Source organism: Bos indicus, chromosome 19 (genome assembly GCF_029378745.1).
Source record: "Bos indicus isolate NIAB-ARS_2022 breed Sahiwal x Tharparkar chromosome 19, NIAB-ARS_B.indTharparkar_mat_pri_1.0, whole genome shotgun sequence".
NCBI lineage: Eukaryota > Metazoa > Chordata > Mammalia > Artiodactyla > Bovidae > Bos > Bos indicus.
In genome coordinates, this window is record NC_091778.1 from 30,739,840 (window position 1) to 30,810,497 (window position 70,658).

The 70,658-nt window shown below is 41.2% G+C and overlaps 2 protein-coding genes across 3 annotated transcripts; both read right to left on the reverse strand.

Annotated features, from left to right (window-relative positions):
• Window positions 1–5,050: 5,050 nt before the first annotated feature.
• LOC109573381 (myosin-1) lies at window positions 5,051–29,637 on the reverse strand. Its single transcript, XM_019980555.2, has 40 exons — window positions 29,619–29,637; window positions 29,335–29,365; window positions 27,288–27,531; window positions 27,045–27,188; window positions 26,781–26,937; window positions 25,651–25,678; window positions 24,768–24,882; window positions 24,589–24,681; window positions 24,400–24,463; window positions 23,655–23,753; window positions 23,458–23,561; window positions 23,167–23,305; window positions 22,857–22,975; window positions 22,617–22,766; window positions 21,060–21,230; window positions 19,979–20,288; window positions 19,819–19,886; window positions 18,659–18,746; window positions 18,461–18,578; window positions 18,039–18,162; window positions 17,814–17,950; window positions 17,463–17,718; window positions 15,379–15,621; window positions 15,110–15,286; window positions 14,886–15,031; window positions 14,561–14,651; window positions 14,084–14,473; window positions 13,359–13,485; window positions 11,478–11,596; window positions 11,118–11,314; window positions 10,223–10,406; window positions 9,780–9,945; window positions 9,568–9,692; window positions 8,860–9,168; window positions 8,570–8,773; window positions 8,115–8,240; window positions 7,855–8,025; window positions 7,482–7,586; window positions 7,267–7,362; window positions 5,051–5,312 (listed from the first exon to the last, which is right to left on the reverse strand). Exons 3-40 carry the CDS (start codon window positions 27,489–27,491, stop codon window positions 5,160–5,162), a joined length of 5,817 nt encoding a protein of 1,938 aa, XP_019836114.1. The 5' UTR covers window positions 27,492–27,531; window positions 29,335–29,365; window positions 29,619–29,637; the 3' UTR covers window positions 5,051–5,159.
• Window positions 29,638–32,380: 2,743 nt separating this feature from the next.
• On the reverse strand, window positions 32,381–58,808 carry LOC109573380 (myosin-2). 2 transcript variants are annotated; one of them, XM_019980554.2, is made up of 40 exons: window positions 58,721–58,808; window positions 58,456–58,498; window positions 56,786–57,009; window positions 56,554–56,697; window positions 54,861–55,017; window positions 54,080–54,107; window positions 53,882–53,996; window positions 53,702–53,794; window positions 53,236–53,299; window positions 53,020–53,118; window positions 52,498–52,601; window positions 51,380–51,518; window positions 50,895–51,013; window positions 50,657–50,806; window positions 48,858–49,028; window positions 48,423–48,732; window positions 47,890–47,963; window positions 46,969–47,056; window positions 46,763–46,880; window positions 46,029–46,152; window positions 45,804–45,940; window positions 44,098–44,353; window positions 41,249–41,491; window positions 40,957–41,133; window positions 40,731–40,876; window positions 40,557–40,647; window positions 40,081–40,470; window positions 38,856–38,982; window positions 38,061–38,179; window positions 37,731–37,927; window positions 36,842–37,025; window positions 36,595–36,760; window positions 36,371–36,495; window positions 35,896–36,204; window positions 35,606–35,809; window positions 34,946–35,071; window positions 34,686–34,856; window positions 34,498–34,602; window positions 34,283–34,378; window positions 32,381–32,665 (listed from the first exon to the last, which is right to left on the reverse strand). In XM_019980554.2, exons 3-40 carry the CDS (start codon window positions 56,987–56,989, stop codon window positions 32,513–32,515), a joined length of 5,823 nt encoding a protein of 1,940 aa, XP_019836113.1. In that variant the 5' UTR covers window positions 56,990–57,009; window positions 58,456–58,498; window positions 58,721–58,808; the 3' UTR covers window positions 32,381–32,512. The 2 variants fall into 2 exon arrangements, with proteins under 2 accessions (XP_019836113.1, XP_019836112.1); XM_019980553.2 differs by having other exon boundaries at window positions 58,643–58,732.
• Between the last annotated feature and the right edge of the window lie 11,850 nt (window positions 58,809–70,658).

Sequence of the window (70,658 nt, forward strand, 5' to 3'; positions counted from 1 at the left end):
TTTTTATCATTATGTATATTTTATATTTCTAGTGTAGTAGTAAAAGTACACGTTCCAATACATGGAGTGAGGGAGATCCGTTAAATGTTTCAGTTCCATGGAGAAGTCCTTGGAACCACTGATTTAGATCATAGTTTATAAGAGCTGGAGGCCCTTGAGTAGTCACGTAGGATTCAGCTTCCTTTATTTTACTGATGAGGTAACCGAGTCCCAGAAAGGTGAAGAGTCATGCAGTGTTCCAAAGGTGTGAGTGGTGGTGTTAGGATGTGAGCCCTGTTGTCTTAAGTCCAGGTTCAGTGCTAATTCCACTGCAACATGCTGTATTTTAAGACACACAAAGCCAACTGGCTTGACCCAGGCAAATAGAGTTGGTGCAAAGCCTGGATTGGCACCTGGGAATTTTGACTTCTATTGTTGCACGTTGTTGATTTTATCCCTCCTGATAATATCCTCAGAGGTTAAGTTGCAGTAATAGTTCATATTAAATATTAGATGTGATCCTTACATTCTTTCTGAAGTTCTCACATGTCAAAGAGAAGAGTCACTAGATTTTGTGTGAGTAAGTGGCCTGAAAAGCCAGAATTTTATGAGAAGCCAGTTTTAAAGAAGAACTGCTTCTTGTATCCTATTCCCAATACTAAACTAGGAAATAAACTGGTAGCTCTTTAAGACATAGCAATATAGAAATCTCTTTATTCTTTAGAGTGTAATAATAAATTACTCTTACCTCTTGTGTTACCAGATGCAGAAGGTAGCAGGCTCAAAGCAGAAACTACCGTTGAAAGACAAACAAGAGAATGCAGATTCTTTGATTTTTTTCCACTTAATCACAAAATATTAGTAACTGTATTGTGTACGATGTCATCTTAGGAGTGTCGGAGAGAGAAATTAAAATTTGGGAAATAGTAGCCATCTCCCTTAAGTGAATAATCATTTTTATCAGGACTGTAAGACTAGCCAAGTGTTCTTCCACGTATACATACCTTAAAGGCTTTTGAGGAAGGACAGGACAGAGGCATTCCAACTCTACTTTTATAGAGACCGTTTTGCAAACACAGCAGCCACCTCAGCTGTCCCATCTGGGAACCTACTTGGCAAAACCTTTTTTGGCAATCTCTTTGCACAATATTCACTGACTGTGGCTGTGAATGGATATAATTAGAAATATTTCTTGACACCTATAAATAATTTGACAGAGGATGATCTAGGGTTCTTTATAGGTATTTGATAGGGATGGGGATTCAGTGCTTCTAAGGTTATTTCTCCAGCTTTGCTGTTGCATCATTCATCACAGCATTCAAAGCCAGGTTCCCACTATTCTCCTATAAAACTGGTCCAACAGAATGAGCTTGACATGAGGAGTTTAGAACTAATGGATTTGTTAGCCCTTAGAGCCATTAAGGAGCTGGGATGAATTTTAGATCTGACAGTATGACTGGAAGCAGTGAGTGATGGATATTGAAGCAGAAAATTTCCATCCCAGGTCCGGATCTTGGAAACACTAGTGATGGATTCTTTTCAAGTCTCCTAAACATGAAGGAGAAAGTTTAGGCAGATTCTCAGAGTAGACAGTAGTGACAGACCAGTGGGGGAGTCATATAGAATTTAGAGTGGATATAAACACGTTTGTCCTTTTCTGGAGGACATAGCTGTCTTCAGTTCACATGTTTTCACTGAAGAAACAAGATGCCATGTGATACTCCATGTATGTTTCCACTGAATAATGGAAGGAGACATAATACACATTCCTAGTTAACAGGCAAATCTTCATGACTATTTGTTGCTCAAATGAGGTGGGTAGTACACATTTTTATTGAAGGTGGGAGGAAAGCTATGGTATCCATAAGACTGTCTCTCTCTGAGTTGAGAACATGAGTGGGCTGTCACATATGCCCATAGTACATGTAAATTGGGTTTTGGTGGTTTTGCTATAGACAGCTGCTGCTGAACATGACAGGAAACCTATCTACTTGGTGTGACTGAGATCTGATGTGATATTGTTGGCTATCATCTGCTAGCTTAAATGACCCATCAGTGTGATTACTGTTTTCAAATGTCCTATTAACTTAGAATTTCTTTTTCATACATTTGCAGATTGAATCTTTTACAGGTTTTATTTCTTTGATACACTACCGTGGAAGAGTTGGTCAGTCTGTTCCCCGCCTCCCCTCCCCCAGTCTCCATGGAAATGATTCACAGAAATCTAGTGACTTACCCAAAATGTTAGTCTTGAAGCCAGAAAGAAGAGCCAACTTTTGATTTTTTTCTCAAATTTAAGATTTTCACAACTTATTTAGTTTTACTGTTTCTGGACCTTAATATCTAAATGATAGACATAAATGTTATCAAACACGTGTACTAGTTTTGGAGCTGAAAGATGAAAGAAGAAACTATGGATGAGATCAAGACATATAGGCTGAGTTATACAGGTAGAGCTACTGGGGATTCTCTACCTAATATCACAGCTTTGCCCAGTTGTAGATAGATTGACCATGCAGTTCTTAAAAAGTCTAAAGCAAGGAGTAGGTGGAAGGTGAGGAAGTAGAGTCGGTTTGTATATATAACACTTTTGAGAATTCTTGTAAAGAAAAGCAGAGGAATGACTCAATAGCTGGAGAAAAAAATAGGGTCAAGGGAGAGTTTAAGAAAGGATATAGTAGAGTGGGAGACATTGGAAATAAAACTGAAAGAAAAGGATAGTTCATCGTAGAAATATTCTAAGTAGGGGGAAGGGATGAGACTCAGAGCCAGGCAGAGGAGAGGGCCCTGAATTGGTGGAGAGACCTCCACATCAGAAGCTGGTTTTGCAGTAAAAATGGGTGGCCTTTTTCATCGGCTGACATCCAGTTTCTTTTTTCTTTTAATCAGGATGTGAGATCATTTTGTCAGGCAAAGAGGGAAATGGAAATTTGAGGAGAGTGGGAAGATTTGAAGTAGAGAGAAGTAAGAGTGAGCAAGCTGACTACGTAACTCCTGCACTGAAGGCTCACTGGGGTTAGTGATTGGGAGTTTCTCTGAAGTGTGGAGTAATGAGTTGTTTGATTCATTAGTGTCTTTGCTCTCAAGTGTGACAGGGGATAAGAGATGGCAAGGACGTTTAGGATTCTGTCAGTAGAATAGACAAAAAGCCAAATTATGAATTTTTGCTTAGCTGGGGGAAAAATAAAGATGAAATAGGGGCTGATGGATATGGAAGAAACAAAAGGTCAAAATATTGGAGATGTCAATGGAGTTAAAGAATTGTTATGTTGAGAATAGTCCAACAAGCAAGCTAGAAAATCAGGAGAGAGATGCTTGATTTGGTGACTTAGAAGGTTAGGCATTTTCTAGAGTAAGGCTGTGGAAGAGATGGAGTGGAGGCAGGAGTCAGTGTATTGGATGAACCATCCATGTGGGCACTGACATCTACCAGGAATGTAGTGCAAATTGCATGGAGAGAGGAGAGGTGCCAAAATCTTCAATGAATGAGAAGTCATTAGGTGTCATCAATAGGTATGCTGAATAGCAGGGTAGCATGATTCTCAAGGAAGAGCTTTCTGTAAGAGGATAAACAGCAGTGGGGGTCAAGGGGGTTATCATTTCTAGCTTAGGACTAAGGCATTCTTAAGGCATTAGGGAATAATGGTCAGCTCTTACAAGAGCTTCTGGAGAAGCACTGATCTTGGTGGGTAGCAGATTTTAGTTCAAGCCAAGAGGTGGAGCATGTTCCAAGAGGCATGAGGAATCTCATGTTTTCCAGCACAGTCAATATTCAGTGAGGTCCCACTAAGACTGGCTGCCATTGTCAGAGCCTGCCTCTCTTTCCTGTGTTTCTGCTTAACATTTGTCCATTTTCCTATTGAGTTTTCTCATTAAGTCAGTAGCCAAATGAAATGGCAATATGAGATTGGAATATTAGGTTGTAACCACTAGCAGAGAATTGAATCATATATTAAGGACTGTTAAAAACTGCTTTATAAAGTATTTTAAAGTGCAACTCGAGGTGTAGCATTAAACAGTTGTCTCTAATGATTGGTAGAAAGCAGACGGAGGTGTGTAATACCCCAGAGGGAATCGTCCCCAGGAGCTGAGATCCAGAGGGTGCAGTTGGATTAACTTAACCTACTAGATAATGTAATTAAAAACATTTAATTTTGTATTGTTCCTTTTAAAGAGGTGTGTAATGTTCTTGTAAGACCTTTGTTGTATACATTCCTAATAGACAAGATAATGCTGTTTAACCTGCTCCCTGCCTGTGAAAAATAAGGGGAAGGCCCATGCTGGCCTCAGCACATGTAAATCTGTAGCAGTAATACCAGTTAGAGTAATGATAGTAATTGCCGTATACTGTAGAGAGGCACAGTGTGGGAACGAAAGATCAAATAATGACAGCAGGGAACCGACTTTTTGGAAAGATCAATTGACCTTCTGTTGCTAGTAGAAGTACTAGGAGAAAGTCTTATAAAAAGCACAGAAATTTCCAAAGAGACAGAACTACTGAAAATATATTCATTCTTAACAAGTGAGAAGACTCAGTAAAACAAACAACAGAACATCTGTAGTAGCAAAAAAACTAACAATTCCAGAAAATCTATAAAACATATTTCCCTCTCAAGGGGTCCTAGTCCCAACTTAGTGGATATAAAGTTTGCATTTTAAATACTTTGACGTGTCTATTCCAATTTTTTTCAACTTTTTTCTTTTATGTAGGTAATTGCTGTTTTATTTGTTCTCAGTCTTAGGATCAAGGATTTCCTACCATTTTATGAAGAAGGTCAGTAAATTCACTAAGAGAAATCCTTTTCTCCTGATAACTAGCTGATGCTCTGCCGGCTGCGATTTACACTCGGCTCTGCATACTCTTGTTTTGTATGTCTGAGATCTGCCTCTAGGCTTCACCTGCTCTTCCCACAGGGCCATGTGGTGTTTAGGGCTCTTCCTAACAGGGGCTGGCTTGGCTGCTCATTCCATGTTTTATTTTTGGTGACTAAATACCATAAGTTATAAGTAATATGTTTGTTTCTTGTGGCACCAAAAGATAAATTGACACTGTAAAAAAGAGACTCACAAGTTCCTTGCAGATAAATTTTTTATCTGCAAAAATCATAAGTACAAAACAGAGTGACAAAGATTTTCACATTTTGTGCATTTCTTTGGTCACTTTTTAGCATTTGGATGAGTTACTCTTCACTGATGATTTTTGTGTGAACCTCCCGGCTCTTCACCCGCAGCTTGTTGACCTGGGACTCGGCAATGTCAGCCCGTTCCTCAGCCTCTTCCAGCTCGTGCTGGAGCTTGCGGAATTTGGAGAGGTTGACATTGGATTGTTCCTCCTGAGAATAAATGGAAATGCATTTAAGAGGGGGAAATTTCAAAATTTCTAGTTTCTTAGATCAGCGGGTCTTGAATTTCTTATTACTTAAAAACAGTTCACTCTAGTACACCTTGTTTTAGCTTAGAGAAATGCTCTTGCATTAAAAAAAAAAAATTCTCTCATGTTTCTGAAGTCATGGGTAGCAAGGAAGGACAGGTGACATTTGTCTCCAAGTTGTTCTAACTAAAAGTTCTCTTTTTATAACATCTAAACATCTTAGAACTACTGCTACATATGCCAGCTTTCCAGACTCTTATTCTTTCCCCTTACCTCCTAGAATTCTGAGAATGGAACCAGACCTCTTAAAAATACATGTATACAATTTGTACTATACCAAGCTAGTACCCTTGACTATAAATTATTGTCATGCTAAGTCACTTCAGTCATGTCCAACTCTGCGACCCTATGGACTGTAGCCTGCCAGGCTCCTCTGTCCATGGGATTCTCCAGACAAGAATACTGGAGTGGGTTGCCATGCCCTTCTCCAAGAGATCTTCCTGACCCAGGGATCAAACCTTCATCTCCTGTGACTCCTGCATTGCAGGTGGATTCTTTACCACTGAGCCACCAGGGAAGCCCCATAAATTATTATTGTCACTTGAGTATAAATTATTGCCACTTAATGCAGTTTAAAAATTAAACAGGAAGTTGTTTGCCAAAACAGTTGATGTGTTCCCTGATTATATGAATATTTGAGCACATAGCAGTAAATTTGGGAAGGCCAGTTCTAGTTTAGTCTCTAGTAGTCATTCTTTTTTTAAAGGCTCATTAAGAACTGTCCAAAGTAAGCTTTCCAATTTAGAACGTTTAGAAAACTTTGAGTCATTAAAAAATAGAACTTGAGAAAAACCCCAGATGGTCCTCTTATAAATGAAAGAGTAGGAGCCAGAGAAATGTTCTCTCTCTCTCTCTCTCAGACCTTAGATCAGGGGAAAAACAAAACCAGAGATGGTCAGAGGAACCAATTTGTGATATTTAGGTATGTATGTATTTATACTTCTATACCTTGGAAATTCATATTTTTATTATTTTTTCAGATAATTCACAGGCTGAAGAAATGAGATGAGGCGGAGTGCTGAGGATCTAGTGGTTGGAATATAACCAAGACCTTCTGAGACTTGATATTTAAAGGCTTACTTGACACCTTCACTGTGTATATATAATGATATCTCAAACAATGTTTCCAAAACAGAATTCCTGTTTTCTTCTTGGCCTACATATGTTCCTTCCTTAGTTTCTCATTTTAGTAAATTTATGTCATGTACCTAGTTACTCAAATCATAAATCTGATTAATTATCCTTGTTTTCCTTTCTCTGTCTTTCCAAGCAAAACCTATTAGTATATCTTCTAGTTTTGACCTCCAAAATATATCTTGAATCTCTCTACTTCTGTTTTCTCCACAAACCACTGGACCACTTGAAAACCCTTCTAAAATGTCTTCTTGTACCTAGTAGTGTTGTCTCACTATCCATTCTCCAATAGTAGTCAGAATTCTTTTTTAAAAAATATAAATCAAGGCATGACCAAACCAGCTTAAACCCTGCTGCGGCTTCCCCAGTGTTTCACTGTACCTCGAATAAAAACCAGACTTCTTATCATTGCCTAGAAGACCCCATGACCCACCCCCTGCCCAGGGCAGGGGGGTCTCTATTGCTGTTCCCCTATTCTTTCCACCTCTCAGACCAGGCTCTTTCCCACTCAACAGATTTGCGTTGCTGTTCCTCCTTCCTAGAACACTCTCCACTATCTTGTCAAGTGGTTGGTTTCTGTTCATTCTTCACATATTCATTGAATCATCTTTCATTGATCCTTCCTTATTTTACCCTATTTCTTTCACCCCTTGAACTAAATTGGCTTGGATATATCTGAGAACAGGAGGCAGCCCCATCACCCCGAGGGGGACTGAACTCACCGCTTCCTCAGCTTGTCTCTTGTAAGATTTCACCTTTGCTTGCAGTTTATCCACCAAATCCTGGAGCCTGAGAATGTTCTTGCGGTCCTCCTCAGTCTGAAATATTTCCAAGAGTGAGTTTCTTGAAAGCACAGATACCATCCCATTTTGTTGTTTATTTGGTTTTTTGATCCCTTGTAGCCGAGGGGAAAACAGAGATGGGATATTTTCCTTACCTGGTAAGTGAGCTCCTTCACTCTTCTCTCGTGTTTGCGTAGACCCTTGACAGCTTCAACATTGCGTTTCTGTTCACTCTCAACTTCTCCTTCCAGTTCACGTACCTGCAAGATGAGTATTTTAGAGATGTTTACTCTGGTCCATTCACTCAGTGGATTTCTCCTTCTTCAGATGAACCATAATGCTGCTTTTACTCTGCTTTATATGTAGTATACGATGCCCTAGTCTAGTCACCCCCTTTATAAGCTCTTACAAAGAATATCTCTTCTGAATCTTTGTATGCCCCACATCATCTAACAGTGGGAGATTCTAAAAAAAAAAATCGCACATTAGATTAGAATGAGATGGGAATAGGCTGATCAGAAGACCCACCCTGGCCTCCAGCTTCTGGATCTGCTTCTTCCCGCCCTTCAGGGCCAGCTGCTCAGCCTCGTCCAGGCGGTGCTGCAGGTCCTTCACCGTCTGCTCCAGGTTCTTCTTCATCCGCTCCAGGTGGGCACTGGTGTCCTGCTCCTTCTTTAGCTCCTCAGCCATCATGGCTGCCTGATTAACAGTAAAACAAAACCAGTTGAGAAAGGTGAGACAGCCCATCAAGATTCTAGCTTGAGCACCCAGGGTGGCCCTCTGCTCACATCAGTGATGGCCTTCTTGGCTTTCTCTTCTGCGTTGCGAGCTTCCTGGATAATGTCCTCCATCTCTCCCTGGATTTGAGTGATGTCTGTCTCTAGCTTCTTCTTGGTGTTGATCAGGCTGGTGTTCTGGTTAAAATACCAAATTTAGAAATATTAATACATGAGAGCAAAATCAGGGTGTCCAATGTTCTAATGAACCCACAAGCTAATTAATTAAGATAACTAATTAGTATCCCTTCTTGTTCCATAAATTATCTGAGTTGACAATACATTTTTACAAGACAGTCAACTCTGAATGTCATAGTTCATATTAATAAAAATATTTGTTAATTCAAAAATAGTACGTATTTTAAACTTTAATCCCCCATATAACACTGTGAATAAATTTTTAAATAATATGAAGATTTGAGCAAGATTTTCATTTCCAGTATCTTTTGCTGTTCTGTTATGCCCACCTGGGTGTGCAGGAGCTGGACACGCTCACTGGCATCCAGGAGCTCCTGCTCTGCGATCTTCCTGCTCCTCTCTGTCTGCTCCAGGGTGGCCCTCAGCTCCTCGATCTCAGCCTGCAGCAGGTTGGCTCTGCGCTCCACCATGGCCAGCTGCTCCTTCAAGTCCTCCTGGCCCCGCAGAGCATCATCCAGGTGGATCTGGGTATCCTGTGGAATGAACGATCATTGAGACACCTTGTTCTCAGGGCTGCAGTCACCCACCTGTACTGGGACCATCTCCTGAACCCATTTACCTTGAGGATGGCTTGAGTGCTCCTGTAGTTCTTCAGGGCCTCAGCAGCCATGCGGTTGGCATGGTTCAACTGGATCTCCATTTCATTGAGGTCTCCTTCCATCTTCTTCTTGAGCCTGATGGCATCATTCCTGCTCCTGATTTCAGCATCCAACGTGCTCTGCATGGACTCCACGATTCTAATGTGGTTCCTCTTCAGCTGGTCAATTTCCTCATCCTTTTCAGCAATTTTCCTGTCAATTTCAGACTTGACCTGGTTCAGCTCCAGCTGGATACGCAGGATCTTGCCCTCTTCGTGTTCAAGAGATGCCTTAACAACAGCAAGGGGGTGACGTTAGCAAGGAGTGGAAGTGTTTAGTATTCTGGAGATAGGAATTAGCTACTACCTTTGTGCTACCATAATGCATCTTTATTCCACTGTTATAGAAATTTCTGCAATGTGGAGTTGTTGGTTTTGTATAATTCTATCTTCCCAGCTAGCTCATGCCCTTGAGTTTAGGGCCCTGACCTCATCTTTATTTTCTCAGTGTCTAGCACATAGTTTCTGATGTCCAGTTATGTTTGTTGTATGCATGGTCAATTTTCCATCCTCATATTTATTATTACAGAGTGAAAATTATTTTTCTTTTATCTTGATTCACCTGTTCTTGCATGTATTCGATCTCAGTTGCTTTCAAAATGGTTTTAGAGTCTACAGTAAAATGTGTACCTCTGCCTCCTCTAAAGCAGCCTGAATTTCAGACTTCTCTTGTTCCACTTGCTTCTTTACTTTCTCCAGTTCATGGATACGTTTCCCTCCTTCTGCGATCTGCTCCGTGAGGTCAGAGATCTCCTCTGTTGGTGAAAAACATTTAAAAATTCATTCAGTGAGGAAAACATTCTTTCAAATTCTTTGTTGGAGAAAAGGTAAAGTGTACTCACGTTGCAAGTTCTTATTTTCCCGCTTCAAGGTTTCCAGTTGGTCTAAGGACTCCTCATAGGCATTCTTGATCTTAAACAGCTCTGTGCTAAGGGAGCGAGACTCCTTCTGGGAGGCTTCAAGTTCAGCATGAGTCTCTTCATACTTCTGTTTCCATTCTGATAGGATCTGAGGGGCAAGGAATGGTCAGGAAATTGGTGGAGAAAGTTGGATGGGATGAAACCATTTTTTCTGGCAGCTTTCAAACAGAGTTGAGATGACTGGGGACTAAAAAATACTTATGAATGAGAAGAGTAGAAACCACAGGAGTGCCCCCTCCTCCCCACCTACTTATGGCAGGAGCTGCTGAGCACAGCCCGTGGATGGTTTGAATAGGCACACGGAAGGTGACCAGCTGTCCTCAGCCACATGTGAATGCTGAGGCAGAAATTGGTGCAGAAGTTACCTTGTCGAAGTTCCTTTGCTTTTTGTCCAGGGCTGCACAGGCAGCGTTTGTCCTCTCCACATCAATCATGAGGTCCTCAACCTCATTCTGGAGCCGCTGCTTGGTCTTCTCAAGGGAGGCGCATTTGGCATTCACAGCTTCTACGTGTTCCTCAGCATCCTGCAGACGCTGGGCCAGCTTCTTCCTAAAATGTGAAATAAAGGCTCACACAGATACTCTTCTAAGGCATCCACTAAAACATTATCATTCCTGTCTGGCTGTACATTATTCACAGGAGAAATGACTAGATCTCTGCTTAAGTTTTCTCTTGAATAAGCAGGTCCCTTCCTTAAACTTTCTGTAGAATAAGATTCTCCCGGTTAAGTTCAGTCTTGAACTTTTGATTGCATTTAAATCTTTATATAAGAATGTTTTCTTTCTTATTGCAGAATTTAATGTCTACTTTTTAGTCTTTAATAATAGATTTCTTTTTCCTTCTACAAGTAGCTGTACTTTTACATCTCAAAAGGAGGACCTGTGGTTTAAAGCCAGATGTTTTTTCTCTTACATACCTATCACTTTGGATCAATTTTTTCATTAGTGGCTAAGAAGGAGGAGAAGCTCAGGACAGTATAATTGACTCTTACTCTATATAAGATGACATCAAAAGTTTCCTTTTTAAAAAATAATCTTTCAGCTTCCTGTTGCTCATGTCCTTCTTCCTTCTACCCTCTAACTTAATTTCTTTCCCCAGATAACCTAGAGTATTTGTTTTACTTGCTTAAGTTTATATCATGTATGATCTATTCCTAAGTTTTTGTTTGGGGAGCAATGGACATTTGTTCACATGGTATTTAATATCAGGTGCACTTTGATTGTTATCTCTATTTCCATTTTAAGTAAGTCTAGAACATACTTGGCCTCCTCCAGCTCCTCCGTGCGCTGGATGGCGTCCGTCTCGTACTTGGTCCTCCACTGGGCCACCTCACTGTTGGCCTTGGACATCGCCCTCTGCAGCTCGGCCTTGCCCTCCTGCTCCTCCTCATACTGTTCCCGCAGCAGGTCACAGTCATGACGGGCTGACTGCAGGGCATGGGCCAGGGCACTCTTGGCCTGAGAACATAGCAATTGGTGACTTAATTTTATTATCTTTAAAGTGATGTTTAGTCCCTAAGCTCCTGTAGGCCACCAGAAGAAAATCTGTAGAAGTAAGCAGAAAACAACCTTAAAAGCAAGTATAATGACAGAAACAACAACAGTAATAAGTAGGGCTAACCTTTATCTCCTCTTCCAGCTGCCTTTTCAGTTCTTCAATCTGTTGTGTGAATGCTTGTTTGCCCCTTGAGAGCTGAGAAACGAGTGCATCCTTTTCATCTAGCTGGCGTGAGAATTCACCTATAAAGACCAAGAACCAGAAAACTCAACCTCACTTTGGAAATTAAAACTCCCAAGATACAAACTGGAGCAGGGGAAAGGGAGCTGGGGTTGAAACATGATGCAGAGTGTGGATTACAGCAAACCACGAATTTCTACGTCAACCCTGGTGAGCACATCCATGTGAAAATGAGAAGTAGGGAAGACTTTAAGGCAGATTACACTCTTCTGAACAACAGAAAAGATTTCAGGAGATATTTAAAATTGTTTGATCACAGTAGAAATAGATGAAGAAATATGTGAAAAGAAATATAAATCAGACTAACAAAAAGCATTCCAGTGTTTTTTGTCTATGGCAATGGTGTTGTACTAGTTTACCTTCCACTGAAACTTGACTGAAACAGAATTTATTCTGTGGAAAATAGGAGACTTGGAGCAGCACCCTTTGAACTGATGTTCAAAGAGAAATCCTGGAAGAATTTTTATATCGAGACAGTCAAGCGTCCTTCCACCCCAAGAATGAGTTGGTCTGTGGATAACAAATCAGTTCCTAAACTAAGTGTCATTTAAGTTTGTCTTCCATTCTTTAAGCACCATAATTTGAACATATACTATACAGTTGACCCTTGAACAACCAAGGGATTTCAACCCTTTCAGCAGTTAGAAACCCAGATATAACTTTACAGTCAGCCCTCTCTGTCCACACCCATGGACTCAACCAACTGTGGATAATCTAGTATTATAGTGCATTTTTATTGGAAATAATTCACGTATAAGTGGACCCACACTCTTCAAACCCATGTTGTTCAAGGGTCAAATGTATTATGTTAAAAAGAGGGAAAACCCTTTCAGCACCATTTTTGAACAGATAACCTGGAAGCCTTACCTGTTTAACATTTAATAAGAATCACAACTTCCAATTTTTTTTCATACCACTGGATTACTAGGAACAAACATGTAATGAGGAAAAGAAACTACAAGGGGCATTTTGATTCTTTGAGAAGACAATTTTTTCTTTTCATGAAATGTACTTACCACCTGTATAACAGTAATAACAAGCCTTACTTGAGTTTTGTTCTAGAAAGAACAATATTTGAATGAATATGAAAGAGTAAAAGTGGTTCTCCAACAGTTTGATCCACCCATTGCTTTACTGGTTCAAATGACCCGTAAAGCAATTTCCACCTCTCACTTGGGGAGGCAGAACTTTGGTAGAAAGTTGGACAAGTTGGTACATACGGGGAGGAGTAAATGCAGAGACTCTCCAGTTTGGATAATCAGAACTCTTTGAATCTCACTTGCATGCTCCTGGTTAGATCGTGGTCCTGAATAGTTCCCTACTTAAATGTGGTGTTACCAGAAATTGTCAAGACTTCAGGGAAAAGACTGGAGTAAGCATTCTTGGACAGGTCATTTCTCTGCAACCGTAATCTAACATCATTAAAATGGGGATAACATTATACAGACTGAGGGTAAAAAAGTAATTAATGTGTGGAAGCATTTTGAAAAGTGAAAGTAAATACTGTTGTTGTTCAGTTATGTCTGACTCTTTGTGACCCTGTGGATTGCAGCATGCCAGGCCTCCCTGTCCCTCACAATCTCCCAAAGTTTGTCCAAGTTCATGTCCGTTGCATTGATGAATACATGTCCAAGCCGGTGGTAGCTAAGGTGTTCATATTAGCAGCACCTCCCATGAGCTCAAGTAACTCAGTGCAGGGTTTATCAGCCAGTTGAGAATCCAAGGTAAACTGGTCATTCAAAGTCAGGACTGGTAGATGCCCACCTGATTCTGTCTGCAGACGCGCTCTCTGAGTCGTTAGGTCATTGATCAGCCGCTGCTGCTCATCCTCTTTTGTCTTAAGTTCACTCAGCTGATCCTCTAGAGCGCGGCACATCTTTTCGAGGTTTCCCTGCATTCAAAAAGTGGTAGATGGCATCATCTCAAGTATTTGGATCATGGAAATCTGCAGTAATCCCAGGATTCCATAGGAGCTGCTGTACTCATTTCCTTCGAGAATAAGCTATCTTTACAAACAAAACCAACAGAGGCCTTAGGCTGTGATGGAAAGAGTCAAAATATAACAGTCTAAACGTACTGCCATGAAATTGCCTTGTGACTCAAAACCTTTACTCAGTTGGCTCATCTGTGATATGAGAATAGTGATAGTCAACGATTCAGCTCAAGAAATTTTTTTGAGAAACAAATTATGTATTTGTGCTTAAGGGGAAAACAAAGAGCCTATTCAAGGTGAGGTGTTTTTAAAATTTCAAAATATACCATTGAATTGTATTTTTTATTGGAAAGAACTTGAGTTTTCAGGATGCACAGTCTTGGGGTACAGCTAGTCTCGTGTAAGAGGGAACACTCGCCCCATCACACTGGGGTTAGCCCTTCCTGCCACTAGCCTCCTGTCATAATCTCATCCTGACAGTTGCTAATGATTCCTGAAAGGCTTGCTCTCACCTGTCCCACAGAAATCTCTTTTAAGACTTAAATCATGATTGTACCTTGGCTTTGGAGACAGTCTCCATGTTGCTGGCCAGGTCGTCGATCTCCATCTTCATCTCGCTCTTCTCCTTCTCCAGCTTCTGCTTGACCCTCTGCAGGTTGTCAATCTGCTCCCCCAGCTCAGCCACACTGTCCGCGTGCTTCTTGCGAAGAGCGGCCGCCGTGGCCTCGTGCTGCAGGGTGGCCTCTTCCAGGTCCCTGCGCATCTTCTGGAACTCGGCCTCCCGCTTCTTGTTCATCTCAATCTGGGCGGAAGTGGCCCCGCCGGCTTCTTCCAGCCGCTCGCTGATCTCCTCCAGTTCCCGGGAGAGGTCTGAGCGCTGCTTCTCTGCTTTGGCGCGGGAGGCCCGCTCAGCCTCGATCTCCTCCTCCAGCTCCTCGATGCGGGCCTGGAGGTGGGGAGAAGCTCATTGTGAGCTCCTTTGAGTTGGTAATTTTGTCATTTTGCATGACACTGGTGGAAACCATGGACTTACCTGTAACTCCTTGATCTTCTTCTGCAGCTGCATCGCGAGGGCCTGTTCATCTTCAATCTTGCTTTGCAGATTGCTCATTTCAAACTCCTTCCTGTTAGGAGAGCAGCATGTTAGCTCACACCGTGTCTTCTTTTCTGTGTGTAACTGAACATTTTTGTATGGCTGGTGATGAGGAAGTGCTAAGTGGGTGTTTTACAAGTCAGAAATGTACCATTTTCTTTAAATCAAAAGTCAAAGATGTTATTTTTTTTTTCTGTGTGCTGTGAAGTAATATTTTTGAGATCCAGACAATGAGTGGGTTACAATTGTATTCTCTCATACTCACTTTTTGAGTTTCTCATCCAGTTGCTGCTTATCATTTTCTATATCCATTGTGGATTCTTGGGCCAGTTTTAGATCACCCTCCAGTTTCCTCTTGGCTCTCTCTAGGTCCATGCGAAGTTTCTTTTCTTGCTCCAAGGACCCCTCAAGCTGAATGTAAATAATGTTGAGTCAAAGAATTGCTTAGCTTACTTTCAAAGAAAATTTCCTTGACAGTCCTAGACTTACATCATCCACTTGCTGCTCTAGCTTAGTCTTAGCTTTGGTCAGAGTGTTGACTTTGTCCTCTTCTGCCTGTAGGTCATCCAGGGTCTGCTGGTGGGCCTCCTGGAGGGCCTTCTTTTCCTTGGTCAGCTTGGCAATGGTTTCATCCAGACCTGCCATCTCTTCTGTGAGGTTTTTCACCTAGAAAGGTTAAGAAAGAGATGATCTCTGTTGTAAAGCAGCCTAATTAGATGGCAGAGTCTCTATATGCTGTATAGAAGTATATTTCATACCTTATTCTCTGTGGCATGTTTCTCCTTCTCAACCTTGGCCAGTGTCAGCTCAAGGTCATCTATATCTTTCTTTAGTTCTGAACATTCGTCCTCCAGTTTCCTCTTCTTGGCCGTCAGCTCAGCATTGATCTCTTCCTCATCCTCGGCTCTCTCAGTCACCTCCTTGATCTTAGCCTCCAGCTGGATTTTGGTTTTAATCAGCTGGTCACATCTTTCCTCTGCATCAGCCAAGGCATCAGCTTCCTGAGAAGGGATGGTAGACACTTTTAGGTCTTGTTCTGTGGACCTTTTCAGATTTTATTAAGAATTGAAACCAAATAAGTAAATTGTACTTTAAAGCTTTAGGTTAATTTTTATTAGTTTTCCATAATTTAGGAAATATTTATTGGGTATTTAAGGCACTGGAGATTTTTAAAAAGGAATTTAAGTTACAATTCCTGGTGAAATTATAATAAAATAAACGTATTAATGATGAGTTTCAGGATATTCTGTCCCAAAATATGGTACCTTGGCACAATGAATATCTTAAGCTAAAGGAGTTTGAGAAAAGAGCAGAAACAGGAAGACCACTCTGAACTATTCCTCTTGCCCCTTTTCCCTGAAACAAGCCACTAACCTTCTACGTGGAAGGTTCCCTCTCTGTACTGGGAGGAAAGAAGGCATTCTTATTACAAGAGATGGGGAATTTAGGGCTGAGAAGGCTGTATAAACAAATCTTGTTAAACTAACTCTTATCTTTCTGTTTCTTCATCACTTACTACCCCAGTCCAGGACCCCCTGTCTTGTCAGTTCTTCACGTATTTATCATTTCTTTGTCTCAAAGGTATTAAAGCTTCATGCTCTGGTCACTTCTTTGGGTCTTCATTCTCTTATACAGGCTTACATATATACATAAAAATTAAATAAAGTTTGTATGTTTTTCTCCTATCAATCTTTGTGAGTTTAATTTTCAGACCTAGCCAAGGAACCCTAAGAGGGTCAATGAAATTTTTTTACTCCTCTACATGATAACTCCCCGTGTTTGCAGTCAGATTCTTTACCATCTAAGCCACCAGGGAAGCCCCAACCTGATTCCCATAATTTCAGTTAGCTGACTTTATTTAGTATTGTTTTCCAGAAAGGTTTAGTAAATGAAAAAAAAAGAAATGGTTGGAGCATATTATACTGAGAGGAGTTAATTCCCATGTAGTTATCCCTTGATTTTTGAAGGTATGATAAATCCATCCTCAGTTTGAAAAATCTTGAACTCCATAAACCATAAGGGAAGTCACAACTTGTGACTTGGGAAGTGCCAACCCAAGTATTTATAATTCACTTTTATTTTTTCTAGTTATGTGTCTAAAATGTGTGCACTCCCTAGAAGCGATGTAGATTCCCTTCTGAATTCAGAGAACTAGAGAGTAACTTTTAATATTTCTGTTATTGATTTCATTGGTGGCAGCTGAAATTTTCTTGTCATTTGAGTCACAGAAATGGGATAGACAGTGATGTTCATCAAATATCTCTTCCCAAGCCTCTGGAGACTTCTTAGGACATCACAACAAGAGCATCAACTCATGCTTTGCCTCATTGACACTATTTATAGAAAGTGCTGCCATTATCTTGGCAATGATCTTATATTTTCAGGTACTGGAGGATTCCTAAAGAGCTAGTTGAGAGGGAAGTTGCCAGGAGGCCATAGATTTAAAAATTCACAATATTGGTTTCCAGTTGGTACATTTTCATCATAGAGTCTCCACCCTCTTTACTGTCTATATTGTTCTTTCTTCACTGTTCTTATTTGCATTTTTCAGTGGGGAGAATCTTAGGGAGCAAAGATCACTTTATTTCCTGCCCGTATTCTGCTAGGAAAAACACCAGGGGCAAAAGAAAATCACTTTTATTACTTTCTTCTCAACAGCACAGGATCCTCCGACAGAGCTGTTCATAATAGTGCATATGAAATTTTATGGAACACTTTGAGGATGGGAATTAGGAAAGACTGGTGATCAGTCCCTCAATAAGGTGCCATCTAGACTCTCCCCTAGTAGCTGCTGAATTGGAATTTTAGCATCAGATAGTAGACAATGGCTTCTGATACTCACAGACTGAACCTGGAGCTGCAGGTCATTCTTCTCTTGTGTCAGAGTCACCATTTTCTCTTCAAGTTCTTTCCTTTTTGCTTCTGACTTAGCCAGCTCTTCTTTGGTCTTCTCAAACTCTTCCTTCATGTTGGCCATTTCCTTCTCTGTCTCTGCACTCTTGAGGAGGGGCTTGATCTTGAAATACAGCTTCATCCAAGGCCAGTGCTTGACGTTCATGAAAGCACGGACATTGTACTGGATGCAGAAGATGGACTCTCTGTGATAGGAGCAGAAATGTTCAAAGTCAGGTATAATAGGAAACGGAATTACAGGGCATAGGCTGATGGGGTTAGAAAGTTTCCCATAGAGTACCTCCTCTCCACCATCTTCTGGTACTCCACTCTTGCCAAGAACCCTCTGCACCTGGCCTGGGTTCGGGTAATCAGCTGGGCTAGCTTTTCATCTCGCATCTCCTCTAGGAGCCCCAGAAGACCAGCTTTGAAAAAGACCTGTGTATGGCCAGAGTTGCAGATCAGAAACTTTACACAGACTCCAAAGGGACAGACACAGTGCCAGGTGGGCCTTAGAGACCATTACCTTGGTGTGACCAAATTTATACTGGGTGTGATCAACGTCAATGGATGCAAGGAGCTTCTCAGAAGCCTTCTTGCTGTCAATGAATTGTCCTTCAGGGATCGCACTTGCATTTAATACCTTGTATCTGTTTGAGCCAAACAAATAAGTGATATAGCTATTGTCACCAACAAGAACTCTTTCTGCCTTACTACAGAAACAGTTGAAAGGTTGGGTAGTCTAACACATAACCAAGTAATCATATCTACCTCTTTATCTATTCTTTGTATATTCAAAGGGTGTCAAACTTTTGGTATATCAATATGGAATTTGTTAAATTTGTTGCTTTTTCCAGTTTTAATAGATGGTATAAAGGATAGGCTTATTTCATTGAAAAATTCAATAACAAGAACCTTGTAAAATAATTCACAGTGAGAAAGTCTGACCTCTGTTTGAAGTCTGCGTACAGGATTCTGCTGGGGAAACCCTTCCTGCAGATGCGGATACCCTCCAGCACCCCATTACACCTCAGCTGGTGCAGGACCAGCTCGTGCTCCATGGCCCCTAAAAAAAAAGATGTTTTCCATAGAATAATCTCCTGAGAAGTCATGCAGGAGCTTGTCTGGGTATCAGATGTGCCTTACCAGGAGTTTTAGTTTCATTGGGGATGATGCAGCGTACAAAGTGGGGGTGAGTGCTCCTCAGGTTGGTCATCAGCTTATTCAGGTTCTCCTGTGGACCCATATACATATCTGGTTAAAAATGCAGCATTTTTATACATTCATATTTATAGACATAATTGTCACCATCCATGAAATTTGTTTAATTCCAGTGAATAGTATCTAGATTGAATTTGCCAAGGGTTGTCTCTGAAAATAGCTCTATTTTCCCTATCTTTGTGCATTATAAACTTGCTGTTGAAGTGGTTGTTCATTCCTGTTGAATTTCCTAGTTTATTGTGTAAATTTATGGCATATTAACATATGGAAATACTCAACCCATTATGTTTTATGAGATACGGAGTCTGATTTACAAATTCAGAGTCTTCCTCCAACTCACCCCTTTCTTTCTTTTCCCAACTTTTCAATTGTATCTGCTTCTCTAGCACAAGTTTATTCTTTATAATTACATAGCTGTGCCCTCCTGCTGGTTTCATAGAAAGGGCTCTTATAATGCCTGCTTCTGGGAGTTGGCAGAAAATGGACAGCCATATTACCAAGTGTGAGAGATCATTCACCCTATGGAAATTCTGAATTTTCAGAATAACTGGAACTTCAGTTATTATAGATAGAATTCTTAAAAGGTAAGTAAATTTTCCTTAAGCGGTATTTCTTAGCACACCTTCTCTGATTTCTTATTTTCTTCTTTTAGAACAGCCTCCAAGTCCTGCCACTATTTTTTCTACCCTCACTTTTCAAAATCCACTCATTTTAGTTCTGTGCCAAGATGCACCTAAGCCTCTACCTCAGTTAGACGCCCCCAGAAACTCAAGAAAATCTCCTGATTTGCTTTTCCAAGAAGAAGCTTTTATGTGTCGAATGACTATATTTCCCAGCCCCAATATTGAGTGTTACCATCTTATACGGAGTCCGACCTTCGGGCACCTGTATTTTCTACCTGCTGACTGTCTCTTCCAAGTTGCCCCAAACCTTCCTGAGAGACTCAGCACCACTACCTCTGCTGCCCTGGTTCCTTGAGTTACATTCAGTTCTAGAATACTTGCAAGACTGCTTCCCCTTCCCCACACAGTAAATTCAGATTTAATTTCCTGAATCTAATGAGAGAGAGAAAATGAGGTCCATACCCTGAAAAGAGCAGACACGGTCTGGAAAGAAGAACCCTTCTTCTTGCCACCTTTCTTTGGACCGCCCTCTGAGGGGAAGAGAAACCACAGGCACTCGTAGTACAGGCTTGCTTTATCTCATTTTATACCTTAGGTAGACATGAATTCTGTTGGTAATTACCTGCTTCACCAGATGCTGGGCCAGAGAACAGTAAAGCCAGAGTCTTCACTGAAGACTTCTGGTACAGCCCGACCACCGTCTCATTCAGGGGGTCCTTGTTCTTGTCCAGCCAGCCAGTAATGTTGTAGTCCACAGTGCCCGCATAGTGAATGAGGGAGAAGTGGGCCTCAGCCTTGCCCTTGGCAGGTTTGGGTTTCTGGAAGTTGTTGGACTTTCCAAGATGCTGTTCATAAAGCTTGTTCTTGAAGGACATGTCTGTGGCCTTGGGGAACATGCACTCCTCTTCCAGGATGGAGAAGATGCCCATAGGCTGAGAGAATGAAAAGAAACATGCCACTTGAATTGTCTGCCTGCAGAAGTAATGGGTAGCATTCTGATCCTACTTGAGTAAATACATCATATCATTCTTTACAGTTAGTGAAAACTGATTTCTTTGGTTAGAAGTCGTTAAATGGCAAGGATTAATTGGGTGTCTATCAATACCCAGGTGTGTGCTGGGCTCTGGGATATGATGGAGGGTAAGATGAACAAGGAAGGACCTCTGGTGGAGTTTGTGTCTTTGCCCCAAAGCCTTGGAGCAATGTTTCCCAAGTGTGATGGGTTGTGTCAGAAACACCTGGTAAAAATGCAGATCCCAAGGCTCTACCCCACCCTTCCCCCAAAATGTTTCTAGGAGCGAGCTTAGGGGAATGTGCAGGTTTACTCAGTACCTGTGGGGTCTTTGGCACAACTGAGAGGCCCTGCTTTCAAGTACTAGGAACTCCACCTTCAAGTGCCAGCAGGAATGGCTCCAAAACTGACAAAGAAATAAGTGAATCATGCTCTCCTCAGAGCTCTTTAATAAGGAAAGATGGTTTAAGAATCAGACTTGTCATCAGACTATGAGGAAGGGTAGAGTTCTGGACTCTAGGAAAGACTCAGTCTCCTTTCATCAGATCATCTACCTCAGAGTTGGCCAAAGGACCTTCCCTGATCTTAGTTACCAATAGAAACCTTTTACCAGAGTGTGCAGTGAGATTTGTGATTTTCCTCTAAATACGGGTCAGCAGTGTGACCTGTGGTCTGAGAAAGGAAGGCGAACCTTCTCGATGAGCTCGATGCAGGCGGCCAGGTCCATCCCGAAGTCGATGAACTCCCACTCGATGCCTTCCTTCTTGTACTCCTCCTGCTCCAGCACGAACATGTGGTGGTTGAAAAACTGTTGCAGTTTCTCATTGGTGAAGTTGATGCACAGCTGCTCCAGGCTGTTGAACTAAATAAGTAGAAAATACAAGTGAACATTCTTCTTGTGATAACAGCTTCTCTTTGAAAGGACTCTTCTGACATAGTTAGCCTAACTGCTCCCTGCATGAAAATACAACCTGACTCAGAGTGATGTCCCCATACACAGAAGCCAAAGAGGTTCTAAGACACGGGTGAACCTTGCAAATACTAGGCTGAGTGAAGGAAGCCGGGTTCAAAGCTCTAAGTAGTGTATGATGTCATTTACATGAAATGTCCAGATTAAGCATATCCTTACAGACAGGAAACAGATTTCTAGGGGGTGAAGTAAGAGGGAAATGGGAAAGAGGTTGCAGGTTTGCACTGTCCTTAGCACTTTTATTTGAAAGCTTGTGGATTACTCTTCATATTATTGCTTGGTACTAGATTATTCCTTTCTTCCCATGTTGGGTTGAGGATTTCTGGAAATGCTTTTGTTCCTAAACCCAGAAAATCTCATTCAGTGTCCATGAATGCACTCATAGAGAAAGGTGTGGAAATCAGACCTCTCGATCAGACACACCTGAGACACTGCTGTTGGGGAGAAGACTTGGGTAAACTGTATGGGAGGTATTCTGTCTCAGGCAAATGAATTTGAGCTTATTTACCATGCCATTTCCATCCCCTCTACTGGCCATGGAGGGCAGGTGAGAATCTCTGGATTCTGCTTTGAATTTGTCATTAACTTCCCCATGGCCATCTTTTCTGCCACTGTCACCCTCATCACGTTCTTTATCATTTACTAAATGCTAAACTATGTGCTGGGGGACAGTGCTTAGGTCTTTAAATCCAGAAATCTTACAATGGCAAAAGATTTACAGAAATAAGCATGTTATGTGGAGCTTTCTGTACAGGTCCTAGGTGAATTTACCCTGTTTGGGGTCAATACCATTTTCATTATCTAAGTTCACAGAGGTGCAGTTTGAGCCCAGATCTGTCTCATCCCAAAGCTGATGTCCGTTCATGGACTTTTGATCTCCCTTCATGTGTCAGTTCAGTTTGTAGTGTAGTTATTTTCATGGATCTTTTTTTTTTTTTTTTTTTTTTTTTTTTTTTTAGTTTCTTTTTTTTTTTTTTTTGATTTATTTATTTATTTATTTATTTTATTTTTTTTTTATTCTTCCAATTTTATTTTATTTTTAAACTTTACATAATTGTATTAGTTTTGCCAAATATCAAAATGAATCCGCCACAGGTATACATGTGTTCCCCATCCCGAACCCTCCTCCCTCCTCCCTCCCCATACCATCCCTCTGGGCCGTCCCAGTGCACCAGCCCCAAGCATCCAGCATCATGCATCGAACATGGATCTTTTTAAACATTTACTGTGGCAGCAAGATTTGTAAGTTTTCCTCCTGCTAAGTTTCTGCTTACTCACATCAAAGATCTCAAAGCCAGCAATGTCCAAGACCCCGATGAAGTACTGCCTGGGCTGCTTGGTGTCCAGCTGCTGGTTGATGCGGGCAACCATCCACAGGAACATCTTATCATAGACGGCTTTGGCAAGAGCACCCACTGCGTTATATACCTTCATGGACAAAGTAATGATCGTTGCCATTAATAAAGGCATGATGTGAAGGCCTGGGAAGGATGTGATTCACAGAGGTTGTGCACTTACCTGCTCTACAGTCTGGCCTTTGGTGACAAACTCATTGCCAACCTTGACCCTGGGGTAGCAGAGGGCTTTGAGCAGGTCAGCAGAGTTCAGACCCTGGAGGTAGGCAGCCTTGTCAGCAACTGCAGAGACACAATTCAGACATCCAGCATGGCCTACTGTGGCCCCACAACACCTAGGGGCAGAGTAAGGAGGGAATCACTGCTATGTGGGGTTTGATTTGTGTGTCCATCAGATGCTCAGGTGTAAAGGAGACATGAGCGTGGAGTTGCCTATTTTCTCTCATTCAACCCACTTGGGGGTTCATTGGTACCTTCAGTGCCATCTGGTTCTGCTTGCTCCTCACGCTGCTTTTGCTTGAATTTTAGATTCCCATAATGCATTACTGCCCCTGTGAGCTTGTAGATGGACACTCTTTCATCAGAAGTGAAGCCCAGGATTTCAATGGCACTCTGCCAGGAGAGATGAGAGGACAGAATTAGGACGTAAGACACTAACTTATTTAGGAGACTTTATACTGTGTCCTGAACCACACCTACAGCAGGGTTGTCACTGTCATTCCCATATATACCAATTCGTTTTAAAAACTGCATGTGAAACTTACATCTGTGGCCATCAACTCTTCTTGGTCATCAATGCTAGGGACTGTGATCTCCCCTTGACTCACGTAGGCATAGTCATATGGGTTGGTGGTGATTAGGAGCATTTCTGGGTACATAGAATTTAGGGTGTATGTTTTGCATTAGAAGGGACTAATAAAGATGTTAGCTTTTAACTTAATACATTTAAGCTCTTGCATACCAATTAGCTCTGGCTTCTTGTTAGACATGATCTGATAAAAAATATGGTAGCTTCTTTCTGCCTTCAGCTGGAAAGTGACTCTAGACTTCTCCAGAAGATCTGCAATGGCAAGTGGACACGGGATTAGAGGGAAAACTGATAAAGTTCTGGGAGTGACTTTGGTTCTTGGGGTCATGAACTAAAAATTTCATTGGCCCCTTGTGATTTCAGCTGAATGGTCCCATGAGGTACCACGTAATTTTGTCTCTATCACTGTGGTTACTCTTACCACCTCTTGAAGGAAACTCATGTTCTCTGGCTCAAGACATATTCACCTCTCATGCAGAGGATCCTTGACATTTTGGGTATAATTGATTCTTGATAACCTGTTCCTCCTCAGCATCTCTGCTCACTTTATAACAGGGGTTATTACTAAGAGCAAATTTATCAAGCTCACACTTAGGAAGAAATTTCATACACTAAACCCAAATAATGCACCCCTAATCTTAGTCTTTTCTTATAAAAATTTGAAGTGTCTTGTGAGGCTGGAATTCTTCTGACAAGCCCAGCAACTCCTGGCAGTTTCTGCAGCCCCTGACTGAAGTGGGTGAAGCACACCATTGGATCTAGTTAGACTGGCATTTCCCAGGGGTGTGTTTGGCAGTGAGTGGTATTGCACAGGCTCCAGGCCCAGTATGAGCTGTAAGATGTTCCTCCAATCCATCACTGTCACTCCGGATTCTGTTTAGGAGGTCCTGTTACTCACATGTTTCAATATCAGCAGAAGCCAGTTTCCCTGTGGTACCAAAGTGGATCCTGATGAATTTACCCTTGAAAGTGAAAAAGATGATGGTATATATAAAACTGGAAGCACACAGTAAAAGAGATTGAAATAATAACACAGACAGCCCTCTCTGGCATCTAAAAGAACACCGTTCTGTGACCAGAGACTTACAAAGCGAGAGGAGTTGTCATTCCTCACGGTCTTGGCGTTGCCAAAAGCCTCCAGCAGGGGGTTGGCACTGATGATCTGATCCTCCAGAGTCCCCTGCCAAGGCAAGAGCGGTGCTCACATGTGGGGCTTGGGAGTTTCTCACCTGACAGCCCACATGCTGCCCTGGCAACCAGACCCACCTGCATTTTGCCTGAAGTTGGTTCCTCCTTCTTCTTCTCCCCAGTGACTGCAATTGTTGCAAAGTACTGGATGACACGTTTCGTGTTCACAGTCTTTCCTGCCCCAGATTCTCCGCTGTCAAACAGTTGTCAAATAAATGTGAGAATTTAAGCTCTATGACAAGTGAAACTGCTTCCTTTATTACCCTTGACTAGCCAATGTGCCTGTCTTTATATGTCTTTGTCAGAGCCCCCTAGGTTTTTCTCTTCAGCCCGTGTTTAGCTCGTATTATTTCTGTTGCTTTGCATTGATGAAAAGCTGAGACATTCAATCATTAATCATGCAGCACTTGTTTCTTGAGTGCTTAAAATGTGTCAAGCTCTCTTCTATGTGCTGAGGCCAGGGCTTGAGGAGTCCGAGAAGCAACTAACTCAACCATTATGTAGTAAATGAAACGATTAGTAAAAACTCTCTGAAGCAATGCATGCGTTCTTTTGCTTCCTTAGACTAAAGATACTCCCAAGTTAGGTCTTTGAAGGACTAGACATTCCTCCAGTAAGCCTTGAAAATGAACCACTGGTAATATTCACAAAGTGTCCAGCCTTTAGAAGGTATATACGCTTGCTGTCCAGTACTGGGTTCTGGCCACGTGTGGACATAGTGTTTTACATCTAATCCCTGGAAAGCTCTGGGACTTTTAAGGTTGGTCTAGCAAATGATGTAATTTGGGACATTGCTATTTTACATTCAGATGCAATCCGAACCCTATAATAAACAATAATGGTATTTAGTTCCTGGCTGATTTGCCATTGCTTTAATACGGGGGCATGAACTAATTTATTCCTTTGATTAGTCATTTTCCCAGTGAAAATAAAACTGGAGTGTCAGAATAATAATACATACGTGATCAAGATAGACTGATTCTCCCGATCTAGAAGAAAAACAGTGGACAATCAGATTATTTACCAGCTACTTACACAGAACTTCCCACCGGGAAACATTGAGGGCATTGAGTGTTAGTGTCATATTCAGGAGAATTTTTCAGTATATTATTATAAAGGTACATGCAATGTTGTTATATCTCTCAAGTTGGGGAAGAGAAACATTAAAATGTTGTCACATTTTGAACTCCTTGAACTCCACAGAAAGTGTGTCCTTCTGGTTTGAAGGAAAGAGCAGTTCTTTCCAGAGGCACAGCTGTTCATTGTTATCTCTAGGCTCCAATGGCCTGCTCTTCATGGACAAATGCATATAACTGAGAAATGCAGTACACTCAGGATGCGGACTGTATTTCATAGTTCCAAATAGTGTTAATTAGGCCAAGATTGAGATTTGGTTTCTATGGATCAATCTCACACAGACACACACACACACACACACATACACACATCTATCTGTCTCAAGATCCCAGACTGCAACCCTAACTCTGATCAGGCTTCCCAGAGTAGGCCATTGGGTCAAAGACAGATCAGAGAGGATGCCTGAATCAGAATAAAGTCTTTTGGAGAGGGGCCAGAAACAGCTTCCATTTGAATGCTGTAGTCCCCCAATACATTTCATTCAGAGAGAGGCTGCCATCTCTGAAATGGGTTCTGATAACTTTAAAGACATACAACACTTCTTAACCATCTAATTCAAAATCAACAAGAAACTTGGGTACTAAAATGATTGAACATATATTTTTCATTTCTGTTCAGGCAATACTATTCAGCTCTAACTTAACCTTTTTTGTGACTTGAATATATAAAATGAATCATATATTTCTCAGCAAGGAGACTGTAAACAAATTAAGCTTAATTGGGTTGGAGCAGCAGTGTGGTCTGATAAAGTTGTGGAGGTGGAATCAGGAGAACGGAGGTTTTTTCCCCACTTGACAGTGTGTGTATGCCTATTCTTTGCTCACTTTTGGTGTGCAACTAGGGGGCTTGGGTTTGGATTTGGTTATTTCTAAGGATCTTTTTATGTTTTAGCTTCCCCGTTTGGTGATTATAGATGGTGAAAATTTTTGTATGATAAACGGTCAAGGCTCGTACCAGTCAGCATGAACTGATAGGCGTTGTCAGAGATGGAGAAGATGTGGGGCGGGGCCTCCTGGCGCTTTTTGCCTCGGTAGGCCGTCACCACCTCTGCATTGTACACTGGCAGCCACTTGTAGGGGTTGACGGTGACACAGAAGAGGCCTGAGTAAGTCTGCACCATAAAGGAAAAAAGGAATATAATTGTTTCATGAGGACATTAATACTGGTTTTCAAAATGTTAACCGCCTGCATGAACAGAGTCCATGAGAACAAACTCACGTAGATCATCCAGGCTGCATAACGCTCTTTGAGGTTGTACAGCACAGCGGGCTCGTGCAGGTGGGTCATCATGGCCATGTCCTCGATCTTGTCAAACTTGGGAGGGTTCATGGGGAAGACTTGGTCTTCTTTCACAGTTACTGTCTGTCAGGTCAAACAAGAGGAGCCAGGTTAGTAAAGAAGTGTCAGCTCTCCTAATGGGCAGTGGGGCCCCATCGCATCCCCTCCAGATGCTCTACTCACCGCCCCAGCCTCGGTCTTGGCCGTCACCTTCCCCCCTTCCCTGCTCTGCACAGTCGCTTTCACGAAGGACTCCTTAGGGTCCGCCACGAAGACTGAGGTCTTGGCATCGAAAGGCTTATTCTGGGCCTCGATGCGCTCCTTTTCAGACTTTCGGAGGTAAGGAGCGGCCTCCCCAAAAACAGCCATTTCCTGGTCTGAACTCATGGCTGCAGTTTATTGATGGCAGCCCAATCAAAGACCCTGCCTGGCAGAGGAAGAAAACATATTACAGAAATTCAGAAACTGGATCATTAGATTCATGTTTTTTTTTTTTTTTAAAACAAACAAACAAAAACAAACCCAACCTTATTCCTTGACAGGTTGAGCACTAGCATCTTGCTGGGTATGACTACCTCCCTGGCTTGGCTGGAGGTGAAATGGCAGTCTCTGTGTTCTGTACCATTGCTGACAGATACTTATTTGGCAAGAGACTGTTGGTTCTGGCTCATCTTCTACACGATATTATAACTCCTTTCTCTGTTTCTTTTGCATAAAAGAAAGCCGCTTATCATCAGCTTATACAGACACAATGCTAAGACGACAGCAGGATTTCTCGAGCTCCTTCACCTGTACTTCTTGTCTTCCAATCAGATTACAGGGACCCTGCAGACTGGGAGTATGTTCCTTTTATAGCATCCTTCACACCTCTTAGAACACATGCTGGGTGTGGGTAAGGACCAGAGTTGGCTTTATATATTAAAAGAGCAATACAACTATGTTGCTAAAGTTATATGAACTATTCAGTGCCTGGTGAAAACCTTTTCATTATAGATTTGGAATTTACAAGGACCACATAATAATAAAGGAAAGCATAAATGTGAGGAGCTTTGTTTTGCATTGTTCAGTTAAAAAATCCTGTTTTTACATCCACTACTCTTGTTCCTGTGCCATAATTTTGAGAAACTCAGCTTCTTCACCTGTCTTTAGTATTTCTCAAAGACATTAGTTATTACTTAAGTTTTCTTGCTTTATTACTAGTATTCTCATAAAAATTTCAGGAAACTTTTTCTTTTCAAATCTGTCTCTTGTCACTTTAACATTCATTAATCCTGTCAATAAGAATCATATATAACCTATTTTATAATTTTTTTTTAATTTTATTTTATTTTTAAACTTTACAATATTGTATTAGTTTTGCCAAATATTGAAATGAATCCGCCACAGGTATACTATTTTATAATTTTAAAAAGATATTTTATTGAGAAAAACTCAAAGCACTTGAGTCATCTTCTCAATATTTTTCTATTCAAACCACAGTGGTTTGGATAGCACAATTAAAGTCCATTGTCTAGACTTTCCTGGCAGTGCAGTGGTTGGGAGTTCACCTTCCAGGGCAGGGGATGCAGGTTTGATCCCTGGCCGGGGAACTAACATGCCAAATGCCTCGGGCCCAAAAACCCAAAGCATGAAACCGAAGCAATATTGTAACAAATTCAGTAAGACTTTAAAAATGGTCCACAGCAAAATATATTTTTTAAAAATCCTTTGTCCTACTAAAAATGCTCACAATCATTTTTCATATCATATAATTTTTTAAATGTTCATTTTACAGAGTGTGAAACAGCATGCAGATTTCAACCACTTTTCCAAGTCAAAGACTCACTTCATTTTATTAATCCAGTAATGCTGCATCTCAAGGGTTTTTATATTATATACAGTGGTAAGAGCTGCAGGATAGGACATTTACATTTTCTCTGTAAATGAGCAATAATGGTGTGAAATGCTGCGTTGCATATTGTAATTGAATTATTTAAAAGATAATCTGCAATGCTGGAAATAGAAAAAACAATGTATCTGAAAACTCCTGAAGCATTGTATTTATTGCAAAAGATACTGATTAATGAGAACCAGTTTCTAAAGTCTCCCTCTGAGTTTTTCAGGGAAGCATGAACAGCCATGAAATTGAAATGCTTTTATTTTGTAGCCCTTACCCTCAACCACTCTCCAAACCACTGCAGAAGGTTTCCTACTCCTTGCAAGGAATGAGAAAAACAAGCCAGTGCCTTACCTTGGAGATGCAACCTTGAAGTGGGTCAGAACTGTAAGAAAAAGAGCAAATGTCCTCTGATTAAATGTGAACAGTTCCCAATAGTAGCAAGAATAATTCTGAATTGAGAAGCAGGAAATGACTGGGAACACCAAAACATCTAATTAAAATTGCTGCGGAGTAAGTTGGTGCTTCACTGGAAGGGCTCCCAGGGGCAGCAGGAGCCAGGATGTGTGGCATGCATGCGGGCAGCCAGGCATCCCTGCTGGCCCTTCAGACAGAGCTCTGTCCTCACACACACTTACCTTGAAGCTTTATGAGGAAAGACAAGTCATACTCATCCCCAGGGTACTTTTATAGGGTCAAATATGGAAAACACGTCGCCTCCTCCTCTTTCTTAAATCATATTTGGCAAAACCTGTTTTTGGCAATGAAGGTCTCCAAGCATAATTCCCTTCATATTAAAGATGTTTGGATATAATTAGAAATATTTCCTCTCACATTGGGTTAAGTGTATAAATCAATCTCCTATAAATAAGTTGAGTTGTTGGCAACCTGAAAGTGACTGCCTTTGGAATAATGTAAGGTGTTGTTTCAGAGATAGCCATGAGCTGGATTCCCTGGACTTTGTTGCCTGCTGCTCTTGTATTTCACTGAATCGCCTGTGTGAGTCTTTTCGACTGCCTGCACAATTGCAGATATTATACTAGGGAGCAAAGTTTCTGCTCTTTACCAGAGCACCAGAAAAAGATAGTTTCTCCCAAGAAGCCATGTTTTTTTTCTCCCAATTTATTGTACTTTTTCAAGGATGCTTGGAAATTTAATTTTACAATTTTCCTCATGAAGAGCAGCCAAAGATACACAGCTTCTTTTTTTTCCTTTGGTTAGTCACTCCTGATTCATTGTCAAATCATTTTTGCCAAGCCAGCAAAATCATTTTCCTTCACTTTTATTTTTTAGATGCAAGTTGCTTGTGACATTTGTTTTCCTCTATGAAACTCACCATAGAAAACACTAGAAAACAGGGCATTTATCTGTCTAAATATATAACATCTGTGACTTCTCTATCAGTTATCCATGGTATATATTTCACATTTTGCTTACAAACAATACTGGTACATTATTTTCTATTTTGATTTTTAATTTTAAAAATTTGGCTTATCGTCTTGATGGTCTTGCATCTCTTATGTCAGCATTGTTTATCTGGGACTGAGACAAAATTTGCTTAATATACCCTGCTTGGCAACCATTCCTGTATTATTGTACTGATATTTCAGTTGATTCAGTGCAAAGAGGCTGCCTTATGAAAGCAGATATCTGGAGATACTGTTTGTAACAGTCACATGATTTTATTGCTGTAATGGACTATCTAACCGCTATTCCTTACTTCACTAATAATGTAACGGAGATTCCAAGAACAGAAGAGAGTTCACAAATGACACAGCAGTGTAGACACTGGGCACCTGATTCGCAGTCTGGTGTGCTTGCTGGTAACTGAGTAGGTTAAAACCTTTAGGAAGGGTCTTTGGAGACTTGAGTCTGAGAGGGGCTTCCCTAGCCTAGCCTTCATCTGCTTTGTAACCACAGGTGCATCATTTTGCTTTTTTACACACTTTATCAGGAAAATGTTGAGTAGTTTCAGGAAGAGAGAACATTTTAATAATGCTCTCAATAGAGTTCTGTGGGAATTTTAAGACAGCCTTTGGACTACTCTGGATAGAGTTTCCAATAAGTAGAAAATAGACGTTGGTTTTGGTCATTACTGCCAAGTTCTGAGGCACACAACTATTTACAGGTGGTGTGAGAACACAGTGAAAGGGGCCAGGGCAGTGAGAAGTGATTCCACATCCTTCCTGAGCCAGTGTGACAGTGTGGATCCAAATTACCTGTGCAACTACTTCCGCACATATGATTAAGTCAATTCTCTTGCAGGGCCATTTAGACTGATGTGCTTTTTATTCAGATGGGAAATCATCATTTAGTCTTTACTTTATGCTGTCCAAGAAGGTTATATTTTTGGCTATGCATTGCAATTAAATCCAGCTTAAAAAAAATCTTGATTCTCTTGGGAAACTCCTCTAAATAATTCAGGTTGCTACTATATCTAGCTTTTGCACCAAATTCTTATCATTCTGTGGGTTTAATATACATTTGAATAATTTATTTGGGATCATATTTTATTGATACTTGTAATCATTTATTTTGACTCTTTACATAATTATAGGAGGCCATAAAGTCTGGAAACATAGGCTAATAAACAGCCTATTGATATTACATAATATATAGAATAATATTTTGCCTCCAGACTTTATGGCTTTCCTAGAGAGAAAAGTCTCATCTGACTGTTTCATGTGGTTACCTATTATCCAGCACATATACTATGAATATATTGTGTACTGGTATTAATGATGAAAATCTTTCTGTGCTAATAATACCCATACTTGGAATTCATATTAGCTACGAATTCAAGGAGAATTAGCAAGGAGAATTCATGATATGCTTCAGGAGGCACCCCTGTGTGAGAATATAACTAGGGCCATTCCTTGCATAGACCTGGAAAATAGATTCATGTTAGAGGAAGTAGGAGCTTTCTGAGTTCCTACTAGACCCCAGTTTCAAGGAAAGATTAGGAAGAAATAAAAGTAATTTCCATATTTCTGTTCATCAGAACAGGCTTCCTTGATCAGTGACAACATTATGGTCTTAAAGTATGACTATTCCCCCTAAGTTGCTTCAGTCGTGTCTGACTCTTTGCGACCCCATGGACTGTAGCTTGCCAGGCTCCTCTGTCCATGGGATTCTCCAGGCATGAATACTGGAGTGGTTTGCCATTTCCTTCTCCAGGGGATCTTCCCAACTCAGGGATCAAACCCGCATCTCCTGCATTGCAGGCATATTCTTTACTGCTGAGCCACCAGGGAAGCCCCAAAGTATGACTATAGACCTAAAATAAAAGCAAGTGCATAATTACTTCTTAGTGGCAGATCAAATAGGATTGTTTATATTCTATGATTATTTCAGTTTTGACTTTGCTTCAGGAGAGAAAGAAAAGACCAGTCTAAGGGTATTGCTTATACAGTGCCCTATGCTCTTTATTTCCTTTGCAGTAGAGTAGGATAGATGATAATTACAGAGAGAAATGACCAAAGACTTCACATTTTGTGCCTCTCTTCAGTCATCCCATAGCATCAGGACACGATCACTCTTCACTGATGATTTTTGTGTGAACCTCCCGGCTCTTCACCCGCAGCTTGTTGACCTGGGATTCAGCAATATCAGCCCTTTCCTCGGCTTCCTCCAGCTCATGCTGGAGCTTGCGGAATTTAGATAGATTTGTATTGGATTGTTCCTCCTGAGAATAAAAATGGAATTGTAAGGAATGCATACTGAGCATCTTCATAGACTCTGTAGGCCTAAGGAAAGAAAGGACTTGGCATCTACAAAGTTAGAATACTCAACAGGAGACATTATTATCCTACCACCTCCTGGACTTTGCTTATCATTGAAATTAAGATTTATCTGGGGCTTTATGCTTCATAAAGAATTGCAGCTCTACTTTTGCAACCAAAACAGGGTAACAAATATGTACCACAAGTAAAGCAAGAAATAATATAAAAGCAGGAAAGAAGGCAAGGATAAAATCATGCTTGTTAATGCTTGCTGGAAGATGACGACTGTTCGCTTGAGTTAGATATTCTTCATCACTAAGGATGCATTTCTTAATCGCTTCTTTAAGTGGAAATAAATGTTGGATTTTATCATATGTTATTTTGGCACATTTCAAAGCAATCACTTTTTCCCTCCTACTTTGTATGTAATGATTCTGTTGACAGACTCCTTAATATTAAGTAATCCTTAGTTTGTAGGAATTAAATATATTTAATCACTGATGGACAATTTACTTAATAAAGTACGGGTTTCAGTGACCTAGTAATTTATCTTCACTACAACTATACTCATGAATAAAACTGCCTTTAGTGTCTTTCCCCACCCCTGTTCTCTTTTGGACAGGTTTTGGTATGAGGGTTATGCGAGCTTCTTAAAATGATTTGGAAAGCTTTTCATCTTTTCCCATGCTCTGAAGTGGCTTACATAGCTCAGGGATTATCTGTTCCTTCAAAATTTGAAAGACTTATCTGGAATGAGTTCATTTGCAGAAGGAATTCTGAAGTAACTTATTCAGCCAATTTAATAATTTATATTCTCTTATTTAAGATTTCAACCACCTTGATAGTTACATATTTTGCATTTAAAAAAATAATCTTCTTCCTGATATGGTTTGTCCCCTTTCTCATTTGTAATGTTGTGAGTTTTTACTTTCACTCACTTTTTATTTGATTATATATTTATTTTTATTAATTCCCAAGATATTACTGAGATTAGCTGTTGGAAATAGGATATACTCATTCATTCATTTCTATATTACCTTTAACAGTACCTCTTCATTATTTTACTATTATTTTTAACTTCTTGATTGGACTGTCAGTTTCTTCATTTATTTTTATTTTTGATTCATAATGAAAGCATATAAAGAAATGAATTGTCCTTCAAGGACAGCTCAGACTACATTCAAGGTTTATAAAAGTCTCATCTTCCATGAAATTTTATTTACAGTTAAAAACTATTCAGTAATTGTGTTTTTATTTCAAGTTAATCCAAAAATTTTTTAGGAAAGTCAGTTTTTTAACATTTAAATACTTGGAAATTTTTCTTGATATTTTCTCATCACTTTACAACTTTATCACACTAGGGCTAGAGAATGTATTATTTCTGCTTTGAGATTTTTTTGAGGTTTCTTTGTGGATAGAAGGTCAACTTTAAAAATTAAAAAAAAGTACAAATATTTTTAAGAAGTACTCAGTCTTCTATAATGCAGACAGCTTATTTACTACAGTTAAATAGTAAATCTAAGTACTTATGAGTTTTTCTTAACAGAGGACTTTCTTCCCTTTGTCTTAAGAATACTTACAGCCTCCTCAGCTTGTCTCTTGTAAGATTTCACTTTCGCCTGAAGTTTATCTACCAAGTCCTGAAGTCTGAGAATATTTTTCCGATCTTCTTCCGTCTGAAAGATGATACAAACCACAGAGTCTTAGTTCAAAAGCACACTACTGTTGTGTCATGACATGGGAGCATTTCCTATATATACAAGGAGTGCTTAGCTGATAGAAACTGTTGCTGCACCTGGTAGGTGAGTTCCTTCACTCTCCTCTCGTGTTTGCGCAGACCCTTGACAGCTTCCACATTGCGCTTCTGCTCACTCTCTACCTCTCCTTCCAGCTCACGCACCTGCAAAGGAGTAGGCGCTTAAGAACTTTGATCCACTAAGGCACTGGGAATAAATGGAAATAGATAGATACTGGGAGACCCACCCTGGCCTCCAGTTTCTGGATTTGCTTCTTCCCGCCCTTCAGGGCCAGCTGCTCAGCCTCATCCAGACGGTTCTGCAGGTCCTTCACCGTCTGCTCCATGTTCTTCTTCATCCGCTCCAGGTGGGCGCTGGTGTCCTGCTCCTTCTTCAGCTCCTCAGCCATCATGGCTGCCTAATTAGCAGTAAAATAAAGCTAGTTGAGGAAGGTGAGACAGCCCATCAAGATTCTAGCTTGACGACCCGGTGTGGCCCTCTGCTCACATCAGTGATGGCCTTCTTGGCTTTCTCTTCTGCGTTGCGAGCTTCCTGGAGAATGTCCTCCATCTCTCCCTGGATTTGCGTGATGTCTGTCTCTAGCTTCTTCTTGGTGTTGATCAGGCTGGTGTTCTGTTTGAAAGTAAGTTATATGCTCTTTTAATCATGTTACCAAAGTACGTAGTGGTGGCCACTGTTTGATAAAAATTTCAGATAAAAATTTGGAAGTCAAATGCTCTTGAATATTATTCTGTTATGTAGTACAATTAATTAAAATAGAAATGTTATAGAATATTTAGCATCTTTGTACATTTCTTATAATTAGACCAAATATCTCTATAATTTTAAACTGCCGTTTACCAGTGAAACTACTCACAAGGATAAAATTATAACATGTTCAAGTATTTCTTTTACCACAATAAAAATGTCAATATTGATAGCCAGGGTCAATAAAGATACTAACACAAAAGAATATGGCAAGTTTTAGAATATTTTAAGAAGTTAATCACTAATAATACATGCAAGATGAAATAGCGAAAGATTTCTCAATAATGCAGTGAAAATTTGGTAGAAGTATAAAACCTGACTGTTATATAAAAAATTCAAGTTTATCTTTTCTGGGTCATAGGCATTTACTGAAGGTGAATTCTTTGTGCTGAATCTTACCTGGGTGTGCAGGAGCTGGACGCGCTCACTGGCATCCAGGAGCTCCTGCTCTGCGATCTTCCTGCTCCTCTCTGTCTGCTCCAGGGTGGCCCTCAGCTCCTCGATCTCAGCCTGCAGCAGGTTGGCTCTGCGCTCCACCATGGCCAGCTGCTCCTTCAAGTCCTCCTGGCCCCGCAGAGCATCATCCAGGTGGATCTGGGTATCCTGTGGAATGAACGATCATTGAGACACCTTGTTCTCAGGGCTGCAGTCACCCACCTGTACTGGGACCATCTCCTGAACCCATTTACCTTGAGGATGGCTTGAGTGTTCCTGTAGTTCTTCAGGGCCTCAGCAGCCATGCGGTTGGCATGGTTCAACTGGATCTCCATTTCATTGAGGTCTCCTTCCATCTTCTTCTTGAGCCTGATGGCGTCATTCCTGCTCCTGATTTCAGCATCCAGCATGGTCTGCATGGACTCCACGACTCTAATGTGGTTCCTCTTCAGCTGGTCAATTTCCTCATCCTTTTCAGCAATTTTCCTGTCAATTTCAGACTTGACTTGGTTCAGCTCCAGCTGGATACGCAGGATCTTGCCCTCTTCGTGTTCAAGAGATGCCTTAACAACAGCAAGGGATGACGTTAGCAGGAATGGACACATTTAGCAGCTTTTCTGCACACCTTTCCTTCCGCTAATTTTGTGCCATTTATTCCTCTGTTCAGTGTATGTGGCTAGTCCTAATTCTTTTCTGAATTTGTTTACAATGTACATTTTTGACTCATACCTCTGCCTCCTCTAAAGCAGCCTGAATTTCAGACTTTTCTTGTTCCACTTGCTTCTTTATTTTCTCCAGTTCATGCATACGTTTCCCTCCTTCTGCGATCTGCTCCGTGAGGTCAGAGATCTCCTCTGTTTGGGTGAAAGACGGGAAGAGACTTGATCAGACAGAAAACAGAAGAGAAAGGTACCTCCAAGGCATGAAAACTATTCAAAGTGAAAGGGACTCACGCTGCAAGTTTTTGTTCTCTCGTTTCAAAGTTTCTAGCTGATCCAAGGACTCCTCGTAGGCATTCTTCATCTTGAACAGCTCGGTACCCAGAGAGCGGGCCTCCTTCTGAGCTGCCTCGAGCTCGGCGTGGGTTTCCTCATACTTCTGTTTCCATTCTGCCAGGATCTGAAACACACACCAAAAGAGGTTACCTGGCTGGAAAGGACAGAGAACAGTGGTGGAGGCCGGAGGCTGTGCAGAAGTTACCTTGTCAAAGTTCCTTTGCTTTTTGTCCAGGGCTGCGCAGGCAGCGTTTGTCCTCTCCACATCGAGCATGAGGTCCTCAACCTCATTCTGGAGCCTCTGCTTGGTCTTCTCAAGGGAGGCGCATTTGGCGTTCACAGCTTCCACGTGTTCCTCAGCAGCCTGCAGACGCTGGGCCAGTTTCTTCCTTGAAGATTACACATGGTTGTAGAGAGAGGGAAACCAAACCGAGAATTATGAACTGTTACCGTGCTGAAAAGTGTGGGGAACTTCATATTAAAAATCTCCTTCATTCAAAAAAATATTGATGAGCTCCTTTTATGAACCAGATGCTGAGTACACTGCAGCGAATAGGACAGAAAAGATCCCTGCCTCATGAAGCTTCCAAAGAAGAGAGAGATAAACAATAAGCAAGTCAGAAAATGCATAGCGACTTATTGCAGATGTAAAGTGCAGTGAAGGAAGATAAAATGGAGTAAGGAGTGGGCAGCTATTCTTAGATATTCAGGGAAGTCCTTTCTGAGGAGGTAATGTTTGAGTCAAGATCTAAAAGAAGTCAGAGAGAGCCAGAGGGAGATCTGGCGGGGGGAGGTTGTTCCAGACACAAGAGGGGCTAACAAATTCCTGAAGCATCAATGAGCTTGGTGTGCCTGACAGCCAGCAATAAGGCTGATTATCTGTGTGAGTTATTCTTTTTAACTAGATTTTAGGCTCAGAGGTCAGTGATGGTGTTTGCTTTATTCATATCCTGTTCTCAGGGGCTGATAATGCCTGGCAGATAGGAGCTAATTAATGAATGTTTGTGAGTTAATTCACTGAATCCTCAAAGGTTCTGTTTCTGAGATTCAATGTTCAACATTCTCTGCACATTCTCTTATATCTGAGCACATACTTGGCCTCCTCCAGCTCCTCCGTGCGCTGGATGGCGTCTGTCTCATACTTGGTCCTCCACTGGGCCACCTCGGTGTTGGCCTTGGACAGCGCCCTCTGCAGCTCGGCCTTGGATTCCTGCTCCTCCTCATACTGTTCACGCAGCAGGTCACAGTCATGACGGGCTGACTGCAGGCCATGGGCCAGGGCATTCTTGGCCTGCGAAGAGAGTTATATGTTCATTTCACTGAATACTTAGTGTTTAATTCTTAAGCTTCAAAACCCTGTAAAAGTTGGTATAATGGACTCCAATTAGGGTCAGGGTAGGGGGAAATGAGTCTTATCTAGTTACCTTTATCTCCTCTTCAAGTTGCCTCTTTAATTCCTCAATCTGTTGAGTAAATGCTTGTTTGCCCCTTGACAACTGAGACACCAGAGCTTCTTTCTCATCTAGCTGACGTGAAAATTCACCTGATAGGCAAATGATATGGCACCACTTGTTAAAGCGAAGAAAAGGTTTTGCAAGACTGTATGAGAAATAAGTTGAAAATCTCAACACCCCCTTTTCAGTTGAGTGCTCGGGTGGTTGAATTCTCTATTGACATCATCATGCTTGATGTCAATTTTCTGATTTTTATGGTGAAAATAACCTAAATGAATAAATGCAGCTTAACTTCTCTTTGTCCTCTCCATAACTGATTCTTTCGGGTTACATTATTGTACAAAACCTGTTAATAACTGTCAAAGAAGGGAGTTAAACTTTTTAATTCCACATTGGCCCTGTTTCATAAGACTTTTGAGAGACTGGGTTATCCATTGCCCTATGCAGGAATTTGGTTCATTCTGGTTTAGCTAAAAGGAAGCACGATCTAAAACAGAAGCCCTGGACCCATGATGGAAAAACCCTTGGCCCCAGGCATCCCTTCTATGTGGCCAAATCCTCAAGGCCTTTGTGGAGCAGAGCTTGGCCCAGTCCTATGGAAGTCTTCACCTCAGCATCGTCCCTAAGTAACCTTGTACGTGGGGGAGAGTCTGAACTGTCCGGTGAATCACATGTTCTCAGTTGCTTTTATTAGGCTCTCACATATCAGTTGTTTTAGACCACATCATCTCCACTTTTAGGCCTCATGGAGGAGGAGAGAGTTACCAGATTCAGTCTGCAAGCGTCCCCTCTGGGTTGTCAGGTCATTGATCAGCCGCTGCTGCTCCTCCTCCTTGGATTTCAGCTCGTTCACTTGGTCCTCCAGAGTTCGGCACATCTTCTCTAGGTTTCCCTGTGAGAGGAAAAGTGGAAGAAGCAAGTGCAGACATTGACAGCTACCATTTCTTCTAAAATAGAAAAAGATTTATTTTGACATATAAAGTAAATTATCTTGTATGTAATATATAGGAATTTTTTCTTTATCTTGTATAATATGATTGCTGTCCTAAGGTGAAGACACACATTGGGAGTTTTAAAAAGCTAATTGTGAAGCTTCATTCATTATTCCAGGCATTCCTTGTATTATCGCTCTTCCCAGATATCACTTTTTTTAAAAAACAAATTTAGGGTTTGGGCAACCCTGTATCCAGTAAGTCTATCAGCACTATTTTTCCAATAGCATTGGCCCACTTCATGTCTCTGTATCACATTTTGGTAATTCTCACAGTATTCAAGCTTTTCTTCATTATTATATTTGTTTCAGTGATCTGTGATCTTTGATGTTGGCACTGTGACTCATTGATGGTTCAGATGATGGTTAGCATTTTTTTTTTTAAGCAAGAAAGCATTTTTAAATGAAGGGATGCATTTTTTTTTAGGCATAATGCTGTTGCACACTTAATAGACTACATTATAGTGTAAACATCATTTTTATACGCCTTGGGAAACCAGGGAATTTGAGTGGCTTGCTTTATTTTGATATTTGCTTCATTGTGGTGGTCTGGAACCAAACCTGCAATATCTCTGAGGTCTGCCTGTGATAAAAAAATGAAAGATCATGTACTAAAGATTTTGTGAAAAATGTAGTGACATATTTTCAAAAAGCATTTATAAATACTTCACTGCCTACTTATGTACAGTGAAACTGCATGTTGGATAGTTGAGAATTTTGGAGACCTGTGTTCCCCAGTTGGAGTGCTAGAGAACACGGACAGCCTGGTTCGCTGCAGATGTTGTCCTATGTTAATAGTGTGGTGGGGTTAATATGCTCAGCTTCTTTGAATTTTAGTTTCTTCCTATGATTGAGTGGAAATAATATAATACTGGTATCTTTCTTGTTTACCTCCTGGATTACTGCAAAGAACAAATCACCTGTGTGTAAAGGCCCTATGCAGACTGTGCACATAATGGGTCATTGCTGTTAATAACAATTTCTCAGACTCGGCAGTACCTTGGCTTTAGAGATCGTTTCCACATTGCTAGCAAGGTCGTCGATCTCCATCTTCATCTCGCTCTTCTCCTTCTCCAGCTTCTGCTTGACCCTCTGCAGGTTGTCAATCTGCTCCCCCAGCTCAGCCACACTGTCCGCGTGCTTCTTGCGAAGAGCGGCCGCCGTGGCCTCGTGCTGCAGGGTGGCCTCCTCCAGGTCCCTGCGCATCTTCTGGAACTCGGCCTCCCGCTTCTTGTTCATCTCAATCTGGGCAGAAGTGGCCCCGCCGGCTTCTTCCAGCCGCTCGCTGATCTCCTCCAGTTCCCGGGAGAGGTCTGAGCGCTGCTTCTCTGCCTTGGCGCGGGAGGCCCGCTCGGCCTCGATCTCCTCCTCCAGCTCCTCGATGCGGGCCTGGAGGTGGGGAGAAGCTCACTGTGAGCTCCTTTATGCTCATAACTATGGCTCTTTGAGCCAGACTGATAGAAATATGAACTTACCTGCAACTCTTTGATCTTCTTCTGCAGTTGAATGCCAAGTGCTTGTTCATCTTCAATCTTGCTTTGCAAATTGCTGATTTCAAACTCTTTCCTTTTTGAAAAGTAGTAAAGGATAACAGTTGAGTCCATAGTCAACATTGGAAGCAAGTCCATAAACAATTCTTTCATACTTACTTTTTGAGCTTTTCATCAAGTTGTTGTTTTTCATTTTCAATGTCCATTATGGACTCTTGGGCCAACTTGAGATCACCTTCAAGTTTCCTCTTGGCTCTCTCTAGGTCCATGCGAAGTTTCTTTTCTTGCTCCAAGGACCCCTCAAGCTAAATACAAATAATGCTGAGTCAAAAAGAATTGCTTAGCTTCCTTTCAAAGAAAATTTCCTTGACAATCCTAGACTTACGTCATCCACTTGCTGCTCTAGCTTGGTTTTAGCTTTGGTCAGAGTGTTGACTTTGTCCTCTTCTGCCTGCAGGTCATCCAGGGTCTGCTGGTGGGCCTCCTGGAGGGCCTTTTTCTCCTTGGTCAGCTTGGCGATGGTTTCATCCAGACCTGCCATCTCTTCTGTGAGGTTTTTCACCTTAGGAAGTAAAAACACTTTGCATTCATTACATGTTACATTTTGGTGGCTTCCGTTTTTTGCTTGTATTGCCTAGTAATGATAAAAACATAAACTTTCCTTGTATGTTTCATACCTTATTTTCTGTGGCATGTTTCTCCTTCTCAACCTTGGCCAGTGTCAGCTCAAGGTCGTCTATGTCTTTCTTTAGTTCCGAACATTCGTCCTCCAGTTTCCTCTTCTTGGCCGTCAGCTCAGCATTGATCTCTTCCTCATCCTCTGCTCTCTCAGTCACCTCCTTGATCTTAGCCTCCAGCTGGATTTTGGTTTTGATCAGCTGGTCACATCTTTCCTCTGCATCAGCCAAGCCTTCAGCTTCCTTGAGTTGAAAGCAAAATCAAAATTGGGAAGTAAGAATGAAGTATTATACAATGATAATGGTATAAATCTCCCCCATTAATTCTTTGGATTAAACTTTTATGAACCACTTGTCATGTGTGATTGCCAGATGCTCCACATTTTGGGAAAAACAAAATGTATCAGGTATTGTCCTGTTCATTTAGAAGAGTATATTCTACAGTAGGTTAGAAAGCTTAACCCCAACAAGCTACGATTAATTCAGAAAGCAATTAGTGACATAAAAGATCAGAGAAGTTGTTTCAGATATGATTTAATGAATGAAGTGGCATTTGAGTTGGGCTTTGAGAGATGGATAGGACTTGGTTTTGTAGAAATGAACTTATTGGGGGAAGGATCAGGAGAAGGGAAAGCATTCAGAAGTTTCCAGATGTAGCCACTACTAGCAAATTATTTCCCTTTGTAGTCTTGGAGGATGATCCTGGTTATGATACTTTAAATTCTAATTGAGGCATTAAGTAATCAAATTCCTAGCAACATATGTTTCTACTTAAGAGAGTTGGGGGTGGATGGAAAAGAGAGAGAAATTGATAGATACATTCATCAGTGAGCCTCCATATCAGTCTTTGGATACATAAAAGAAGAAAGTGTGCTGCACACAGGCAGGTGGTGAGCATGGTAATATAGGACAGTAGCTAAGTGATTCTCTAGGGACAAGAGAAGAGACTTCAGGATAGCTTTGAAGGGAATGGGGACAGCAAAACAGCTCTTTTCCCTTCTGTAATCTAAAGGAAGGAGTTATTATACCACCCCAACTTGACAGAAGAGACCAATCTTAATCAGCAGGAAAAAATATATGATTTTGTGATGAGTAAATTATACCAAACCAATTCAGTTCACTTCAAATCAAAGACAGTCTCATAAATTACATTTCAGAGTTGATGAAAGCAGTTGTAAAATGATTGGTTCAGGCATAGCAATGAGCAGGCTGGATGGAGGGAGAGAATTGGGGGCAGGTAGAGCAAGTTAAGTGCTGATGCAGCAACCCGAACGTTATATGATGCGCACTGACTATGGAGATGGATTGGAAAGAGCAAGTCTCATTTTAGAGATCAATAACAAACAATAATTCAGTAAAAACTGATGTAGAGTACTATCCGTTATCAGCTGTACACACTGTGATTTAAGATCCATAAACATCTAGAAGTTCAAGGAAGTTGTAGAGAAAACAAATCACTTTCTCCACGCTGTTCTCCCCCTTTGTATTTGGGCTGCTGCTGCTGCTGCTAAGTCGCTTCAGTCGTGTCCGACTCTGTACGACCCCATAGACGGCAGCCCACCAGGCTCCACCGTCCCTGGGATTTTCCAGGCAAGAACACTGGAGTGGGTTGCCATTTCCTTCTCCAACGCATGAAAGTGAAAAGTGAAAGTGAAGTCGCTCAGTCGTGTCTGATTCTTAGCGACCCCATGGACTGCAGCCTACCAGGCTGATAGGCCATAACAGTTCTATAATTGTCCAAGGTTTCCTTTTCCATTTTAAGAATTAGTCTCAAAAGGAATTTTAGAGTATGTCAGAACTTGTAATTTTGAGAAACTATATAACTCAATAAGGTTTTTATAAATGACTAAAGGACTCATAAAAATCAGTTCAGCCACTGACTTATTAGATTACTCTGATCTGGGGAATTTCTTTAACTTCTCAGTGTTTGTTTATATCTTAAGTTTTTAAAATGCTTGAATGAATGATAATGGGGACTTTTCAGGGTTCCTTTGCTTTCAAGTGATACGCTTAGTACATATTTACTCACTGACTAACGATAATACCTATGAAGAGAGGTTAAAATGAAGAGGCTGTGATACTGTGCTTTAAGGAAAATGTAACTCATATAAGTTAATTTGTCAATAGGAAAAGTTGAAAATAGCTTAAAAATTTTAAGAAAGCTATCCTTTTTATGGATTTCTTCATGACATTGTTGGGCTTGCTTGACTTGGACTAAGGAAATGGGAGATTGTAATTGGCCAGAATGTTGATGCCAAGCCTGTCCCACTTTGATTTCAGCTTCTTCTTGAATCAATAAACAGAGGAGAGACCTTAAGAACTCGGGATCTGTATCAAAGGAAGAATCACAGGGTTCACTAGCTCTGCCTTTTACCCTGGTAGTTCAGTTCAAATAACTGCAAGTCAATTTGTTGGGCTAAATCCTGGGGGTTGGGAAAAAGAGATCCAGAGAGAAATAAGAATGACTGTCTTTTTTGAGTTTAAATGCAATCTTATACATGTGTATTCAGAAAATAGGGCTCCACTTTTAAGGCTGGGTTGAAGCATTAAAGCAGTCATTTTCTCAGAAAAATGACTGAGATTTGAGGGCTTGCCTTTAAATTGCTTCCTTCATGGCTGTTAAATTTGTGACATTGTTAAATAAATTCTTCAATTTCCCATTTGCAATTTGGAAGTAGTTCTTGCCTTCTTCATAGGAATGTTGAAAGTTAAGTGAAATACTGAAAAAAGCAATTGGAAATATTCTTTTTCAAGAAAAGGCCATTTGTAAATCCAAGGTGTTTGTGAAGTCAAGAAAATGGTGCAATTGAAGTCACTGACATGGTGCATTCAGCACAGAGGGTACTCACAGATTGAACCTGGAGCTGTAGGTCATTTTTCTCTTTCAAGAGAGTCACCATTTTTTCCTCCAGTTCCTTCCTTTTGGCCTCTGACTTGGCCAGTTCATCCTTGGTTTTCTGGAACTCTTCCTTCATGGTGGCCATCTCCTTCTCCGTCTCTGCACTCTTCAGCAGGGGCTTGATCCTGAAGAACAGTTTCATCCAGGGCCAGTGCTTGACATTCATGAAGGCTCGGATGTTGTACTGGATGCAGAAGATGGACTCCCTGAAATTTAACCAATGCAAATTAGATGCTGTGTGGATGATGCAATGAGATGAAATCTTGGTGATGAGAGTTGGAGGTTCTGCCTTCCACCATGTTCCTCACCACTTTCAAAAACACAAATGAAATAAATTGTATTTGGGGATGGTGGTCAAGGACTCATCAGTCATTTATTTCTCTTCGTTGGTGCTTCTCAAACTTTGGTGTGCATAAGAATCAGCTAAGACCTTGTTAAAATACTGATTCCTGGGCTATTTCCCTAGAGATTCAGATTCAGCAGATATGAGGTGGGGCCAAAATTGTGCATTTTTAACAAGTTTGTAAGAGATGCTGATGATACAGGTCCAAGGACCACCCTTTGAGAAGTACTGCTCTGCTTCAGTGCTTTGCAAACTTTCCTATGTGAACACCGCTGAGAGCAGCGAAGGGGGAACCAGACCCCTGCCAGGTGTGAGGCGCAGGATAAAGAGACTCATTAAAAACTCAGTTTCTTTGAAAAATCTCTGGTTTTATATTTTAATGTTGTATGATTTTTGCATTCTATTCTTTAATATCATCACATTTGTTTTAATATAATTATTCTTAAAAATTGCCTTCATATATAGTCAATTGCCCAAGTGTATATATATATGTGTGTGTGTGTATGTGTGTGTGTGTGTGTATAGGGGGGTTATACCAAACTTATTTTTAATGAAATAGAATATAGTAGAAAATATTAGCAGAACTACAGGTGATAGAAAATCTGTTTCATGTAAATTATGTATTTACACACACAGGTATGCATGCATATACAGGGATCAGTGTAAAATACATTTCTCTCTGTGGATCCTATTCATATGTGTCCTACAGTTTGAGACACCTGACCTGTAGCCTTAGAGCACTGTCACTGCATCAGAGTAGATCACTAAAAAGTAAGATACCTTGGTGAAATTGTATTAACTTATTGAAAAAGTTCTTTCACCAATTTTGCCCTTAATACTTTAAATCATAATAATTCAATAATATAAGTGATCAGACAAAGAAGTTGTTTCTGTATTTCATGTAAAACTGCTGTTGAAAATAAATGTGTGCTCTGCAGTTCAATATCTTATTTAATTATCGACCCAGTAAATTCATGTTAGAACCAAATGCTGGGGCAACATTTTGCCTCTGCTTGCTCAGTGGTATGTTTTCTCGTTAGATGAGACTGACACATCTCTCTCTCTCTTTTTTATTATGCTTCTCTCTCTTTTTAATTTTCTTACTTTTTCTTTTTTACCCGAGCATTCAGTTTATTCCATGGTGATTGCTACCTTAAGTACTTTGGTATATGTGTATCTCCAGTTTGGCATCAGACTCTTATTCATCCCTCTTACTCTGGTAGACTTGTGATATCTGAGTCTTAATTGTAAGCCACCTCAAATGTGTTTCTGAAGAAGGAAAGTATGACTAAATAAGCAATATATTTGTATACCTCCTCTCCACCATCTTCTGGTACTCCACTCTTGCCAAGAACCCTCTGCACCTGGCCTGGGTTCGGGTCATCAGCTGGGCTAGCTTTTCATCTCGCATCTCCTCTAGGAGCCCCAGAAGACCAGCTTTGAAAAAGACCTGTGTATGGCCAGAGTTGCAGATCAGAAACTTTACACAGACTCCAAAGGGACAGACACAGTGCCAGGTGGGCCTTAGAGACCATTACCTTGGTGTGACCAAATTTATACTGGGTGTGGTCGATGTCAATGGATGCAAGGAGCTTCTCAGAAGCCTTCTTGCTGTCGATGTATTGTCCTTCAGGGATCGCACTTGCATTTAATACCTTGTATCTGATAAAGTAAATATAGTTTTCTAAAACTTGGTTTATTGATGAGACTAGAAGTAGCTAACATAAATGATTGATTTTTAAAACTCAGAGCTTTAAAACAATTATTTTCTTCACAAGAAGGACATTGTATACGTAGATGGTCAATCTAGTTATCTGCTGTCTTTTTATTCCATTTTACCTTTCTACGCAGTTGCAACTTTCCATTCTGCCTCATCAGACCCTGTTCTCAGGAAAGGATTCTATAATCTGGTTCACATTAATGTGTAGATGACCAATAAATGCATTTGCTATTGGTAGTGCTTAATCTCTACTGTGGTTTTGGAAGGATTAAATGAAATAACCCCAATATATTAAGCACTCAGAAATGATGTTCCCTAATTATTGAAGTTACAGTGGACATCCGTGAGCTAAGCTAGGAGCATGGTATATCCAGTGAAAAGTCCACAGAGTACCCACCAGGTGGTGTATCTTTATTTTAAAGGTGCTTTGAGGCTTATAACTTTTTACACTTTTTGTGGCAAATTAAAAATAACAAATAGAGGCATGTTTTTTACTAAATTGCTTTGCTTGCACTAAAACTCCAGGACACCCCATAATTAGGAGAGGCTGACCTCTGTTTGAAGTCCGCATACAGGATTCTGCTGGGGAAGCCCTTCCTGCAGATGCGGATGCCCTCCAGCACGCCATTACACCTCAGCTGGTGCAGGACCAGCTCGTGCTCCATGGCCCCTACAAATACATGTTCATGTCATTGCAGAGTTTTATTAAAGGGAGGGATGGCAGTCATGCTTTGTTCTTCATCTCTGGAATGTCTTACCAGGGGTCTTCGTTTCATTGGGGATGATGCACCGCACAAAGTGAGGATGGGTACTCCTGAGGTTGGTCATCAGTTTGTTCAGATTTTCCTGTAAAATCAGGAAACCCTGTTATCTGAGTTTTAGACATGCTTATGAAAGCTTGGCAATGTCTATAAAATCAGTGTCCATCTGAGTTGAATGACCCTTGTGGACCATTTTCACTTAAGATAGCACCTTGGTAAGCTTCTCCTGAGAGGCAGTTTCCTTCTTAGTACCTCTTGTTCCACTCGAGTTTGCAGGAGTTACACACATAAAGCAGTCTTGACAGCTGAATCTTTTCAGTATCCAAGCACTATCGTCCTCTCAGCCCTGGCCCCTGGCCACCCACAAGCCTTCACAAAGCCATTGGCTTCCCATCCTAGATGGTCACCCTTTCTTCTGCTAAACTCTATGGTTCTCCAGTAAGGAAACATGCCTGCACTGCATTTGGTCTACTTCTCATAAATATAGCTTCCCCTTTTCAACTCTGTCAGCTTTGGGGGCATAAAGATTATCTGTAAGGGGAACCTACCAGCTACAATTGAGAATTGACTAGATTAAGAGCAAGGATACCATATTAGGTTCCTTAAAGACTAGCTGTCAGATGTTCATTAGAGCTACTGAGGACTTAGTCTTTTTGGGTATGTACCATTGCTTATTTCCACAACTCAATTAGATTATGAATAGCAGAGCACTACGTTTTATAACATATAAAATATTTTTTACTATTTGGCTTAGCACAAAAGATGACCTAATAATTTCCAAGTAATTTAAAGCTCTTCTCTCCAAAACTCGATTAACAGAAATCATTAGCTAAGGTTAATCCTGTCCTAAATGACTTGTGCTTTTAAAAACAAATTCACAAAGTAACAAGAGAGTGTCCAAAACAATTTCCTCCTTACCCTGAAAAGTGCAGACACCGTCTGGAAAGAAGAGCCCTTCTTCTTACCACCTTTCTTAGTTCCACCACTTGCCTCTGGAGAAAAAAATCGGAAAAGATGTCATTCAGATATAATTTTAAATTGACAGGGCTATATGCTGCCCATTTGTTGATTTCTGTGTTCAGATGGAGCATTTTTTTCAATGCAGTTGGCCTGTCTGTTTGAGCCTTAATGAATCTTATATGTCAATTAAGTTCATATCCATTTCTCAGTGACACTCAGTAAGCAGCAGATATGGAGGAAGAAGCAGGAGAGAATGATAGAAGCCAAGCCTTTTCATTGCTTAAGATGTTGAAAGTTCCTTTCTGGCTCTTGGCAGCAGGGCCTTCATCAGTGCTGGAGTGAATGTCATGATGCAGCCTGCTTCCTCAGAACTTGGAGGCACAGTGGATTTGGCCACAACACTTCGTCCTGGGCTGGGATATCACTAGCTTCAGTCTAACACCATGTTTTGTAATATCAAGAGAAAACATTGGGATTTTTTTGAGCATTACCTGAGTCACCAGTTGGAGTCCCAGAGAAAAGGAAAGCTAGAGTTTTCAACGCAGACTTCTGGTACAGCCCAACCACAGTATCGTTCAGGGGGTCCTTGTTCTTCTCCAGCCAGCCAGTAATGTTGTAGTCCACGACACCCGCATAGTGGATCAGGGCAAAATGGGCCTCAGGTTTGCCCTTGACCACCTTGGGCTTCTGGAAATTGGCAGACTTGCCCAGGTGCTGGTCATACAGCTTGTTCTTGAAGGACATGTCTGTGGCCTTGGGGAACATGCACTCCTCTTCGAGGATGGAGAAGATGCCCATAGGCTGGAAGCAGCCCACAACACAATGTTACAACTCTATGTAAGCATTTTTCTCTGTCTATAGGCTTAAACAAGATGTATGAATAATTTAGTCATCATAAAACATAGTTTCTGAAACTTGAAACAGACCTTCTCAATGAGCTCGATGCAGGCAGCCAGGTCCATCCCAAAGTCAATGAACGTCCACTCGATGCCTTCTCTTTTGTACTCCTCCTGCTCCAGCACGAACATGTGGTGGTTGAAAAACTGTTGCAGTTTCTCATTGGTGAAGTTGATGCACAGCTGCTCCAAGCTGTTGAACTAAATAAACAGATGGGTTTACTTTTCTCTCTGCATATTGGGCATTTTAAAATATAGGACTTTTTAATTCAAAAGTGCATATTGAATAGCCTTTAGATTATAGATACCAAAATCCTTGGGGACCTATGAAATCTACTGTTTCTCTGCGGTCATTTTATCCAAAATCTTAAATCATTAGTAATTCTTTTTTCTTGTACTTGCTTAAATTGACTCAGGTGTTTTTCTGAGTTCCTGCTTAATCATTCTGTACTTATTTCCTTTATCTTTTGCATTTTCTATTGACTCTGCTGCTGCTGCTGCTAAGTCCCTTCAGTCATGTGCGACTCTGTGCGACCCCATAGACGGCAGCCCACCAGGCTCCACCATCCCTAGGATTCTCCAGGCAAGAACACTGGAGTGGGTTGCCATTTCCTTCTCCAATGCATGAAAGTGAAAAAATAAAGTGAAGTCGCTCAGTCATGTCCGACTCTTAGCGACCCCATGAATTGCAGCCTAACAGGCTCCTCCGTCCTTGGGATTTTCCAGGCAAGAGTACTGGAGTGGGGTGCCATTGCCTTCTCCGTCTATTGACTCACTTAGCAGCTAATTTGCAACCTATTAGAAGCTGACTGGAATGTTCTCTCTGTTGTGTGGAAGCAGTCATAGTCAACATTGCGAGGGAGCAATAATCACCACCTTTATTTTTTAATGTGAGATTTAAAAAAATCAAGTATCTAATATCATGTACAATATGTTAACACACACTCATATTTTTTTGGAAAAGAAAAGCCAAAATGTTGACATTAAGTGGATATATATAGTGGAATCCCCGGTAGCTCAGCTGGTAAAGAATCTGCCTACAATGTGGGAGTCCTGGGTTCGATCTCTGGGTTGGGAAAAATCCCTGGAGAAGGGAAAGGCTACCCACTCCACTATTCTGGACTGGAGAATTCCATGGACTGTAGTCCATGAGGTTGCAAAGAGTCAGACACGAGTGACTTTCACTCGTGAAAAGTGACTTTTCAGAGTGACTTTCACATATAGTGGAATCAGTCTGGAATTCTTTTCTTTGATTTTCAATGATTTCTGCCATGCCTAAGTGTTGTGTCTATAATTAGAAGAAAATAAGCTTCTTTAAAATTATAAGGAAGAAAAAATGTATTTTATAATCAAACTCGAATTTTTACCCCATATCACATTGAGAATTAAGAGTTCCTTGCATTGAGTTTATTAATGCTGTTTCTAAACTACTGATACTTTCTCAGCTCTTATCATCTGCCTATATGTTTCTGAGTGGTTTCTCTACCATATATTGAGAGCATATTATACATTGCACAGATTTATTTTGATGTTTTATATTAACTTCACTTTGCATTGTGGGATTTTTAGACTTCTCATTACACCAACCTAATTCCTGACTCCCTTTAGATCCCTTTAGAGTTAAAGCATCCTCATTAAGTGGATTATTTCTCATAGTAGTGGAATTGCCACTACAATAAATATTTAGTAGCTACCCATTCACTCTCTTTTAAATTTTAGCATAACTTTGTGACAGTGGTAATAAAAGGTTGTAATATTCACAAATTTCTTCTTACTAAGTATCCGTTGCTTTATTGTAAAAACCCCTTATGAACTGATTACCAACTCACATCAAAGATCTCAAAGCCAGCGATGTCCAAGACCCCGATGAAGTACTGCCTGGGCTGCTTGGTGTCCAGCTGCTGGTTGATGCGGGCGACCATCCACAGGAACATCTTCTCATAGACGGCTTTGGCCAGAGCACCCACTGCATTGGTTACCTTGAAAAAGAAAGGAGTATTTCTTGAGGTTAACAGAGGACTGTAAAATGCCTGCATCCTTGGTGGTGAATTTGAATTATGTACCTACCTGCTCTACAGTCTGGCCTTTGGTGACATACTCATTGCCAACCTTGACCCTGGGGTAGCAAAGGGCTTTGAGTAGGTCAGCAGAGTTCAGACTCTGGAGGTAGGCAGCCTTGTCAGCCACTGAAAGGAAGAAAGGATAGAATGATGTTATTGCCCACAGCAGTCCACTTCCTTAAAAAAAACAAAACAAAAATAATAAGCTACAGGCATTTTGTGCAGTGTTTTAAGAATATCTTTTGAGTATTCTTACCTTCTCCACTCACCCCCCAATAAGTTCAAGACCTTTATTATGGGTAGTGTTCCCCAAAGAACTTAGAGATTGTAGCAACATGTGTCTAATACCCATGCCACATGTATCCTATCTAGGTCTACTTTCAAATGCAATTCTTGGAAATGAATTTGTCTTCTCGGGAGAGCTCAAGGGTAGCAAGTTAAGAACATCATTTTCAAGCAGACGTGAAGTCAGGCAGGTGACTGGGTTGGTACCTTCAGTGCCATCTGGCTCTGCTTGCTCCTCACGCTGCTTTTGCTTGAATTTCAGGTTCCCATAATGCATCACAGCCCCCGTGAGCTTGTAGATGGAGACCTTCTCTTCATTAGTAAAGCCCAAAATATCAATAGCACTCTGCCAATACAACCAGTAGAATAACTGTCAAGTTAGGATCCACATGCATACTATCAATACTTCACATTTGGATTCCTGATTTTTTGGTCAAACCGAGGAAACTACCAGTACTGCTGCAGAGCAAGGAACTCCTTAGATTCGAGACCTAGGGAGCTGGTCAGTCAGAGGCCAGCACAGAGCATGGGAATCACAGGTGCATACCTTCTAAAGATGCCAAAAGTAGATTTAAAATAGAGAACGTGGATAGTTATTTAACTTGTTGTTTTGAGAGGTGGAACAGATTCTTGTAAGATAACATAAAGTCATCCAAATGATTGTTTCTAAATTCTTAGAGTAAGTGGAAATATAGAATGGGAGAATAATGACTCTGCATTTAACTTATTTTCTGGATTCAAAGGAAAATTGTTTAACTTGAATCAAATTGCCAGTTTCAAAATGACTGATAGACAAGAAAAGGAAAAATAAGCAACCATAGCAGGGAACTGGAGGGGTGGGGGGGGTGCTCTTTTATTGGGTGCTCCAATAAAAGAGCACTTATTACTGTTACGAGGCTTCCCAGGTGGCTCAGCAATAGAGAACCCACTTGCCAATGCAGGACCCATAGGTTTTATCGCTGGATTGGGAAGATCCCCTGGAGGAGGAAATGGCAACCCGCTCCAGTATTCTTGCCAGGATAATCCCATGGAGAGAGGAACCTGGCAGGCTACAGTCTGTGGGGTCGCAAAAGTGTTGGAACGACTGAGCAACTGAGCACACACACACAGATTTAAAAAAATGGTTTAGGGAAATTCAGAAAGGATAGATCATTAAGACTATTAAGAGGAAGTGAGATGTAGGAGCACATGCCAGTCTTTTCAGTTGACTCCAGGTCATGCCCATCTTTGAAGTTTTGTGATTTCTACTGGAAACTGAATGTTTATCTAGAGGGACCATCACTCCGTCCAAAATAATCATTCTAATTTTCTTGTGTTTTACTTACATCTGTGGCTATCAGTTCTTCCTGATCATCAATACTGGCCACACTGATCTCCCCTTGACTGATGAATGGGTAGTCATATGGGTTGGTGGTAATCAGAAGCATCTCTAAGTAAATGGAAGAAAGCAAAAGTAAGCAGAAATATCCTCTTCATTAAAATGAGAGATTATGAGACAAATTCTAAGGCACTAGAATGGAAAAAGCCAGGATATATTATTGATCAGTAAAAAAGGTAGATGATGGAAGAGCATGTAACTCTGATCCTAGTTACTGTATGTATTTAAAGATTTCATCCAAGTGTTCATAGTGGTTGTTTCATAGTGATAAGATTTGGAGGTGTTTTCAGTTTTTCCTTTTGAATTTTTATGAAGAGCACACATAAGTTTCTATCAAACTTACAAAGCGATTTTCAAAATAAAGATAATGTATACAGTTAACAAAATTCCACCATGGAATACCAAGTTGACCAGGCATCGATAGGTGTAGGTGAGATAAATTTTGTAAAGAAAGGATGACATTTCTTACCAATTAGTTCTGGTTTCCTGTTTGATGTGATCTGGTAAAAAATATGATAGCTCCTTTCAGCCTTAAGCTGGAAAGTAACTCTAGACTTCTCTAACAGATCTGAAAAGAAATTAATAACAAACAAGAAAAATTCATATGAAATGCAAATTTTATTTCTGTTCAGTGTTGTAGGTCATAAGAAATAGAAATGGTGGTAAAGACTATCCAGGCACTTACATGTTTCAATATCAGCAGAGGCCAGTTTTCCTGTAGTGCCAAAGTGGATTCTAATGAATTTACCCTTGAAGGAAAAGTTAATATTACTACTTCGTTTCTGAATCATATCAAATCTTTGAGAAACTCAAAACACTAACATTAGCACTAAGTGCTAAAGTTTTAATAGTAAATCAATTCAGACACTATTGGTATCAGGTTTAAAAAAAAAGCTGTATCTCCTATTTTGTAGATAAAACAATTTTAATTTAAAAATCTGTGAATAATTGTAGGTAATGAAAGATAAGAACTCAGATATAGGGTCACATTTCTTTTTGGACAAGGCTTGGATCCATATTATTACGTGCTTAGAGGAAAAGGAAAGAACCCTGGTATAATGGGAATGAAAAAGACTCAGAGAATGTATTCACAAACATCCCATAAATCTTGACCAGTGAGTAGTGTCCATGGTAATGTCCAAGAGACTTACAAAGCGAGAGGAGTTGTCATTCCTCACGGTCTTGGCGTTGCCAAAGGCCTCAAGCAGTGGATTGGCACTGATGATCTGATCCTCCAGAGTCCCCTGCAGAGAAACACAACAGCAGTGCTCACACGTGGGGCTTCTTGAGCACCCTTTCCGTCATGATTCTGACATGTCCATCAGACCCACCTGTATTTTGCCTGAAGTTATTTCCTCCTTCTTCTTCTCCCCAGTGACTGCAATTGTTGCAAAGTACTGGATGACACGTTTTGTGTTCACAGTCTTTCCTGCCCCGGATTCTCCGCTGTTGAATAAAAACCAAGTCAGTAGAGGTCCCGAAGCCAGCAGCTATAGCAGTCGTGAAAACAAAGCATCAAGTCTACTTACGTGATCAGGATTGACTGATTCTCTCGGTCTATAAAAGAGAAATTATAGGCAGTCAATACCGTCTTTAAATATATTTGTAAATGGTAAATTAATAAAATGGTATGAAGCTAGTATTTTTCAGCATCCTGAGGGTTGGTGGTCCCCAGGCCCAGCATCTTTTCCAGCTCCCCTCTCTCCTGCTCCCTGAGGCTTCCCCCATTGCATCAGCTTACAGACCACTGCTGAAACAGAACACTGCCAGGAAGCAGCAGGCTTTCTCTTTTTATACTCCACACTAAATGTACACCAAGTGGACTTGGGTTTTCAGGTGGATTTAGATGACAAGTTAGTAGCATGTTTATTGTAAGTACAAAAAGTAATGGGGAAAAAAGGCATTAGAGATATTTTTAGTGTGGGAGAAGGAGTCAGTATAGTAAAGGTGGTAGCTTTGGAAGTAAACATAGCCTTAGTCGTATTTTCAGGGAAAACTAAAGGCTCATGTTGATGTTCTGCTCTCTCTGAAGAGGAAATCTCTCAGTCCTTTCCCCAAGGTGCCATTGTGCCTTAGAATGGTCTAGCTGAGACAGCATTCCAGGAAGATTCATAGTATGACCGCTCTAATTCCAGATACACCTTATACTCTGGAGTATGTTTTGGTTGGTTCTGGGAAAAGGGCAATGGCATTTAGAGGACCACCTCAAAGAGTGTGTTGAGATGAGTAGAGTCTCTTTCTCCTGTGGTTAGTCTCTCTCTCCTAGAGTCTCATCTCCTAAAAAGATGCACGTGGAAACATCCAACTCACCAGTCAGCATGAACTGATAGGCGTTGTCAGAGATGGAGAAGATGTGGGGCGGGGCCTCCTGGCGCTTTTTGCCTCGGTAGGCCGTCACCACCTCAGGGTTGTACACCGGCAGCCACTTGTAGGGGTTGACGGTGACGCAGAAGAGGCCCGAGTAGGTCTATGCAAGCGAATAACAAAGAATAACTAACCAGACACCTTTCCTGTTATTTGCACAGCTCAGTTATTTAATGAATTTTAACAGAAAAAGAACACTCTAAGTAAGTGGTCTACACATCTTCAAGGTATCAGCATGGAAACTAGTTGAAAGGTTCAACAAGATAGCAAAATCTTGAGGGTGAGGCATACAGTTTAGATTCTTATTCCTCTTGGGATTTGTCACAGTGATTTTCACACAGTAGGAGATCCAAAATTGTGGGTTTTTTAAAAAATGTTTAATACATTTTTACCATAGTTTAGAAAATAGGAGTATATTTAAGATAGTTCAAATTCATGAAAATGAATTTATGATCTAGGAAAATGAATTTATGGTACCTAAGTACTCAACAGTATGAAATAGGTAGGTGAACTATGGAAAAATCTTCTTAAGATAGTATGATTCAGACATTTAAAAAGGCAAACATGAAGGTATGCAGCAATACTGGGGAAATATTTGTAAACCACTCCTGAATTGTGAAGAAACAGAACACAGAATGATGGGAATACATTACGATTACAACAGCTGGATTTCCAATATTTTTGACATCTGGTCTAGGGTAACTGCCAACCAAACAGAATGGATTCTGACACTAATCACAGGCACACCTGTTTAGGTGTTGTCCAGCTGAATAGCAGCAGTGACTACAGCATTCAGAAATGATGAGAATTCCCTGATGGTCCCATGGTTAGGTCTTTGAATTCCCAATGCAGGGGGCATGAGTTCAATCCCTGGTCAGGGAACTAAGGTCTTGTAAGCTGTGTGGTGGGGCCAAAGCAGCAACCACAAAACTGTACAGAAATGTCCACCTAACGTAGTAAATTCAATTAGTATTACTGAGTTTGTGTTATGTGAAAAGTCTCTGCAAGGCCCTAAGAATGAAATATAAACGTTATTTTTCTTTGAACATATGATACTGTTCCTTGAGGAACTCCCAGTCTGTGTAGGAGATGGACATGTAAATGATTCATGCTGAAAAAACATTGTCAGCATTATTGCAGGGCAGAAACACCAGGACACAAGGTTGAACTCTGCCTGGGGAAGTTGGCAAGATTCCATCAAGGAAGTGCTCCACTCAGAAGGGACCAGAACACAGAGATACAAATTGCTGTTATTTGGGGGGATTGAAAATTGGTCTTTAAAAACATTACTTTTAAGTGTTGAAACATAAGTTTATGTTTTTCCTCTGGATGATTCTGCAGCAGGAATGGGGATGAGGGGAGACGCAGGCATGTGGTTGAGATGTAAACAGTAGCTGCTACCGTGTTTGTTCAGGGGATCTGTGGCAAACCCAGTCCATGTGGACAGTGGCTTTGCCTGGGAAGACAAAAGATTATGTGCCAGCTGTTGGGCTGGGCCTTACAGTAGCAATCGTGAACCTCTTAGTTAGTTACATTACTAGTGAAAGTGCAGTGAATCACTGTCTGTGACCCATTTGTAGTACAGTGAGCTGACAGGGTCTAGTGGTCAAAACCACTTTGGGGTTTTGGGAGCACTCACGTAGATCATCCAGGCTGCATAACGCTCTTTGAGGTTGTACAGCACAGCAGGCTCGTGCAAGTGGGTCATCATGGCCATGTCCTCGATCTTGTCGAATTTGGGAGGATTCATGGGGAAGACTTGATCCTCTTTCACTGTCAGAGTCTGGTAAACAGGAAGGATAACTGCTTATGTCAACCAAGTGGCCAAACAAAATAATCAGTAGCATGTGGCCAGCTCCTGGACTACTCACCGCTCCTCCTTCGGTCTTCACTGTCACTTTCCCACCTTCTCTGCTCTGGATAGTCCCTTTGACAAAAGATTCCTTGGGCTCGGCCACAAAGACAGATGTCTTGGCATCAAAAGGCTTATTCTGGGCTTCAATGCGCTCCTTTTCAGACTTTCGGAGGTAAGGAGCAGCCTCCCCAAAGATGGCCATTTCCTGGTCCGAACTCATGGCTGCTGAACTCAGAGGTCCTAAAGGCGATGAAGCATTTCTTACTAGAGATTCTGAATTGTCATCTATACGCATAAATCTCTACCTTGATGATATTTCATGGGCCCAGTTGGAAATTTCACCAGGCAGATGCACTGTACTCCATGCTGTAGTTATTGAAGCAAACATAATCATAAGAAATCACCAGGACTCAAAGGCATCTGGGGTCACTGTGCACCCAGCAGTGGACTCGGGGCTACCTTCTTTCATCCTTCAAGACTGATGTTCTAATAAGAGAGCTGAGGGGTAGCCTCACAAGCTGCTAAGGAGCTTGTGACCTTGGGTTGCCCTTGATCCTCTGTGCCTCAGCATCTCCGTCTTTAGGGATCACAATGTTGCCTTTTGTATCCACAGCCCATGAGACAGCGTGAAGACAGTTTGAGAGAAAGTTAAAATTTGAGTAAGAAAGCAATTTGAACAAGTTCAGGCTATGACTAAGATAGAAAATGTCATTTATTATAATGTAAGAGAATTCCATTTTTTGCCATATAATATGAGAACTTTATTTCCTCCTTTAGGTGTTCAGCCAGAAGTGCTCATGTTCAGTGGATTTGGCAGGAGGTCACGTTATAATTTTGTTTATCTTTTTTTTTTTTTGAGTTAGGTGCTTAGTAGAATTTCTCTAGCATAATTTCTTTGCATATTAAATCCAGTTAATCAGCTTAACCCAGTTAAACTAATTGAGGATAAAAGCAAACATTATCCTCATTCTTCTGCACTGAAGGCTCACTTTCCTGTTCCACATCTCCTTCCGAAGGCACAGGCTCAGGCTGTTCCATTCAGTGTTGTCTGCAGATCACCGGCGACATCAGTAGAATGAAAGGCTTGGCAGAGGATGCTACTTCAGTCATTAAGTGATCGAGTTACTTGAAACTCACTTTAATCATCTACCCACCAGCCTCTCTCTTTAGAAATGCAGTGTGTAGTAGTGGGCAGACTAATACCTTCATTATTTATGTAACAAAAATTTCAGTGTTCTGGTTTCATATAACACCTAGCATTGGGTAAGGTGACTTTTTAAAACTCTTCACAGAAGTAAAAGCAGCCCGCTTTCCTAGGTTCTTCTTTTCTTACTTGTTAGATATCGTGTTTGCTAAATGAATTCTAAAAGCAGGACACATTTTTACAAAGTTGAGATTTTTAACCAGGGAATCTTAGTGCAGATGTTTTTTTCCCCTACGGAAATGATATTCTTTTCACAAACTTTTCCTTGCTAAAATGTCATCCCACCAGTGCCAGAGTCCTAAGACTATGTGCCTTGTTCTAAAAGGCAAGCTCTCCGTCCCCTTCTCCCTCTCCTGCATCTTTCCTGAAATACAGTTGTTAGGTATTTACTGAGACAAGCACTTTCTCAAAGGTTGCTAAGTGACACACATCCATCCCAGAGGCTCTTGCCTTCTCCAGGGACTGGTTAGTCCAAATCTTACCTTGTTACCAAGTGAGAAGACGCAGCCTGGAAGTGAGACGGTTCTATAAAAGAAAAAGGAAAAGCACTTGATTAATTAACCAAAAAGAAAACAAAGCAAACCAAAAACTCCATTTGCTACAACACTGGCTGTTGTTAACAGAGGGCAACCAAAGCCATGGATGTAAAACATGCAGAAGGAGCAGTACCCTAGGCAGCAGCTGCAGCCGACACGGGGTGGTGCGGCTAGCGTCCCTCTTGAGAGTCTGGTCCTTGTTCCCACTTACCTTGGAGCTTTTTAAAGCAGGACGAGTCAGCCTCATTCCAAGGGCTCTTTTATATGGATAGCTATGGAAACAATGCAGCTGCCTCTTCTTTCTTAAGTCAAAAGGAATTGTTTGGCAAAAAAGTCTTGGCAATCTTGTGTCCCCGCATAATTGTCATTCATGTTAAGAATGGTTGGATATAATTAGAAATATTTTTCTTATTGAGTATGTGGATAAATCTCTTATGGATAATTTGAGAAGATGATCTGAAAGGAAGGTTCATGCTGGTGGATACAGGCAGTGGCCAGGCATCCAGAATACCTGGCTTCTCTCTTAAATTCCTCCTGGCCTTGCTGGGCATGCCTTTCGGGCTTGTTGCATCACTTTTCATATTTGACAGATTAAATGGTAGAAATAAAATACAAATATTTATTTTAATTTTGCGAGGGTTAATTTTCACCTGTTGATCCTTTCCTTCCAGCCCTGTAAAATTAAGCTCCATGCCCTCAACGATTTAAAAAGAAAGTCCTCTTTTCCAGTCTTCTTGTAGTTTGGGGTGTACCCTTACTCGTTTCCTGTCCTCCTACTCAGTTGACTTGCCTGCAGAAAAAGAGAAAAGCTGAATATTTCAAAGGGCTTTTTGGGCGCACACCCCAGTGTTTTTCATGTCAACACACTGGGGAAAAAATAACGTTTAGGTATTGTGCTAGAAAAATGCGGGTGTGCTTTGGTTATGTATTAATATGTACAAGCCATGGTGAGAACATGTCTTTATACTTCTTTATGTGATATAAATACAATAAATATACACGGCATTAAGGAATATATTAAATACTGAATGTGTCTAAAACTTCCAAATAATTTTGAAAAATCTTTTAAGGAGAAATTTCAGCTTGATGCCATGAATCAAACTTGTTTATATCTGACTTTGTACTTGAAGCCATGACATGTTCCCTTATCAAAAATAGTAAATGAGAATGTGGAGTAAGTGCATTCCTGATAATTACCATTGTAACTTTGCCCATAAAGGCTATGCTAACATAAAACTATATGTGTGTGTGTGTGTACACACACATATGTGTATATTTTTAAACAACTGTTGAAATTGTAAACATTTGTAGCTCTTTTTCCTTGATTGACAAGTATAATGCTGAAATTTGAAGGATAATGAGAATAAATTTTGAATCCACTTGAACTCTTTTTCATGTCAAGTATTTCGAAAGGTGATGAAGCCATAATCTTCACGTGTTAGAGGACTTATCCTGTAGCAGGATGGTCATCACTGAAAGGGCACCTCGGCCACAAATACAGAGAAGTACCTGAGAGAGTCAAAGTCCAGAATTTGGAGCTACCAGTTGGAACTGTCTCCACCAGAAAAATCCCTTGGCCTTCCAGCACCTCTGCGCTGGCTGGCAGCTCTCTGGCGGTATGCCCTGTTCCAGGCATCCTGGAACAGCAGCCCTCCCAGAAACTCCAGGGGTCTCCTGCCTACGGCTGGCAGCACCACACTCTCAGCTGGCTCTTAAGTACATGCCCTTCTTGGTTCCACTCAGCACATGATGAATGCTATCACTGTGCTTGCCTGCTTTGAGGGTTGTAGGGTACAATATCCATGCAACTTTTTAAAAAATATATAAATTTATTTCATTGGAGGCTAATTACTTTACAATATTGTATTGGTTTTGTCATACATCAACATGAATCCCCCACGGGTGTACATGTGTTCCCCATCCTGAACCCCCCTCCTTCCTCCCTCCCCATACCATCCCTCTGGGTCGTCCCAGTGCACCAGCCCCGAGCATCCTGTATCATGCATCGAACCTGGACTGGTGATTTGTTTCATATATGATATTATACAAGTTTCAATGCCATTCTCCCAAATCATCCCACTCTCTCCCTCTCCCACAGAGTCCAAAAGACTATTCTATACATCTGTGTCTCTTTTGCTGCCTCGCATACAGGGTTATTGTTACCATCTTTCTAAATTCCATATATATGCGTTAGTATACTGTATTGGTGTTTTTCTTTCTGGCTTACTTCACTCTATATAGTAGGCTCCAGTTTCATCCACCTCATTAGAACTGATTCAAATGTATTCTTTTTAATGGCTACATAGTACTCCATTGTGTATATGTACCACAGCTTTCTTATCCATTCGTCTGCTGATGGACATCTAGGTTGCTTCCATGTCCTGGCTATTATAAACAGTGCTGTGATGAACACTGGGGTACCCATGTCTCTTTCAATTCTGGTTTCCTCGGTGTGTATGCCCAGCAGTGGGATTGTGGGGTCCATGCAACTTTAAGTCAGCCCAGACTGCCCTCTGAGGAACCTCTGGCTAATGTCTCACAGCCAGAGACCACCTCCCAAGACTCTGGCCTCTGCCCATCAGCCACCCTGTGACTGCTGGAATCAATATTTCATGGCACATCAGTAGCCTTTTTGAGGCTGAGACTCACTGGTTGCCAGCTCTGCTTTCAGGGGAACTGTGGTTCTATTTCCCCACACTAAGCAACCAATTTTTACTGCCCAAACCAATATTTTGACATGTCTGGTTCTGTTCTTGCTGCCCATGGGCATTTTCTCTATACTTTATTAAATACTTCCTGTCTTATGTTCTTTACAAAGCATCCTTAACTTTTAAGTCCTGTCATGGTTCTATATTCTGCTTCCTCAGTTTGTAAACTCCTTTGGCGAATATTGTATTTATTGACAGAATTGTCTAAAATATATATTTTAGTGTAAAAAAGAAAGTGCAAAGCCTCATTTCCAGTGGATGAGAAATACTTCTAATTGTCCCCTGTGGAGCTGTGTGGCTCATGATTTGTCCCTGGTAGATGTTCTCTGAGAACTAGGGCTTAAGGAATATGTCTACCAGGATAATCTGCTTTTCCAGTCTACAAACAAGTCAAAACATACATTCTCTTCTGGAATTTTTCTTGATTTCAACAATATTTTGGCCACTGCTCTAACAAGTCAGGTGCTTTTGACTTTCCATTGCTTACCCCTTGAGATATGTGTCACATTTGGATCTACTGACAACTCAGGAATAGGGGGATTCAAGAGTGAATATTGGCCTGTGCACTTAAAGGTGAGCCAAAGGGAATGTCAGGCACTGATTGTCTTCAGAAGTCACAAGCTAGCTGGGGAAAAAAAAAAAAAAAGCTTTATGAAGCAGCTTGGGTCACCTTTTGAACAATGCGATGGCAGGTTTAAAAATACAGCATACATATTTGCAAGGAAGGAGCCATATTTTAGCCATCTGTTTGATTTTCATCAACAGCTAGAATGGTGCAAATGTATAGATAGTGCCCCCCAATTCCAGCTTACAAACTCTTGACATTCCAGATTTCTTTAATAATTGTCGTTCCCAATAGCAAACTGGAATCTGGATTTGCCATGAATACACAGAAGCTGGGTATCTCTGGAAGTTACTAAGCCTCCCCAGTAGACTCCATTTCCTGATCTATAGAATGGATAATGAAGTGATACCTCATAAAGATGTTTAAAGAATAAATAATACAATATCTAAAACTTTAGAACAGTGTCTGGCAACATTATTAATTCAAAGGATATTAACAATTGTGAGTTCTCTGTCCCCCATCTGTTGTTACTTCTTATTGTAAATTCTCTGTTGCAGTGAAGTAGTTTTCTTTTCTGATTCACGTCTGAGACAATACATGCTCGTTTCATTGATTATTTCACTAAACATTTTCAGAACGTTCCTCTAAGTCAGGCTCTTAGGTAAGCTCCCCGCTGCCACTGTGGAATGTCTGACTCTCTTTTGTCATCATTCATATGTCTCATGTATATCGAAATCCAGCCCAGGACTTACCCAGACATTTCCTTCCGTTATCCTACCTGATAGAGGAAGGGTAGTTTGGCCTGGAAAGAGATAAACTGGTGTAAGAGACAAACTGTTACATGAAGACAGTTGTGTAGAAATGGAAATCCAGTCTAGAGAATTGGTGGTAGAAATGAAAAGAGAGGATGTTGAAGAAACTGGTTCACTGGTACTTTCCCAGGAGAATGGAAATTAACATTTGATAGCAGGGTCGAAGGGAGACTGAGGTTTCATGCTATGCCTTTCATACTTTTTGATTTTGTGCTGGGTATGTGTTTAAAAGAAAAAATTGATGATTGGTTAAAAGAGGACCCCTCTAAAAAACACAGCAAGAGAATGAGTGTAATTGAAAGAAGTATGGCCACAGAATTAAAGAGATGAGAGACGGAAGAGTCACGATCCTAGAAAGTTCTCAGCAGCCACTTCTGTTTTCTGTAGACGAGACTCATTGAACCACATGTTGAAAACTATGGGTGTCGATGTCGTTTTCTAGGAATGTGCAGACTTTTCTGGTTCAGATCGATCCCTTTGCACTAGCAACCCACATGTATAAAGTGCCATCGTAAAAATCTGTACTTTCAAATATGTAGTCACAGAATTCCCTGAGAATTTGCTTTATAAAGAAAAAAGAAAATGGCTAGCACTCCCAGTGGGAGTGCTCATAACTGAAAGTTATTCAGAGAGATGGTGAGAGTCATTCAAAAGCCATTTATAAATTGGTTTTGTCATGTATTTCTGCTGCTGCTGCTAAGTTGCTTTAGTCCTGTCCGACTCTGTGCGACCCCATAGACGGCAGCCCACCAGGCTCCTCCGTCCCTGGAATTCTCCAGGCAAGAACACTGGAGTGGGTTGCCATTTCCTTCTCCAATGCATGAAAGTGAAAAGTGAAAGTGAAGTCCCTCAGTCGTGTCTGACCCTCAGCGACCCCATGGACTGCAGCCCACCAGGCTCCTCCGTCCATGGGATCCTCCAGGCAAGATGTATTATGTGGTTCTTTTTAGTAGCTGCAGATTGGGCTTTGAAATAAAGCCTTCGTTAGTCCTACTTGAAAATAGATGTGGGAGAGGGAAAGTTTGTATCTGTGAGCACTGGTGGGTAGAATTGTTCAGGAAGTTGCTGGAACGACGCTGCGCTAAAATGCAGGAATCCAAAGACTTGTTGTGCATGAAGCAACCTGTTAAGAGCTTAGGAGAGAGGAAGATAGGCCATGTCTGGTGTCCAACACCCAGCAGTCCCACCAGCACAGAGCATGGAATCTGTGTGTGGATAAGGGAGCTTGGTGAGCATCCTTGGAGAAATTTGGGAGAAGAATAACTAACTCCCTTAAGACCAAACCAATGTTTGTTTTCCTAATTACAAAAGTAACATAGGTATATGGATATTCTGGAATTGGGGAAAAGAATAACAAAAGAATGAAAGCCAAGATAATTTATTTCTCAATGTTAGATGTGGAAAAAAATGCATTCACTTCTGTACATCTCAACATTCACTTACCTACTTGTATCAGGTTAATTTGATTATGCAGTTAAGAGGTATAATAAGTATGTTTTGGTCTATATTATTCTCCTGCTTATCAAATAGTAGACATTAATTCATGTTAGTTGAATGATTAAAAATAACATAATTTTGATAATGCCAACTATGTACTAGCATTTTATAGCCTGTAAATACCTTGTGGGCATTATCTTACTTTTGTATTCTGAAGCTCTGGAGTGTGGGTGGAGAAAATACACATTACCCATTTCATATTTGAATTAACCATGATTCAGAGGGTGTGTCAAATGGCCGCCTGTGCAGAGCAGAGCTCAACTGCTCCACTCTCCTCTGCTTATAATGCCTAATATATGTAACTCCAATTGCTGTTCATTTCAGAATTGCTCTAACTCCTTTACATAGATTGTTAAGATGTACGTTAGTCAAATTCTAGCCTTCACCAGTCGTCATACAAACCTTCTGGGGAGGTAAGATGATTGTGCCCATATGAATTTACCACTAGTTATTCTGGAATGCAGACAGTCTGAAGTGTGCACCCCGAGAGGAGATGCAGTGGAATAATTCTCACCCCCGCCTTTGCTACCCTGTGCTCTCAGTCACCCCCAAGTTAGTGGCTGCCTGTAACAGAACACATACGTCTCACGTGCAGAGATGGGATCTAGGGGAAGGAGAGCCTTCATAGAAGTGACATCTGAGCCGGTCCAGGAAGGAGTGGGTAGGACTTGACAGGTAGAGATCCAGGAAGAAAGAAAGAATGGAGGTAAGAATGGAAACAGAAAGATCAAAGCAGGAAAGAGGGGGAGCTTGGAGTCTGTCTGAGGGTGAGGGAGCTGTCTTGTCTGATGTGAGTCAAACAGCTGTGTAAGGGAGACGTCTAGGGAGGCAAACTGAGACCAGGTGTGTCAGAGGCTGTTTCTGTGACTAACCCATTAAGAACAAAATGTCTTTTCTCCAAAGTGCAACTGAGGCTGACCGTAGCACCTGCTGCAGGAGCTTTCTGCCTTTATCCCCAGACCACTGACCAACCCCCAGCCCAGCTTCCTTGGTTTTCATCCAGTTCTGCACTGTGTTTATTTCCCAGCCCCCATATCCTCACTCACCGTGATAGCCTTTCACTACTGGGGCCCTATTCTGCCTTTGATCTGCCTTGAGCTCTTCCTCCCTGGACTGCCCTTGCTCACACTGTCAGGACATCTAACCTTCACCCTCTCCCTTGACTATGGCCCTTCCTCACACTGATGTCTCTTGAAGCGTGAAACAATTGTGACTTCTGCTCTGTGCCTATGTTGCCCTCCCAAACCCACTCACAGCCTGTGACCACAAGGAGCCTCAAAGGCTATACAGAAGAGTTTGACATGAATAAAACAGATATTTAGCCTTTATGGGATATTGAGCAAAACAACAGTCCATGAATTCAGAATGCGATACCATTGAGCACTAAAATCTTCTCACACATGGTTTAAAATAAAGTCTACCCAATGTTTCTCTGAGAAAATTTTATTTGATTGTGATGGGATGTTTTAAGTCAATTTTTAGGAATGGAAAAAGTATTCAATTAAGTCTTTCTTTGCCTTTGTACCAGTTGCAATGAAAAAAGCTCAATCAAAATAATTTTTGTTCTGTCCTACCAAGATCATTCTCCTCAGAAAAAAAAAAAATCCCCCCAAAAAGTGAATTTAGAAAAGAGTGTGAGTTTGGGATGAGAATGGAATTCTCATGGTCAAAAGAAGAAAGATTTTTGCTCGTTCTGTGAACTTGATATTTCACGGAGAACTGGCTTCCTCAAAACTGCTGCTTTTTGTTTGCTTTTGGCTTGCCCCAGTTGAGCAACTAGTCCAGTGGACAGGTGTTGATGAAAACAGGGCTGAGCTCCAAGTCTGAGAAGTATTTTTAGGTCTTGAGGAGGCAGGTTTCTTTATTTGAAGGAAAGGATGATAATGTCATCCAAAGCACTAGTTCTGTGTAGAAGCTGGCTCTTGGCAGGACTCAGGGAGAACACTTCAGGAGAGGTGCAGCCAGGGGCCAGGCATCCAGAGACCGAACGTGGTAGAGACCCAGTTGCTCTAACGGCCTGCCTGAGGAACCTGACGGACTTTTGAGTGAATTTTCTCATTCTTTGTCCCTTTTATACACTGTCAGTGAACACAGGCATTGGGGGTGTTTTGATTGTCCCACTGAGACTCAAGCCTCATGTTCTGTATTCTTTCCCCCTTGAGCAATAAAAATAACCATTGAAACCCCCAAGTCATGTCATACTGTCATGATATGCCAGCTGGCCAATCTTGAACAGTCCTCAAAGTAAAAGGTCTGTGAAGAGACGATGGATGGAAGATGGAGTCCTGTGTGTGTGCACACGTGGGTGCCGTGCGTGTTTAGTGCCCCAACCTCAGACTCATCACAGGGCAGCTGGGTTTTTAGATAGGCCTCTCCCCTGAGGTCCTATAGAGCAGAGGATTCTAAGTTAGCATTCGGGGAAATCAATACTTTACGTGACATAAGGAAATCAAAGTCCGAGAAACTGTCTTCAGCTGAACCTTATGATGTTTATTCAGCTCCTCAGGTCCCATGGGCAAAGACTTATGAACAAAAATTTTTTATCTGTAGATTGCCTTAAATGGTCTCTTGTATCCTGGGAAGCTTTTCCAGAGATATCAGCTTTACTCAAAATGTGTCCTTAGGACTCTTAGTCCAGCATGATATAAACTTGGGACACACTGCCCTCCACCTCCTTCTAAAGAGTGACTGTGCACACTGGCATGATAAACAGTCTGAGCATAAATCTGATTTCATTGTTCTAAAGTTTTCATATATCTCCTTAGCATGGAACGTTTTTTTCTTTCCCACTTTGTACTTGCGCCATATTGCTAAATGCAGAAAGTATTATAACACAATGTGTGTGGTGTTCAGTCACTAAGTCATACCTGAGTCTTTGAGACCACATGGACTGTGGCCCACCAGGCTCCTCTGTCCTTGGGATTTCTCAGGCAGGAACACAGGAGTGGGTTGCCATTTCCTCCTCTAGGGGATCTTCCTGACCCAGGGATCGAACCCACATCTCATGTGTCTGCTGCATTGGCAGGAGGATTCTTTACCACTAGCACAACCTATAGCTGTTCCTGAACTTGATTTTTCTGTGTATATGTCATTAATTATATCAGAGGTAATCAGAAGGGTCTGTGTGGATGGACTGCTGTATGTGCTGTATATGTGTTTTCATAAGTTCTCCATAGAATTCTTATCTATACCAAAATTTGAGAAGCCTCAATGCAACTATTCAGTCAGAACTGAGACCAACAATTATGTCTTAAGGACAAAGAGTCCACCAAACTTATGGGCTCTGTCCTTGGTTTTTAAGCCCCCACCCAACCCCCCACCAGTCCAGACTTAGTTTACTTTTATCCCCAACTCCACACCCTGCCCTCTGTCTTCTGTGCTTCCTCTGCTCTCATGGCCACCCAGCCTTGCTAATGCTGTCTTCACCAGGTTTTGTGCCATAGACCCCTCCCCAGAGTAATTTTAAAAGGCATGCAATGAAACATGTAAGATTTCAAGAGACACTTACACTAAAGTTATACTGAAATACAGTTATCAAAATATTTTAAAAGGTATATTGATAAAAAAGCCATACTTGCATTTCCTGTAAGATCTAGAGGCAGACCTGTGGCTGTTGTAATTTCACAGAGGTAATGTCTATAAACAATATTTGAAATAGCTATAGTTAACTGAAATACGATGTGAAAATACCTGTAGTTTCTTTTGGTGACAAAGTCACAGGTGCTGCTCCCAGTCCTGGTGTTTGTCACCAAATGGACTCAGTTAATTTCACTGTGGGCTGTGTTAGTCACTCAGTCGTATCTGACCCATTGTGACCCCACGGGCTGTAACCCACCAGGCTTCTCTGCCCATGGAATTCTCCAGGCAAAAATACTGGAGTGGATTGCCATTCCCTTCTCCAGAGGAATTCCCAACCCAGGGATTGAACACTGGTCTCCTGCCTCGCAAGAAGATTCTTTACCATTTGAGCTACAGAGAAGTCTCTAGTTTTTCATTAAAAATTTGCCAATTCCTGCCTGCCTATCCATATATCACTTAGTTTTCAAGACCCAGCAGCCTGTTTAACCCTCCCTAATGGCACCCCACTCCAGTACTCTGGCCTGGAAAATCCCATGGATGGAGGAGCCTGGTAGGCTGCAGTCCATGGGGTCGCGAATAGTCGGACACGACTGAGCGACTTCACTTTCACTTTTCACTTTCATGCATTGGAGAAGGAAATGGCAACCCATTCCAGTGTTCTTGCCTGGAAAATCCCAGGGACGGGGGAGCCTGATGGGCTGCTGTCTATGGGGTCGCACAGAGTCGGACACGACTGAAGCGACTTAGCAGCAGCAGCAGCAGCAGCAGCAACCTTCACAGAGGACACACATTTCTGGATCTTTTGTGTAAATGTAACAATAACACCCAGAAAGGCACTTCATTTGTTCATAAAATTCAGCTGTGTTTTATCTCTCCTATCTCACTGTGAGTTTCTTGGAAGCAGAGACTGGACTTGTGCTTCTTTTGAAATTCCATTAGCAATGGCAAACAACATGGTGATGGGCAGACGGTACTCCAGTGGTTCTTAACCCTGGACGCCCATCATAGTCACTGCAAATGCTTGGGTCTTGCGCCCTAGGCCAGTGGCTGTCAAAGTGTGGTCCCCGGACCAGCAGCATTGGCATTGCCTAAATCTAAATTTGTTAGAATGCAAATTGTTGAACCCTACCCTGAAATAACTGAATCAGAAACTCTGGAGGTGGAGAGGAAAGCAGTCTGCTTTTGAGAGGCACTGAAGTTTGTGAACTGTGAACTTCCTGATGTTCAAGCTGGTTTTAGAAAAGGCAGAGGAACCAGAGATCAAATTGCCAACATCCGATGGATCATCGAAAAAGCAAGAGAGTTCCAGAAAAACATCTATTTCTGCTTTATTGACTATGCCAAAGCCTTTGACTGTGTGGATCACAATAAACTGTGGAATATTCTGAAAGAGATGGGACTACCAGACCACCTTATCTGCCTCTTGAGAAACCTATATGCAGGTCAGGAAGCAACAGTTAGAACTGGTCATGGAAAAACAGACTGGTTCCAAATAGGAAAAGGAGTACGTCAAGGCTGTATATTGTCACCCTGCTTATTTAACTTATATGCAGAGTACATCATGAGAAACGCTGGACTGGAAGAAACACAAGCTGGAATCAAGATTGCTGGGAGAAATATCAATAACCTCAATATGCAGATGACACCACCCTTATGGCAGAAAGTGAAGAGGAATTAAAAAGCCTCTTGATGAAAGTGAAAGTGGAGAGTGAAAAAGTTGGCTTAAAGCTCAACATTCAGAAAACGAAGATCATGGCATCTGGTCCCATCACTTCATAGGAAATAGATGGGGAAACAGTGGAAACAGTGGCTGACTTTATTTTTTGGGGCTCCAAAATCACTGCAGATGGTGACTGCAGCCATGAAGTTAAAAGACGCTTACTCCTTGGAAGGAATGTTATGACCAACCTAGATAGCATATTGAAAAGCAGAGACATTACTTTGCCAACAAAGGTTCGTCTAGTCAAGGCTATGGTTTTTCCTGTGGTCATGTATGGATGTGAGAGTTGGACTGTGAAGAAGGCTGAGCGCCGAAGAATTGATGCTTTTGAACTGTGGTGTTGGAGAAGACTCTTGAGAGTCCCTTGGACTGCAAGGAGATCCAACCAGTCCATTCTGAAGGAGATCAGCCCTGGGATTTCTTTGGAAGGAATGATGCTAAAGCTGAAACTCCAGTACTTTGGCCACCTCATGTGAAGAGTTGACTCATTGGAAAAGACTCTGATGCTGGGAGGGATTGGGGGCAGGAGGAGAAGGGGATGACAGAGGATGAGATGGCTGGATGGCATCACTGACTCGATGGACGTGAGTCTGAGTGAACTCCGGGAGTTGGTGATGGACAGCCTGGCATGCTGTGATTCATGGGGTCGCAAAGAGTCAGACACGACTGAGCGACTGAACTGAACTGAACTAAAGTTTGTGACTGTCCTAGGGATTCTTATTCAGAAAGTATGGGGTGGAATTCAGGGAACTGAATGAAAAAGTACCATTATTCAGTAAACTCCATGAACTGGAGGGTATGGTTCAGTTTTGCTCACCATTCTTTCTCAATCGTCTGACATATGGTCAGGACTCAGAATTATTTGTCAAAAAAAAAAAGAAAAAGAACCAAAATGTGATGTATCTGAAGCCCTCTAATTAAGTAATAAACAACTGTATGTCTCAGTGTCTGATGACTTTTATAGGAATTAGGTGAAACAAGCCTTTTGGAAGATGAATATTTCCTTCAAAGCTGCCATTTATTGCAGGGCATCAGTTATTCAATAAATGATGTACTTGTGGCTCATCTAATAGTTCCAGCTACTGATTTAGGTTGTGGGAGAATTTTGAGAAACAAGACTTGAAACCTAAAAGTTTTAACCAAGTTAAATTTTGCATTATTTTTTTCTATCAGGAGAACTTGCCATGCTGAACTTACTAACAAACGGAACTGGGTTCAACGCCTGGCATGCAACAAAGTGAATCTACTGACCCCAGCTTGTGGAGAAG

What these genes read in the sequence shown, in the direction of transcription:
- LOC109573381 (XM_019980555.2), bottom strand. Translation starts at nt 27,491, where the DNA reads ATGAGTTCAGACCAGGAAATGGCTGTTTTTGGGGAGGCCGCTCCTTAC. An exon ending in TAGAGCAGCAAGTGGATGAT is followed by an intron (nt 15,032 to 15,109) that starts GTAAGTCTAGGA and finishes ATTTACATTCAG; the next exon opens with CTTGAGGGGTCCTTGGAGCA. An exon ending in CTGGATGAGAAACTCAAAAA is followed by an intron (nt 14,652 to 14,885) that starts GTGAGTATGAGA and finishes CTCTCCTAACAG; the next exon opens with GAAGGAGTTTGAAATGAGCA.
- LOC109573380 (XM_019980554.2), bottom strand. Translation starts at nt 56,989, where the DNA reads ATGAGTTCGGACCAGGAAATGGCCATCTTTGGGGAGGCTGCTCCTTAC. An exon ending in TGAAGGAACTCACCTACCAG is followed by an intron (nt 34,379 to 34,497) that starts GTGCAGCAACAG and finishes ATCATCTTTCAG; the next exon opens with ACGGAAGAAGATCGGAAAAA. An exon ending in AGAGACAAGCTGAGGAGGCT is followed by an intron (nt 32,666 to 34,282) that starts GTAAGTATTCTT and finishes TTTTATTCTCAG; the next exon opens with GAGGAACAATCCAATACAAA.